This window comes from Amphiprion ocellaris, chromosome 2 (genome assembly GCF_022539595.1).
Source record: "Amphiprion ocellaris isolate individual 3 ecotype Okinawa chromosome 2, ASM2253959v1, whole genome shotgun sequence".
NCBI lineage: Eukaryota > Metazoa > Chordata > Actinopteri > Pomacentridae > Amphiprion > Amphiprion ocellaris.
Genome location: NC_072767.1, coordinates 37684781 through 37753056, shown reverse-complemented (window position 1 = coordinate 37753056; position 68276 = coordinate 37684781). Strand labels below are relative to the sequence as shown.

General features: G+C 37.9%; 5 protein-coding genes across 8 annotated transcripts in view; 3 read left to right on the top strand and 2 right to left on the bottom strand.

Moving 5' to 3' along the window:
• Positions 1-8674: 8674 nt before the first annotated feature.
• On the bottom strand, positions 8675-14354 carry LOC111587314 (ras-related protein Rab-11B). The gene is made up of 5 exons (XM_023297227.2): positions 14196-14354; positions 12195-12390; positions 11781-11974; positions 11605-11685; positions 8675-9405 (listed from the first exon to the last, which is right to left on the bottom strand). Exons 1-5 carry the CDS (start codon positions 14233-14235, stop codon positions 9260-9262), a joined length of 657 nt encoding a protein of 218 aa, XP_023152995.1. The 5' UTR covers positions 14236-14354; the 3' UTR covers positions 8675-9259.
• Positions 14355-18976: 4622 nt separating this feature from the next.
• On the top strand, positions 18977-29022 carry LOC111587324 (signal-transducing adaptor protein 1-like). 2 transcript variants are annotated; one of them, XM_035942433.2, is made up of 13 exons: positions 18977-19136; positions 21199-21270; positions 21369-21488; positions 21585-21641; positions 22303-22469; positions 23342-23473; positions 24680-24749; positions 25384-25486; positions 25575-25646; positions 27476-27574; positions 27707-27757; positions 27865-28005; positions 28094-29022. In XM_035942433.2, the coding sequence occupies exons 1-13, from the start codon at positions 19050-19052 to the stop codon at positions 28156-28158; spliced, it is 1236 nt and encodes a 411-aa protein (XP_035798326.1). In that variant the 5' UTR covers positions 18977-19049; the 3' UTR covers positions 28159-29022. The 2 variants fall into 2 exon arrangements, with proteins under 2 accessions (XP_035798326.1, XP_023153008.1); XM_023297240.3 differs by having other exon boundaries at positions 27862-28005.
• On the bottom strand, positions 28899-41509 carry fsd1 (fibronectin type III and SPRY domain containing 1). 2 transcript variants are annotated; one of them, XM_023297238.3, is made up of 13 exons: positions 41315-41509; positions 40496-40591; positions 40036-40167; positions 37832-37933; positions 37591-37613; positions 37025-37146; positions 33854-34063; positions 33686-33784; positions 33388-33535; positions 33197-33279; positions 31437-31688; positions 30541-30629; positions 28899-30456 (listed from the first exon to the last, which is right to left on the bottom strand). In XM_023297238.3, the coding sequence occupies exons 1-13, from the start codon at positions 41327-41329 to the stop codon at positions 30346-30348; spliced, it is 1482 nt and encodes a 493-aa protein (XP_023153006.2). In that variant the 5' UTR covers positions 41330-41509; the 3' UTR covers positions 28899-30345. The 2 variants fall into 2 exon arrangements, 1 of the variants encoding a protein (XP_023153006.2); XR_008604399.1 differs by having other exon boundaries at positions 30394-30456; positions 30541-31688.
• A 3702-nt stretch (positions 41510-45211) lies between these two features.
• LOC111587317 (uncharacterized) lies at positions 45212-52032 on the top strand. Of its 2 annotated transcripts, XM_023297231.3 has the most exons (5): positions 45212-45392; positions 46741-47106; positions 47474-47521; positions 47879-48007; positions 51875-52032. In XM_023297231.3, the coding sequence occupies exons 1-5, from the start codon at positions 45350-45352 to the stop codon at positions 52030-52032; spliced, it is 744 nt and encodes a 247-aa protein (XP_023152999.2). In that variant the 5' UTR covers positions 45212-45349. The 2 variants fall into 2 exon arrangements, with proteins under 2 accessions (XP_023152999.2, XP_023153000.2); XM_023297232.3 differs by lacking the exon at positions 47474-47521.
• An 11886-nt stretch (positions 52033-63918) lies between these two features.
• The window catches only part of si:ch211-129c21.1 (uncharacterized protein LOC563087 homolog), an 18639-nt gene continuing 14281 nt past the window's right edge, over positions 63919-68276 (top strand). The window contains exons 1-4 of the mRNA XM_023297229.3: positions 63919-64059; positions 65371-65513; positions 67498-67560; positions 67940-68038. Coding sequence (XP_023152997.1) covers positions 63963-64059; positions 65371-65513; positions 67498-67560; positions 67940-68038 — 402 coding nt within the window. The 5' untranslated portion in view covers positions 63919-63962. The remainder of the gene's footprint in view (positions 64060-65370; positions 65514-67497; positions 67561-67939; positions 68039-68276) is intronic.

Sequence of the window (68276 nt, the reverse complement as noted above, 5' to 3'; positions counted from 1 at the left end):
AATTTTGGCGCAAAAAAAACGCCTTACTATACAATGTCGAAAAAAAATGCCATTTTCAAACATGTTGTAAAAACGTGCCATATGAGGAAATAATGCAAAGGAGGGCGTGAAAAACACTCCAGAAAGGTTTTCTTTGAAAAAAAAAATAAACATCATCAATTTTGGCACAAAAAAAACGCCTTACTATACTATGTCGAAAAAAATGCCATTTTTCAAACATGTTGTAAAAACGTGCCATATGAGAAAATAATGTAAAGGAGGGCGTGAAAATCACTCCAGAAAGGTTTTCTTTGAAAAAAAAACCCATCCTCAACTTTGGCGCAAAAAAAAACGCCTTACTATACTATGTCGAAAACAAAGCCATTTTTCAAACATGTTGTAAACGTGCCATATGAGAAAATAATGTAAAGGAGGGCGTGAAAATCACTCCAGAAAGGTTTTCTTTGACAAAAAAAACATCATGAATTTTGGCGCAAAAAAACACGATTATTCAACATGTTGTAAAAACGTGCCATATGATGAAATAATGTAAAAGAGCGCGTGAAAAACACTCCAGAAAGGTTTTCTTTGAAAAAAAAAAACCTTAATTTTGGCACAAAAAAAACCGCATTACTATACTATGTCGAAAAAAAAGCCATTTTTCAAACATGTTGCAAAAACGTGCCATATGATGAAACAATGTAAAGGAGGGCGTGAAAAACACTCCAGAAAGGTTTTCTTTGAAAAAAAAAAAAAAACTAAATTTTGGCGCAAAAAAAACGCCTTACTATACTATGTCGAAAAAAAAAGACATTTTTCAAACATGTTGTAAAAACGTGCCATATGATGAAGTAAAGTAAAGGAGGGCGTGAAAAACACTCCAGAATGGTTTTCTTTGAAAAAAAAAACCATCATGAATTTTGGCGCAAAAAAAAACGCCTTACTATACTATGTCGAAAAAAAATGCCATTTTTCAAACATGTTGTAAAAACGTGCCATGTGATGAAATAATGTAAAGGAGGGCGTGAAAAACACTTCAGAGAGGTTTTCTTTGAAAAAAAAAACATCAACTTTGGTGCAAAAAAAACGCCTTACTATACTACGTCGAAAAAAAAAGACATTTTTCAAACATGTTGTAAAAACGTGCCATATGATGAAGTAATGTAAAGGAGGGCGTGAAAATCACTCCAGAAAGGTTTTATATAAAAAAAAAAAAAAACATCATCAATTTTGGTGCAAAAAAAACGCAATACTATAATATGTCGAAAAAAAATGCCATTTTTCAAACATGTTGTAAAAACGTGCCATATGATGAAATAATGTAAAGGAGGGCGTGAAAAACACTCCAGAAAGGTTTTCTTTAAAAAAAAACATCATGAATTTTGGCGCAAAAAAAAACGCCTTACTATACTATGTCGAAAAAAAATGCCATTTTTCAAACATGTTGTAAAAACGTGCCATATGATGAAATAATGTAATGGAGGGTGTGAAAAACACTCCAGAAAGGTTTTCTTTGAAAAAAAAAATCATCATGAACTTTGGCGCAAAAAAAAAACGCGCGTGTGAATTGTTGCAGCTTGTGAGCAGTAAAAGGTTTTAATCTTTGGGGCCGAGTGCCAGAAAACATTTAGAAACATCAGCAAAACATTCAACAAAGATTTGAACATCATTAAAGGGAAATCCAACTTTTGCATGACAATGTCTAATTAAAGGACATTTATTTCCAACGTAAATGTGTGATATTCATCCTCTGGAGCTTTCTCTTCACATCATCTTCCACCTGGACTGGTTTGGTCGGGAGCATATGCAACAAACATTTGAAAAACTGCACTTTAACATCAATGAATGACACTGAAGTTTAATCTCTACATAAATGAGACTGAGTCTGGATGTGCTGCTCTGTCATTAACTCCTAAGTTTAGGGAAAGTTCAAACAAAAGAGGACAGTTCAGATCAGACTTGAGAATGAGCCAATTTTGAACAAACATCTCAGACTTGCTGAGCTTCAGCACCTCTAGCAAGATATTTTAACAACAAGCCACTCAAGAGATCCAGAAGTTGGAGAGAGTTAGCTTTAGCTGAGCCAAAGAACATGTGGAACGCTAACCTAGCAAACATTTCAGACTTTTCTCTGTGAATTCTCAGAAATAATTTCCTATTTAATGACAGAGCTGCCCATCTTAACTCAGTCTCATTAAAACAGACTCTAATTCAGTGTCATCCATCCATATTAAAGTGCACTTACCCAAAATGTTTGTTGCATGAGCTCCAGCAAAACCTGTCCAGGGTTAGTAAGTATAGTAAGGGCAATGCAGAGTAGATTGGTGGAAATGGGCAGCTGGAAGCAGTGGGCTGGAGGAAGGTCAGCAGCAGCATCCCACAGATGGAGAGTAGGCCAGTGAACATGGTTGACACCCACCTGAGGGAGACGCTGCCTAAGATCTCAAGGCTGCTTGGTCGTGGTCTTTCTGGTCCTGCTCCAGAACGCCTTCATCAACTACGTCTTCTTTTGAAGAGGCCCTCAAATGCTGCAATCTCTGACCTTAAGGAGGAACTGCTGCCTTCATCTGTAACGAGACGGCGGTTATTTTAAAGACCCAGCTCCTGGCGGCTTTGAGTGAAAGTTTAACACCCATCAAGACAGAACTAGAGACAGTTAAATCTGAGCTGTCGGTCAGTATTTCAAACATCAAGTCCGACCCGGCTGCCCTAAAGCACGCTGTAGATGAAATGGAAACTTCACTCTCCACATCACCGACGACATCGTCACACTCCAAAGCAGAGCACCTGTCTGCTGAACTTTTAAAAGTGGACAATAAATGTGAAGAATGTGAGCAGCAGCAGCCTGTGAGCAGCGGAACAGATGTGATCAGAAAGAAGTCATTTTCTTTTTTCTTTTCTTTCTGGTTGACTTGATGCTGTCAGATGCAGATGTTGGAGCTGATTCTGATCTTTCAGTATAAAAAGCTGCTTTTCCTTCACAGACTTTTCAGGAAATTATTCTCTCAGGTTTTTTCTTCTATTTATATTTTTATTATCCATCATTATTTCCTTATTTCATTGTTGTAAAATAAAGTTTGAGGCATAAAGAGTCATTTAGTTATTTTATTCCTGAAATCTTTGACGTAGCAGAACTAAACTTCCATTTTCCTTCTTGTACTTCTGATACTAGAACTAAACGTATCTTCAACATGGATCATCTGGTTTTAATGAATCAGCAGCAACATCACAACAACAAATGAGACAATTTTCAACAAATTAATGAAACTGATGTCATTTAAAACTATCAGAGTCTGTTTTAGGGTCAAATTAATTAATTAGTTTAATTAATTAACCATCTTCGCCCCCTGGTGAGTCTAAACATGGATCCCCTGCAGTTTGCATACCAGCCAGGGACTGGGACGGATGACGCCGTCCTCTACCTGCAGCAGAGATCCCTGTCTCACCTGGAGGACACTAGAAACACCGTGAGGGTGACGTTCTTCGACTTCTCCAGTGCCTTCAATACAATTCAACCCTCACTGCTGAGGGTGAAGATGGAGAGAGCGGGGGTCAGTGACCAGCTAGCTGCATGGACCATGGACTACCTCACAGACAGACCTCAGTATGTGAGGCTACAGGACTGTGTGTCTGATGTTGTGGTCTGCAGCACAGGAGCCCCCCAGGATACAGTACTCTCACCTTTCCTCTTCACCCTCTATACATCAGACTTCTGCTACTCCACAGACAGTTGTGTCATCTCCAGAATTTCTCAGGTGACACGGCCATCATAGGATGAATGTCAGAGGGGAATGACTGTGAGAACAGGAAGGTCATCATGGACTTTGTCTACTGGTGTGAGCAGAACCACCTCCAAATAAACACCAGCAAGACAAAGGAGATGGTGATCGATTTCCACAGGAAACCCTCATACACTCCACCGCTGAACATCCAGGGACTTGACATTGAGAGAGTGAGGACCTACAAGTACCTGGGTGTTCACCTAAACAACAAACTGGACTGGACAGATAACACTGACTCTCTGTATAAGAAGGGTCAGTGTCTATACCTGCTGAGGAGACTCGCATCATTTGGTGTGAGCAGGTCACTGCTGAGGACCTTTTATGACACTGTGGTGGCATCCATGGTCTTCTATGCAGTGGTGTGCTGGGGAGGGGGATGCTCTGAGCATGATAAGAACAGACTAAACAGACTGATTAAAAGAGCAGCTCAGTCTGTGGCTGCCACCCTGGACTCCATGGAGGTGGTGGGAGAGAGGAGGGCTCTGGCCAAACTGTCTTCTATCATCAGAAACTCCTCCCAGCCTCTGCATCGGACTGTGAACTCCTTAAGAAGCGCCTTCAGCAACAGACTGGTACACCCTAAATGTAAGAAGAAACGTTTCCACAGGTGGTTTATTCCAGCGTCTGTTAGATTGTACAATGCCGCACTATAAACTCCACCATGTACTGTTTACTGCTGCACTTTTATTCTTCCCCCATTTTAGACACGCATCCTCCTACTTATGTGCAATAACTGATACCTCATCAGTGCAATAACTGATATCTCATCCATTTGTATATAATCTTCTACATGATATTTGTTTTTTAATCATCTGTATATCATGTTTTTTCTGCAATTTTTGCACTGTGTTTCTTTTTCTTATCTATTCCTGCACTTCCTTTTTTAATACTTTTTGTTTGGAGCTGCTGTAATGGTGAACTTTCCCCACTGCGGGATCAATAAAGTTTATCCTTATCCTTATCCTGAAAGCTGATTACGAACAACTAGAACATTAAAGTTACTGTTTTAATCACATTTAAGTTTCCTGAACGTTACATTAACGTCAACCAGCCACAGCTTCATGAACTTAATGAACCACATTATAGGAACACAACACACTTCAGCTGCTGACAGGAAACAACACAAACATCGTTAGCTTGATGCTACATTTAGCTGCTAATCAGGACTGGTCAGCTAGCTCTGTTAGCATCGCTAATTCACATTAAAGCTAATATTCACTGGATGCTAACTCTCTTCTCTGGTCAACACACACAAATAAACTCCATCAACTCCTGGGGTTCACTGCTCACATTATATCTGACTCTGAAGTTGAACATAAAGTTCATTAAAACCGGCACCGATCAGTAAATTAGCATTTATTACCAACCAGCTGTAGGAGTCCTTCAGTGTCTGTTGGTCCAATCAGCCGAAGGACTGAATTACTGAACTGAAAATTGATTAAAACAAGACAACAGACAGTATAACTGTCTGTGGAAAATGTGCTGCTGCTCCACCGATAAATACCAACAAACTAAAACAAACTTGGTGGAAGTGTTGCTTTTAGTGATTTTTTTTAAATAAATAGCAAATATGAGGCTTTTATTTTTCTGGGCATAAAAGGAAACGTTGCTTATCCGTAGTTTCGGTAACTTAACTTAAGTTTAGCTGCACTTTCACCATGTTCTGATAGATTTTTTATTTTTTTTAAAAATTTAAATAGCTGCACCTCCTTTATATATTTGGTCGTTTCTTATGTTGCTGCTGTTTCATTACAATTATATTTTAATAATATCACTTTAAATACAGATAATTGAAAAGAAAAAACTGGCTCTGAAATACTCAATGAACCGATACGTCATCTAGTGAAAAACTGAATAAGAATCTTAATAAAATGTAACTGACTGAGCTGTGTTAATTAAATCGAGATATTTCAAATTGAAAGAAACACATTGACTGAAAGATTTCAAAACCTTAAATTCATTTACCTAAGAAAACCATCCTTTAATGCCTTACCTTAAAATGACCTACATTTTAAAAAATATATAGGTGCAAAGTAAAAGTTTCACACGAAAGATTAATCACTGATGAACATTTAATTGCATTAACAAACTTATTATGAGGAAACAGAAATCCATTTCTAATATTTGTATCAAATATTTTGTCTATATGTCTATAAAATATACTGGACATCAATAAAAATGTCTGCATAGTGAAATATATGAATTCCATCTGCATTTATACATCACATTCAGATTTAAATAACGGGAACTGCAGCCCACGTTCAGTCAAGTTAGCGGAATTACGGATAAACAACGTTTCCAGGTATCTCTTTCAAAATAAAAGCCCTGATTTGTTTTACGGAAAAATTACGTGATTTCAAAAATGTGATTTTGAAAATGTAAATAAAACTGTAATAAGCGTTAGCTCGTTGCTCCACTTGCTCTGAATATTTTTGTAAAAAATGAATCCATATTCTGGCTACATTACCGACAGCAGCGTCCCTGGAATGACCGGAAAGGTTAGCCGACCTAGCGGAAGTGCTAATGAGGTCTGCTCTGGCACGGATTATTACCGTCACACATGTAGCTTTGAAAATAAATCTTCTACAAGACACAGAGCTGTAGCTCCGTTTCAGTGTGAGCTCTAATGTTTCTCTGTGTGACTGTGTCTGACTTCCTCTAATAAAATCCTCCCGTTCACTGGGAGCTGCAGCTACCAGAAATATGAATATCTATGTATGGGTCAGACTGAGAGCCGGAGAGCAGTGATTGGTCAGACTGAGAGCCGGAGAGCAGTGATTGGTCAGACTGACTGAGTGCCGAGGACTCTCTGTCCCGCCCACATTTACGACTTCTGCTGTTTACCTGCTGCTGCTAACAACGTTAGCCTCCGAAAGTGAACATAAACTCTGCAGGTAAGTCATTTTTGTAACTAGTTGTACTCTTCTCCGCATCTGGACAACATCTCATATAAAGCAGTGAAGTTAGTGTAAGTTAACATCAGACTGTAACCTCTGATATAAACATGTTCTAACATCGTGTTTTAAAATTGTTCTGTAAATCTGAGATTGCGTTTCCTCATTTAGTGTTAACGCTGATGCTAAATCAGGTTTATCAGTGTCATAAACTAGTTAACTGTTAGCTGTAGCTAAGTTTCCTGCAGATCACAGCTGATCAATCATAACGGATCGATAACTGCTGTTTTAATTATCAGCAGATATAAATAAATCTGTTACTGATGAATGTTAATCTCTCAGTTCAGTTCTAAGTTAATATCTCCGTTCTTTGCTTCAGTTTTTTTCTCTCCAACAGTGTATGGTGAGATAACTGTGGAGCTCATGTTAATGCTAATGATACATTAGAATAAAATAGAATAAACTTTATTGTCCATCTAAGGCAGTAAAATGGTCTTTAGCCTCAACCAGGAAAACAAACATTTCCATAAGATTAAAAAATAGGACAAAATACAACACTATTATGTTCCATTCATATTCTGCTGTGTTCACTGATATTTAATGTTCCTGCAGGTGGAATGAAAGAACCTTGTGGATCGTTTCCTCACTGTTAGTGTCTTTTCCTTCCAGCCTTGGTCTGGATCATTGGGAACATCTGGTCTGATGGACTGAGAGCTCCAGAGAACATGAACATCCAGCTGTGGTTGTCTGAAGAGTCTTCTCTCCTTCATCACTGTGAGGAAGAGCAGCACTGATGTCCTCCTCATCCTTCCATTAATAACAATAATGCTGCAGATTCATCTCCTCTCTTCATAATACAACTTGTCTTGTGACTGTTCAGTATTTACACTTCACTGTCAGCAACACATTATTTATTTCATCCACTTATTACATGTTTACACATCTTTACAGTTCACAGTAGTTAAACAATGTTGTTTTTAAATGTGCAATAAAGGAAATAATGAAGCTCTTGACCTGAATGTGTTGATGTTTTAATGCTGCATATTTGCTATAAATAACATGGACTTTTTATATTGTGTTTCTGCTACAACAGCAGAGATGAAGTTAAAGGTGATAAATGGAACCTGCAAATACTAAGAACAGAGAATAATAAACAGCTGAAAAAGTTGGTCTGTCCTTCTGTAAGTGAAAGCTAAACAGGAAGTGGTTCACTGAGGATGTTGTCCATTCAGTTTCCTTCTTCACATCCAGATGAGGTTTTCCTTCTGCTGGCTTCACTCAGAAGATCCTCACAGTGAACATGAGACACCTGAGCAGAAGACAGACGTCACAGTATCAGCATCAACAGCAGAGGTTCATTTTAAAGTGACCCTGGAAAGATTCCCTCTGTCATATAGTTTTCCAAGCACTGAAAGACAGAAAGGCCTGTAGTCACTTTAGCTTTAGAGGAGAGGATTTTATTATCCAGCTTCTCTGTGCTGTAATTTAAATGTAATAACTGTAGTGCTCATCATTACTTTGGTCATATTCTGGGAGGTTATATAACAATATTGATTTATTTTAAGATCGACCACCTGATCTCTCATTTTGACCATGAAAACTAACGAAAAAAATTATGCAGTCTATGCACCGTACTCTGTTTGGCTCCACACTTGCTGATGACCACTTCCGGTCTTACAAAATGAAAAAAACTTTTTTCGTTTGTCTCTTACTGATTTTACTTTTTTGTTATTCTAAATATAAAACGAAAATCAAAGCATTTTTAAAATTTTGTATATCCTTTTTTGATCATGAAAAGGAAAAACGCCTTGTATTTCAATTTTTGTATTTTAAAACGAAAATCAAATAACCACTAATTTTCAGAGTTTCAAGAACAGGAAATCCAATTGCCAGATAAATACACGGACCATTTTTGTACAAGTTCTTTCCAGTAACTTCGTCAAACCAGACTCACCTTTTCTGAAAACCGCACTATAGAATCCATAATGTTCAGTAAGTAAATAAAAATCCAACAAACTGTTTAAGTCAAGAATTTTATTGTAAATTTATTTTTTACAGTTCCTCAATTGAAAGAAAAACAATGACAACTTAAGCCAAATATTCTTCAATAAATACATAATGAGGATATTTTTGGCATGATAACTTAACTGATGTACGAAGGAAGTAAGAACCACACTGTAATACTGCTTCACCAGGCTGGACTAACTGTCTGTAGTATATTTACACAGCACCATCTAGTGGTAACCATTGAAATGCTTTTAACAACCTCCCCGTACGCGACGGCGTTTCGGCAGAGTTCCAACTACTTCACAGGCTTCGTTAAAACGACGACGACCGCCTCGTCCCTGCATTGCGGGAACCTTCGCACCGACTCCATGAACAACTTGATTGACCAAGTGACGTAAAGGCTTCTGAAATTTTTCTTTCATGGCAGAAGAGAAGAGCACGAGTGACTTCAAAAGTACTATATATAAAACAGAATGAAAAGGTAGAAAAAATAAGAGAGGATGAAGTGATGGCGGAGTTGGCTGTGAGCAGAGCCACGGGGAGAGAAAGTGCACAGGTGATGTGATGTCGAGGTGAATGTGGAGGACAGGACGAGCGTCACAGACTCTGGCAGCACTGCAGTTTGTTGCCCTTCTGGCCGTCGGTGGTCGGAGGGACGCTGATATCTACGACGTTGTTGCCGGGAGACTCGTCATGGGCGGATCTGTCGGCTATCTGCTTCTGTGACACGATGCGGTAGATTTCTGCGAAAAGAAATTCAAGTAATGTGAGGCTCCTGACATGTTTACACTCCTATATGTTAAGCAAACTGCACAGCTTAAATAGATCATATAGTTTATCAGAATGACAGATGATACTGAAGTCAAATGAATCTTTCTGGAGCGTGAACTTGTTAATTTAATCTGAGAGAAAAGGGTGCAGCCCTTTTCTCTCAGAGTGCAAAGACTACCAACATATCAACACTCTCTTATCTTCTCCCATAAGATAAGACTCATTTTTAGTCATTTTTTGAGTGCTTTTCGAATTTTTTTTTGTCATTTTGGACAATTTTTTAGCAAATCCAGACAGGTTCAAAGTAATTTCTGGACACTTTCTGAGTTATTTTTGAACCAGTATTGAATCATTTTGGCCAAAATCTGAATCCTTTTAGACTTTTTAGTAAATCCGGTCAGTTTTAAGGTTATTTGGACCATTTCTGAGTTATTACAGACCGTTTCAAGTTCTGCTAGACCAATTGTGTGTTCCTTTTTGAGTCCTTTTAGATGTTTTTTTTGTCACTTTGGATAATTTCCGAGTAAATTTGGACAGGTTTAAAGTTCTTCTGAACCATTTCTTAGCTATTTTTAGTTATTTCAGACTGTTTAAAGTTACCTTGGACCAATTGTGAGTTATTTTTTTCAGAAAACACAAAAAACTGAACACCTCACCGAACCTTCACACAGGTCGTTAAACTACAGGGGTAGAATTGCATGATGTGTTCAACTGAGGATGCAGGCGATTTTACCAGAGGTGGCCAGCATCATGAGATGATTTAGGCAAAAAAAATAAAATACAAAATTGTCCAAAAAATGACATACGCCATTATTTTAGTAAGGTGATGCTATTAAGGACAAAGTTTGACTGAATCGAAGCAAAATTACTTGTAAAAATCAACATTTAAAAATGAGCTGTTAGAAAATGCACCAATTGTTAGTGTTTTTTTTTTTTAACAACATAAGGAAATTGCAAATATATATAAATTTAGAAATATTAAATTACAAAAGTGCATTTACAAGATATTTCTACACTGTCAGGGAAGTAGAGTGCTTGCACATTTTATGAAAAAAGAAGGTCGATCGCGTAGAAGTAAAATTACTTCTAGTAATAAAAATCTACATGTTTCTAACAGTAAATGTTACATAAATTTAAGTGCATTTACATGTCAGTGGACTTAGGAACATGTATATAATTGCACATACAACAGCTGGAATATTTAATAATCTAACTTCTTCATTTTCACTTTTTTTTTCTCACAAACTATGGATATTTAAAACAGTATCTGTGAAATTTTGGATTCATTTATCAAATATGAATGATAATATCTCAGGAACTAGCATTCTATAGGTTTTGTTTTGTATTATTGTGTCATGACATATGGATCAGAAAATACCACAAGTTGACTTCATCAGTTATTTTGTTAGTGTGTGCTCAAAGATGGAACTTTTTATGACAAGTGAATTTTATTTTTCATATTTCAACTCACCCACGATCAAGGAAAGACTATTCGATCTGCTTGTCCAGTATTGCAAATTCTGAATCAGTGGCATGATGAGAAATTACAGTAAAAGGGCAATTTTCTTTAACAGTTGCTGAGACATTGTCATTCAAATGCTGCCTCAGATTTAAATGCACAAAAAGAACATAAACAAATCACAATTTCTCCTCCTGTCACTGAGTTAAGCTCTTGAAAAACAATCGTGTCCAGAAAAATTAAGTTGACTTTTTGGGTATAAAATGTCATCACATCATCACTCATGTATAAATTCTTGAGTTATGGTAAAAAACATGTTTTGTGAGATGAAAATGACCTTGATCCCCAATTATTATCAGATTATTCTGGAGTCCAAGAAAATATTTCTTTCAAATTTAAAGAAATTCTCTTTAAGTGATTCAAGAAACATCACATTAATGAGGACTCCGAGATGTGTCTTTGTTCCAGTGGTAAGAGAACATCTCATCTGTTACTTCCACTCTTGAGTATTTTCTTAAATCACCTCCAATAATTAAAAAGCAGACTGTCTTCAGACAAATTGAAGTTAGCTCAAAGGACAAATTTATGTTCCAACTTTATGAGTTTGATAGATGCTTTTTGTATGTGAACGGTTTATTTTATCCTACATGACATAACAATATATTCTGAATGATAGATGCAACAAGGGCTTTAAGTGCATGATGCTTTCTACCTGTTAAAATGTTCTTGAATGCTTCTTCTACATTAGTGGAGTCCAACGCTGATGTCTCAATAAATGAGAGAGTGTTCTTTTCTGATATGGGAAGAGAAGTAAGATGCATTTTAAAGGTGTACAAACATACTGAGATTGTTCTGCTACATTAATTACATCTCTTTCACTTGATTTACCTGCGAATGCTCGAGCCTCGTCAGTGGGCACGGCTCTGAGGTGACGGAGGTCGCTCTTGTTTCCGACCAGCATGATGACGATGTTGTTGTCGGCGTGGTCCCTCAGCTCCTTCAGCCAGCGCTCCACGTTCTCATACGTCAGGTGCTTGGCGATGTCGTAAACTAGGAGAGCGCCTACCGCACCCCGATAATACCTGATGGCAATGAAGCAGCCAGGAGAGAAGCATGAGCTGCTGTATCCTCTCTATCATTTATGATGAGTCTAAAAAAATACATAGAAGTTTGTAACATTTTCAAAAAATCAAAAAATTCTATTAATATATAATGATTTTGTGTGTGTATAACCTTCAGCATCCTGAAGGCCTCAAACAGCAGCAACACTAATAACTTCTGCATACAACAACACAAACTCACGCTGAGGTGATGGCTCTGTAGCGCTCCTGCCCAGCTGTGTCCCAGATTTGAGCTTTTATCGTCTTGCCGTCCACCTGGATGCTGCGGGTGGCAAACTCCACCCCAATGGTGCTCTTACTCTCCAGGTTGAACTCATTTCTTGTGAAACGGGACAGCAGGTTACTCTTCCCCACTCCAGAGTCTCCGATTAGCACGACTAGAACCAAAACGAAAACATTTCAACATTTTATGATGGAAGACTGTAGCTCTCATGTTTAAAAACATTCCAGCAGTTAGTCTGTGACCAGTGCAGAAATTCTTTACCTTAACGTGACACTACGCATTATCAGCAACAACCAGACAGACGATTTTCAAGTGTAGAATAATAAACATTAATAGAGTGATCAGATGCACTGAAGTCACAGTCATTTCCAGCCAAAGTGAAAGTGCTGACATTCTATCTGTTGAGAGAAATCCTTATCAGAGCTTGCCCTGCAGGAAGAAGCTGCCAATACGCTGCTCTCTGGGAAATCTGACTCAACAGTTTCTCAAGGCCCCTGTGTTCCCGTTACGAGTCATCACTATCCTCCATTCAGTTTCCAACAGCCTGACTGGGCTGGAACCTGGCCTTCTCTCTTCTGCTGTACTTTCATTATTTACTAAATATAAATGTGTTTCTCTCTTCTTCCCAGTAAACTCCACATTTATTAAAATATTTGCATCAAAACAGACTCTTGAGCTGCAACAATTAATCAATCAGGTGTCAACTATTAGATGAACCACCAACTATTTTGATAGTTGATTAATCAGTTCAAGTCATTTTTAAAGAAATAAAGCAAATGATTTGATTTCAGCTTCGTAATTCTGAGTATATGCTGGCTTCCTTACTCCAAAACAAGAGGAAGTCGTGAAGAAGTCGTCTTGAACTTTGGGGAAACATGGACTGACATTTTCACCATTTTTAATCAATTAATTGAGAAAACAACTGACACGTTAATAGACCTAACAGACACTTCAAGGATATAAAACTACAGATTCTAATGTTATTAATGTTCACAACTGCCAGTAACAAAAAATAAATAAATCAGCAGGTTCCTTGGTCCTTTAAATTAACTGGTCCACCTGATCAGAACAAAATGAGTAGGAACATGGAAATGAAGAGGGGCATCTTCTGGGAGTTGACACATCTGACAGTAAAACTGAGTCATGTGATTTATGTTGTGTTGGAGACTTTCAGCATAACACAAGAATCCAAGGTGTAAAAGGATCATGTGATATGTGACTCAGTGATCCAGTCAGGTCAAATATATGATTGTTTCCTGTTAAATAAAATGCCCTTGGCCATGAATGAGACAATGTGATGATTTGTAAAGTATTTCTGATCAGTGGGAGCGAATACTTGACAACAACAAAAAAACAAAAAAAAAAAACAAAGCCACACCAAAGTTCACATGGACGGAGTTTCCTCCCTCAGGCGACAGGTTTAGTTTCCCACAAAGGAAACTCCTGTTTTCTAATAAACTGATCTGATTTCAGAGCGCATATTAAGGAAACAGGCCTCTGCTGGCACTCTTTATCAAATACATGTTTAATGTGTGTTTTTAAGTGGGTACGAACTATTTTCAGTGACAACAAATTTGAATTTAATCATTGCAAAAGTAATCGCCCCATCGGTGTGGCTAGCTGCTAGCTTGCAGGTCTAACTCAGTAACACGCCCTACTTTCTGTAAAACCCATGTAGCAAAACAAACCGTTAGCACCAAACCTCGACACTAATACAAGCGGTAACCCAGCTAAACTAACATGAGATGTGAGACTAATTAAACTGGGATAAGTCTGAAAATTCGCTCTAGCTTTAAAAAAAAAAAAAAAAAAAAGACAGGCTAGCTACCGTTAGCTGCCACTACCAGCTGACAGCCTATTAAACCTGCTGCTAACGCCGCTAGCATGCTAACTTAGCCGGTTTGTTAGCTTAAAAAACACCAAAGAGCGTCATTTACGCGCAGCAGTTGTGTCGCTTACCTTTAAATAAAAAGTCGTACTCGTCGTCTCTGTTGCCCATTGTTTGATACGGTCACCTCCGAGAGCCTGCGGTGATGAGAGGAGAGATTTCCCTGCCCTGACCAGGCTGCTGCGCCAAGATGACAGCAGACAATGCGCACATTGCGCAGGACGAGCAGAGCCGCGGAGGGACGGGGTTGCGTCAACGCGGCGCGGTCATGTGACTCACCGGTATGCAGAGTTGCAGCAATAGTTCAATAAATGAATAATTATCATGTCTGTTCGGTGTGTACATGTCAATAAAGTCAGAGCTAAAAGAGTATTATACAACTCAGATCTAATCACGTTTCTTCACATAGCCCTTGTAAAAACAGCCTAAGTGCTGCACAAATAGGCAGCAAAAAATATGTGCAGACAATATATAATTATAACATAAAATATACATGTGATCTAATAAACATTTCTTTAAATGTACTTCAAATCAATGCAACTGTGCTACTTTTTAAAGACAACAATGCAAATGAGCAACACATCAATTTTAAACTGTGAAATACAAATAAAATGAAGTGCATTTTCACGTCAACACACACTTTGTAACATGTATATTATTGCACATACAATGGCTAGAAATTCTGAGTTGTAAAAAGCACAATATTGAATGAAACTAAAGGTGAAGATAAAAATTACTTGTAAAAAATCCACATAAAAATAGGTATTAAAATGTACTTCAAGAAATGTTACTGTGTTTTTTTTTTTTAAAGACAAGATAGGAAAACTACTAATAAACAGTGAATTGTTTGCAACGAATTTAAAACCACTAAAGTACTGTAAGTCTACAAAATTAAGTGCATTTACTTGAGACTTCTAGATAAGCAATTCTACTCTGTCAGGGAGGTAAAAAGTTCTAAAATGTGCTATTGAAGAAGTTTTTTTGACTGAGTAGAGGTCAATATTACATGTAAATGTCAACAAAACAGATATTTAAAAATGCACCCAAGTAAATTTCAATGTACTGGCTTTTAAACACAAGATGTGGAAAATTATAATTAGTCATGAACTCTACCAAAATGCAAATAAACAATAAATAACATAAATATAAAAATTTAGATGTATTAGATTAAAGAACACTGGGAGACTACAAAATAAAGTGCATTTGAACACTGGCTCATGCACTGTACCATGTACATCCTTCCACAAACAATGGCTGGAAAATCTGGGTTGTAAAAAGCACAATATTTGGAATAAAACATAAAATTACTAATCTTTAACTACATTTAAAGTGGAACTATAAGGTCTTTTTCTGGAGCTTTTACACAGTCTTCTTCAACAGTGTAAAATAATAACTAACACCATATAAATTAATCTATAAACTTTGAAGCTGAACTTTTAAGCCAACCCAGATAAGAACTCTTCTAAGTTAAATGGGTTAAAAAAAAAAAAAAAGTTAGATTTCATGTGGACAGATCCATTGTTCATGATAACAATGATGAAGAACATGTGATACAGCTAAAAGTCTGGATTAAAAAAGCTGTTTTGAGGTGTTGTCCAAAAACTGAAAACAGATTTATGAATCAGAACTCCTTTTTTTCGTTCCTCTCTCATGAATCACGTGAATCCACTCACGTTTATCACGTGTCTCTGCATATAAATATGCATAAAGTAGGTTAAATGAGCTCCACCTTTAACAGCAACGTGCTGATTAGTCACTAATGCAGTATTAGTATTATGATGATGTCATGTAGAGTCACATATCAGTCAGAGGAACCAAACCAGGACTTTTAACTTTAATGTTTGACCTACATTTTTGCTGCTAATACTTGTGTACTTTTACTCGAGTAGGATTTTTCAATTAAAAACTTTGCTTTAAAATGACTATTTTTACTTTGCTGTATTGGTACTTTTACCTAATTAGATGATGTAATACTTCTTCCACCTCTGACTGATGGAATTCTAGGAAGTGACATCAGGAAATGTGATAATTATTTCTTACCTGATTGAAAATCCACATATTACAGCTTCGTCTTCCTTGAAACCTTTCAGTGACGTGAAGAGTCGACTCCACTGATAACATTTCAGCTGTGAAGGACACTTTAGTTAGTTTATGCTGTTAATGCCTGACCTCCATAAAGTTAACATCTGGAAGAGCATTTTTGCTGTCTTTTGTCTTCTTTCAGAGTAGTGAAAGAAAACTCCCACAATCTACATTTGGGTGTATGTTTTACTACACCTTACATATTAGAGATTTTTGCAAATTTGTACATATTCAACTAGAAAACTTCCCATTTCCATATTCATACATAACATTTCTGAAAACATGCAATGCTAAAAAAATACTCTAAGTAGTAGAATGGGGAAGTTTAATGGTAATAACTGGTTAAAAGTTTTACCCATAATAGTGCTTTACACTAAAAATGATGTGGTATTTAATAATAGGCTTGTTCAAAAGCTGTTTTCTTCTCAACTGAGCAAGAATTCTCCACTTCAGTAGCATTTGCATGTACCAAACCTTTCTGTTTTAGTATTATTATCTATATTCTGAAGGTTTTAACTTGCATATATGTCATTCATAGTCTGGTTTATAGGACATTTTATTCCTAAAGACATGACAAAAATTGTTCTGTGAACTTATGCTACAAAAAAATAGTTGCCTTAATGTCAGTAATCAACAGGGCAAATTTCTTATTGATATAGTGATATATATATTAGTTAAAGTTTTAACTGTACATAACGATTTACAATAAAAATAGATATATTTCTATGTGTTTAAAGGCCATTTTCATCTGAAGTGAGCCACAAATCTCCACTTCAGTAGTGTTTACATAACAGAAACTTTCTAATATTTTTATTCTTTAAATTCTGCTGATTTTACAGACATGCTTGTTCATAAATCATTCATAGCCTGGACTATAGAACACTTTATTCAAAAAAAATTACCAAAAAAATCTTTTAATCTGGCTGTTTACGGTATTCTGTCAACATGCCAACAAAATTAATTGAGAGTTTTGAACTTAAGTGCATATCTAGGTTGGACAATGCCTCATTTGCATATATTAAAAAGACAAAATTTGGGAACCTGTAATAAAAAAATGCATTGTCTTATTGTAAGTTAGCAACCGAAGAAGCTTTGTGGTGAAATTAGTTATTGTAATGTTGTCTCTAGTCTCTGTTCTCCTCATATAACTGGAGTGGATGAAATATTGGAAACACCTCACAGTATAATGGAGTATAATTCTACTAGACCAAAACCTACAGTCTCCAGAACGATCAGAGAGTCTAAAACTGAACATTTCACCCACAGGCAGGACTAGACTACGTTAAGTGTGAACTGGAACATTTGCAGGTTAAATAAGGGCAATAATTTCCTTCACAGATCCAGCAGATGGGGACACAGTTTCTACAATCTCTGCATCCACCTGTGTGGAAGGCATTTAAGGTTTTCCCCTACAAAGGGCGGCAACTCAGACAAATATCACCTTATGCAAATCTCACTGGCACATAGCTGACCTGTTTATCTAGATGGTAACTCGAGCGTTTAGCGGCTGCTGTCAAGAGTTTCCTAAAGAAAAAAACAGGTCAATCATACTCAGGGGGCTGAAGAGGATACATGCCACTAAATGTTTAGAAAATATACAGTGTGATATGATAAAAATAACACATATAGGATGAAAAACAGAAGATGGAAAATAAAAGAACGCATGAAATCAAGTAAAAGGCAGCAAGTCCAATATAAAAAATTAACAAATGAATGTTTAATTAAAACTTAGAACAGAAAATATAGGCACAAACCACACATTGGTGCACACTACATTGCTTGTAGACACAGTCAGAGGAGTAGATTTCAGCAGGATACAAATCATCAAATGCATATATATGGACAGGTAAAACGAAGTGAGGTCTAAAGATTAGCTGTGAAGCTTTTTTTCCAACATATTTTCTATGCAAAACTAGAGGTTTCCCTGAGCGGATATTGTCCCTGTTACGAGACATGCAGTATACGGCTTTATGACAAGTTTAAAAGTACAAAAACACGTGTCCTTTTGCATTTTTGGCCAGTTTCTTGTTTGTTTTACCCCATAGAGTGACCAGAATGTACAGAAATACCGACACAACTGCAGCTTTCCATATTAATACCAGTGACTGGACATAAATAAAGATGTTTTTGATGTAAATTGATGCAGAAAAGGCACCAAGTAGTGCATAAAAAAACACCAGAGTGCAGAAAATGAAATGTTTGATGCTCAGTATTTTCTAGGGGAGGACACCCAGACCTCTGATTAATATGAACCTTCCAAAACCTGTGAATGAATGAACAGCTGTTTATCATTCTGAATCATAGCTACACTATCTGGTGTTTGCTAGAAGCGTCAAATGACAGATTCAGTAGCTGTTTGAGCTACTAATACGTGTCTTTAAGATTCATTAAGCTTAATTTCACTGTCTTATTCAGGTGTTCACTTGACTAAAGTAGCCATTTTGAAATGTTTCCAGAAAAAGCACGAAAAGCACAAACAAGCTACAGAGAAATCACCTCATTTACAGCAGAAACTTCATTTTTCGCCACTTTTCCTACATTTTTAAATCAAACATATAATCTGAAGGTTACATCACATACTGGTGTCAGTTCCGCGTGTTCACATAGTTTCCATCTTGGAAACTCGCCGACTGCGTCACCAGTCCTCTTACCTGAAAGTATTTGGAGAAAGACCCGCCCCATCCGCTTATGGACCAATCAGCGGCCTCCTCGGAGCCGCGCTGACAGACAGGTGCGTTTTGGTGCTTTTATAGCAGAGAGCTGAAAGTTTCTGCAAACAGCCGCTCAGAAGTTCACGTGGGAATCAAGTCGGAGTGAAATCTGTGTTCTAGAGGATCTTCGTGATGGCGAAGCGAACAGGGCGACTAAAGAACCAGCTGCCGACTTGTTACTATGAAGGATATCTGGAGAAGAGGTCGTTTAAAGACAAGGTAGGGCTTTTCTGTTTTCTTGTTCGACAGGGAGTGACATGAACTGCAGAAATCTACTTAGAAAATCACTGTTGAAGCTTCTTTTGTTATCTGTGTTTACAATAGGAAAAACAACTTAAATTTGCTGAAATTGGCCTTAAATTGCTAAAGAGCATCATGTGTTTATGCCCAAAAGTTGTTCTTTTTGTTTTGTTTTGTTTTTATTATTATTATTTAGGCAAAGAAAAACAGCAGATACTCACAACTGAGAAGCTGGAACATGGAAAACGTTTAACATTTCTGCTTGAAAGGTTGTTAAAATAGTTGCCGTCATTTTCTGATGATTTTTCTGACTTTAAAATGCTTTTAAGTATGATTTATTCAGTATTTTTATTATATTACAAACAACCAGAGATTTTCTTGTTTTGCATTGATTTAGTTCATTTAGTGACAAATTAAAAAATGAGAGCTAAAAGAAATCTTCATTAAAGAGGCAAAAACAAGAAAAAAGAAAGTTTGGTGCACATTTTTTCATGTGGAAGCATGTTTATCATTTCAAGTGTTAATACGTTTTTTTAAAAAATGTGTAAATACTACTACTAATAATTGCAAAAATATTTTTTTAAAGTTATATTTAAAATTATGTAATACTTTTATTTCAAGCATATTTTTAAAAATTATTTTTATTATTTATTTAATTTTTATTTATTTTATTTCACGCCAGTATTGTGCGTGCTGAAGAGACAGAAACATGAATTACTGGCATCTCAGTAACATGCAGAAGTTTTTAGGGATCTTTTTCATGCAACCTTAATTTGTTTTTTTTAACATCAGGGTTATTCACATCTGTACAGATGTGCCCTGCTGCTCCAGGTGATAGTGTTATATATTAATATATTTTTTATTACCCACAGTAGCCTGTGCTTAACATTCTAAAACTGCAGTTCAATGATATACTTTAATAATGTCAGTTTAAGTGCTAATGTTTCTGGGAACAGCAGCCTATGTTGTTACGTATTTTCTCGTAAGTTAATGTGGACTTTGACTTGAGTTTCTCGTCTGCGTCTCCAACTGGTCTGACGGCTTTTCTGCTCTTTGTGTTGTAAAAAGTTTAGAGTGAACCAGGAAGTGCCAGGAGGGTAAAGACTCAAACTGGCATGGCTGGTCTTTGCACATAACAAAGCAGGGCCCTCATTTAAATGTAAAAATCACATTTTTAAAATCAACATTCTTTGGGTCTATCTCGGTGTCTGAAGAAAGAAGTGTTCGGTTACATCTGGGGATTGTTTTTGGACTAATTTTGACCTACTTCCTTCCTTCCTCTGAAACATACAGTGATGATAACAAACTGTTTCATGTGAAAAAAAATCCCATTTGACATTCCTACAAACAGTTGATTCACACTTCCATTTATTTGATCCTCTTCACGTTCAACCCATTCCAGCTAAACAGTCTTATTATTATCATCACACATGAGTTTCTATTACAATGACTTGACTCATCAGGTGAAATCCAAGCATGTCATCAACACAGACCTGCCCTGTTTACTGTCTTGTTGCCTTACATGACTTTATTTGATCCGTTTTTAGTGATTATTATAGAATGTTCATGCACCTTAGGTAGTTTGATTTCACCGTTTTCCTACTACCTGATCACTCAAATTCACTTTAAATCACTGTGCCTTGAAATGTGCAAATACTGTATGTTGAATTTTATTTACGTTTAGTATTCTATAGATTTGAAAATTAGATGTGTTTTTTATAGTATAGTATTCTACAGCAAGAGTCTCTACTAACCTTTAATGCTAATGTTACTAACCTGCCTTTTTGTTATTTTATGTTGTTGTATGTAAGCTGCTGAACACTTGAATTTCCCTCAGGATTAATAAAATATCTATCTATCTATCTATCTATCTATCTATCTATCTATCTATCTATCTATCTATCTATCTATCTATCTATCTATCTATCTATCTATCTATCTATCTATCTATCTATCTATCTATCTATCTATCTATCTATCTATCTATCTCTTCGTTTTTCTTTTATATTCATCTCCATGTCTTTCATTTTTTTTCTCTCAGACGTCCAGGAAACTGTGGACTAGTCTTTGTGGAAACACACTTTTCTTCTTCAACGATAAGAGAGACAGTGATGTAAGTTGTCCCAGAGATATAAAATACAGAGATTTGCAGATTATCTCTTAAATTAACTTATTTTTATTTATTTATTTTTTGTGTGTGTTTTTCATCAGTATGTAGAGAAAATGGATCTCAGAGGACTGATCTCAATAACAGACGACAGCAGCCAGGACCGGAATTTAGACGCAGCCAGACTCAACGTCCAGATGAAGGATGGGAACATTAAATTCACTGTGAGGGAATTTGAGGAACACATGTTTTGTTTTGTTTTTTTTACATAGTAATTACTCTTTTGTTCACATATTTTCCCTCTTTTGTTGTCTCTGTAGGCCCCGAACGCAGAAGCTCGTGAGCTTTGGAAGGGTTATATCAACTCTGTGGCAAAGGTCAGTGACATTTATCTCACTTTATAGACAAAATAGTAGAGATTTTATTATCTCACACAACCTTATACACTCATTCACATGCAGTTGACTGATGGAAGGAGGGGATTTGTCCCCACTCAATAGTTAGAAAATAATATAGTATAATCAGATGAAAATAACGATAAAATGAAAATACATCGGATAAAAGATGGAAATTAAAACCTGTTAAATATAAAATACGGTGAAAGAATGCAAGATTACAAGATGTTCTACACTTAAAGTTGCATAAAATATTTTCATTTGCATTTAGTTAACTTAAATCTACTGTTCTTAAGTACAAGATTACCATGACCTGGATGACTGAAAATCTACATGTACATTTTGCAGATTTAGTTTGCTAAAGAACACTAGAATTTTTTAATAAATTGTGGTATGACATTCTAGATTCAAATGGTAAATTCACTTTATCTGCTCCAACATTAAAGTGCTAATTGCATTAATACATCAGGAATTACAAATCAGTAATAAACACAGTTCTGAAATATGCCATTCTGCATCATGACGACTGTTACTTTTGATGCTACTACATTTGCACTTTTACTTAAGAGTGGCTTTAAATGCATTTTACCTGTAACAGATCATTTCTACACTGTAGTGTTTCTACTTTTTCGTCTCCCTGCAGCTGTCTGTACCCACCTCCCTCAACCTGCTGCCAGGTCAGATCCACATGCTGAAGGAGGCCGTAGAAAATGAGCTAGAAAGGCAGAAAAGTGCTCCTCTACCTCCACCTCCTCCTCCTGCTGCTGCCAGCTGCTCTCCTTACATCATCCCCCAGACAGACATGCCAGCGTCAGTATTAACGATACCTGTTCTCAATCTAGTAAACACAAAGTACATGTTTTTTTATCAGTTCTGAACCTTCGTCAGAACTAATGCGCCTTAAATTGTGACTGAATTTTCTTGAAAAATCATGAAAAACCAATGCTTTTTGAAATAAAACATGGTTTTGATTGGACAGATAAGCCTACACTGGAATGTGTGTTTTTATATAACGATCTAACCCTCCTGTTGTCCTCACTTATGGGCACCAAAAAATATTGTTTCCTTGTCTGAAAAAAAAATCCAAAAATTCAGCAAAAAAATTCCCCAAATTTCTGAAAATTTGCAAAACCTTCAGGACAAAAATTCCAATAATTCCTTAAGTTTCCCTTAAAAGTTTTATTTTAAAAAATCCCCCAAATTTGGCAAGAAAATTCGTGTAAATATTTTCAAAAAATTAGTAAAAATCTTAAAAAAAATCCTAAAAATATCTAAAGTGATTCCATATATATCAGTAAAACTTCTAATATTTTCTTTTTGTGAATGTTCTTAAGAAACATTTTTAACATTTCTTTTTTCCACCAAAAAATGTTCAAAGATTTCCCAAAAATGTTGACAATGTGGACATCAAAAGTTTCACTGTGAAAATATATATATTTTTTCCCCACATTTTCAAACTTGAAAACGGGTCGATTCTGACCCGCAGGACAACATGAGGGTTAAAAATGTGGATTTTTACTGGAAAGTGAAGATAAAATAGTCTCAGCTACCTTCCAGAGCCATTGTCATACTGTACATACACACCATGGCTCTGTCTGTCAGTTTTTAATAACATATGGAACTCACTTGTTGTTGAGCGACAGCATTGTTGACTCGTGTGTCATCGCTGTGTTTTTCTGCAGATGTTATCACGCTGTGTCACGCCTGGAGGCAGAGCTGCTGCTGGAGAGAGAAGCCAAGAGAGGAAACCTGCTGCTGAGGCCTGGAAGTAGCGGGAACTCCTTCGCAGTCTCCACCAGGCAGGATCATGACGGGTACGCAAACATATTTAGAGCATAAACACGCCATCACAGGTTAAATACATATACTATGTGTGCATACTAATGATCTAAATCATCTTTAACCCTCTGAGCTTCAAAACTTCTTGTGGGGTTTGAAAGGCAGGCCATTTATCATGGCTAAAAACTGCAAAAACAGAAAAAATAGTAATAGTAATAGCTAATAATTTTTAACTCTCTAACAGTCCTTGAAGGAATAATCTGAGACATGCAGTTCTGCCAGGAAAATTAACCACGTCTCTGCTTAAAATCATTTTATTCTACAAATCTCCTTCAAAAATTTGGCCAAAAGTAAACCATTTGCTCTAGATTCTGTAAAACATTTCTGAGCTCCTTTAGTGCAACTCAGAAGCCATGAATGACTCGGCTGTGACCAGTTTTCAGGTGAACTGAAGAGGAGAACAAGAGAGCATGAGAGGAAAATGAAGCAGACGTGATCATAAAAATGAATGCAGCATGACTCAAAAACAGTAAACAGAGGAGCAAGTTGTCAGCAAGGTGTTGGAAGATACATTCACCATGGCGAAACAGCTTTCTAGAGCTGTAAAAATGACAGTACTAAAATATGTACACCATGTGCAGCCCTCGGGTACCTGTGGATACTTGGAAATAAGTTGTACGTCTTGATTCCAGTTTGTTTTCAACTTTTATAAAACGAATAATAGAAGAAATAGATTTTTTTTTATGATTAACCCTGTAAAACCCACTGTTGCAAAAATACAACATCAGTTTTATTTATTTTTTATTGGGTCTTACAGGGTTAAGGGCATTATATCTCCATCATTCTACACTAAGACATTTTTGAGCTCCCTATACTTCTAGTCATGGTTGTTCTGTTTCCATAGAGGTGCAGGACTTTATATTGCAGTGAAAAACAAGCATACAGTGAGTAAAAATGTATCAGGAGCAAAAAAAAGTCCAGTGTTTGAAATTCAGTGTTTAAAAAGGACTAGAGGAGTGTAGAAATCGATAGAGGCTCAGTCACAACTTTCCGTGATGACCAAAGGCAACGACCGATGTGATTGTCAATCTAATCAATCTAATCTCCTCTTAACAATCGGATTTTTGCTCATTTTAGGGTCTTTTTATGTCTTTGTGATTTGGAGTTGCCAGCTGTCGTGAAAGATTTCTCAGAATCGTAGCTCTTTTTTCAGTCTTTCTCTGTATTTGTTCCTCTTTCAGCTCTGTATTCAGACACTACCGAGTAGCTCGTAATCCTGAAGGAGGCTTCACCATCGACGTGGACAATCCTGTGAGTATTAAAACTCAGGTCAAGATCAAAGCTCGATTATTTTATGTAACAGGTGAAGGAAGCAGGTTTCTCCGGTATTAAGTAACTCGGTAATTTAGAAGGAAATCTTTGTTACCCTTTAAAATCTGCTGTGTAGAACTTGGCAGCAACAAACAATAGAAACTATGCAACTACGCTTGATAGCTGCAGTTTTTTATGGCTTTATTGGGGACAGAGGGAATAAAAAAAAAGAGCATGTTATCTCGTAGTCACAGCAGAAAGTGATTATCAGTTAAAAAATAAAAGTGAGCTGCCAGTAAACCAGCATCCATGATGCTAGAGCAGAGATCACAGACACAGTTGTCTGTGCATGAGGTTTTAATTTGTCACGACTCACCCTGATCTTTGTTCAAACTGCTGCCATAAAACAAGTGTCTGTGTGTGTGAAGTTTACACAGACTTCAGTCTCGGTATTTACGGCACACATCCGTTATTAACCTCAATTACAAACAGTGTTGCAAGAGTTCTAATATTCACTGACCTCTATCTGTCTTTGCAGATTCTATAAAGTTTAGAGCTACAACACATCCTGTTTTATTTCCTAGTTACAGCTCAATGTTCTTTAATTGATAAAAGCTCATTGTTCTCTGTGCAGGTCCACTGCGACACCCTGTATGAGGTGATCAACTATTTAGTGGAGAAAACCGACAGAGTTTTGATTCCCCTCATCATTGAGGAAGCGTACGAGAAGAACATCTGTACGTAAAAAATCAAGATTTTCTCTTGACGTTATTTTCCAAGATCCGATAAGCATGACTGATGTAAGTTTTTTGGGCTTTTTCACAGCTTTTATTCAGGCTGATAACGAAAATGGAGAAAAGAGGGTTGTCGTCCCACCAACTATTCTTCCAAAACCAGGTAACACAAACACACACACCTAGTTATTCAAACATGTTGCTGGCCTGCTTCATTTGCACTCTGAAGTCATGAGTTAGAAATTCTTCCTCTTTCATTGCATGAATTAATGTTGGACTTTTTCCAAGTCACAGTAGCGTCAGAAAATACTCCTGTTTTTTTTTTTTTTTTTTTTTTTTAAATAGCATGTTGTCAACAAATGCTAAAGTGGCTACTATGTCCTCAAAAAGCAACACATTCAAAGTGGTTGATGAAGTCACTGACACACGTCGAAGCTATTATCGCTGACATAAATCTACCTTTCAAAACACAAGTTAATAGGATCCTGAGCAATTTTAAGCTCAATTTAAATAATTTAGGATCATCAGGAAGTCCCGACTACCTCAGCTTTGACTACCAGCCGTTTGACAAAAATTCTGAGTTCTCAGCTGAACTGTAGGTTGTGTAAATGCAACATGGCTCAAAAACAGTGTACAGAGTCGTCAGCAAGTTGTTAAGATACGATCAGTTAACGTGCTGACAAGTGTGAAAAGTGTTCGTGGAGGTTGTAAAAATGAAAGTAGTAAAATATCTATAGCACGTGCAGCCCTACGCCATCTGTGGATACTTGGAAATATGCTATACATCTGGATTTCAGTTTATTTTTTTAACTTTTTTAACAGATAATCGGATAAATTAGGACCTCATCTGCTGCAAATTGACGCTTTTCCCAATCTTTCTTACTGCATGTTAACCTGGTTACAGCTGCATTTAAGCACGTTTTACTCACTCTATAAACAAATTCCTAAATTACAAGATAAAAAGAAGATGGATCATCATCATTCCTCAGTATTTGATAATTTTCTATTTTACTCTCATACATGAAGTCCTCTGAAGTTCTGTTATTTCAGTGATAAAATAAACTTAAAATATGGCTTTCCTTTTATTGTTAAGCGGTAAGAAAGCCAGATAAGGGAAAAAAAACATAACCTGAGACTTTGCGGCAAATTATGGATTCTTAAAATTGATCAAAGTAAACTTAATAATGCTGAAAATCCTACTGACGTGTTTTAGTTTTTTAGTTAGTTAAATATTAGAGATTCAGGAAGCTTTATGGCGTTAAAAACAGCACAAATATGTTACCACCAATAATCAACATTCTATTTATTATCTCACTCTGACAAACTTTTATGTTGTTTTCGTTTTTTTAAAATAGTGTTAAAGGTATTTTTTTTCTATTTGCAAAAGGATAGTAGATGTAAATCAGCTGCCAGCAGTCTGGAGCAATTACTTTTAATTTTGCTAAAATAAAAAGTGGAACTTTTAAAAAAAAAAAAAAAAATTATTTTTAAAGGTCTATAAAAGAGTTTTAAAACAAAGTGGTATCACTGAGGTTTTACTGTGGCGGAATGGTTGCATTGTGAGCTCTCCACACCCACACAATCAGTCATGGTTTGCTTGTTTTAGTTTGTCCACAGGTTTAGTTTAACTTTGGACTTTGAAACTAAATGCTAAAGTCAACAGCTAATGTTAAGCCTGTTACCATTAAGCAGACACAGCTTCTGTTGTGTTCGATAACATTCGCTGATAAGCTCTACACATCAGTTTCAGTCAACGGCAAATTTATTCTGATTAACCCTGCATTAGAGGTGAATATCTCCACAAAATTCCATGGCAAACAATCTACGTCTTAATCTCTACGTGCTGGTTTTCCCTCCATACAACCAGCATGTGTTACTGCTGTCTTGTGAGTCGTCTGCTGAGGGTTAACTGGTTTCATGAGGCATAGTTGTGGTTGTTTGCCATCTTTTATCAGCACTGTGATAACCATAATTACATGCTTTGTTTCTCAGTTGGTCTAAAAATACCATATCATGAGCCGGAGCCAGATCCAGACCCAGAACCAGAGTCAGAACCAGTCACAGAGGAGAATTTCTATCTGAATGGCGAGTGTGAGTATAACTCTCCTGCCACCTGTCCCATCAATCAGTAATCCATCAATCATCTGAGGCATTTGCAAACACAAACAGGTGCGACTTCATTTTTTCCACGGCTGTTGCTCACTAATGTCTGTGTTCAAACAGTTGAAGAAGAGGAAGAGGAGGTGGAGGATTCCTCGCCTGCTCCGCTGCCACGTAAGTTTCATCTTATCTTTCCATGTGAGCTGCTCTACAGAGGATACTCCTTTCACCAGCTGCACGCTTCAAATCGCTGCTTACATCCGTGTGTTCTTTAACAGCAGAGAACAAACCCCAGAAGAAGCCGCTGATGCCTCCAATCCCTGCTCCTCGTAGATCAATCACCGCTGCAACACCTTCCTCCACTGCCTCGTCCACAAACAGAGATCCCAGGATGAGATCAGACACAGACCCTTGCAACCAGAGTAAGTCCTACTTTTAAATACTTCCAGATGTATTTGCATTTTGCTTTCTTGCCACAATATTAAACTATAATTGTTCTATTTGCCACAGTGCCTCTTGCAACAATATCAGAGCTGAAGCTAAAGTTCGAACAAAGGGCGAAGTTTCAGCAGTGACATCTTCTGGTTGGATCCTCTCAAAGCCTTCTGTGAAAAAGTGCCACAGCAGAGCAGAGCCGCCTCCCAGTTTATCGCTGGAAGATGCAGGAAGGAGCAGAGACCAGTTTGTTTCCACTCTAATAACGTCTTCCTCCTTCGCCTCGAGGCTCCGCTGCTCCTCATCGCTTTGCTGTCAGCAGCGAAGCCTCTCTGAAGATTAACGCCACATCGATTCACCCTCTTCTTGGACGCTCATTAGCAGAGTGATTGACTGTAAAGGAGGATGTTAATGTCACATTATCTGCACCGTGTTTCTCTTGTACATTTTCCACATTTGCCACCGACTGGTTCTTTATCAGATTCAGTATCAGTGTTTTTATCTCTTTCTTTTTTATGTTAAAGTTTATATTAGAAGGCTAAATCTGTTCTGCCTTACAGACGTGATGTTCATATACACTGTACATATATAAATATATATATATGTAGAGAGAGAACACAAACTGTTACTTCCTCTCTGTACAGTGATTCAAATCCTTGATGAAAGAAAAAACAGAAATTGCAGTTGAACTATTTTACCTCTTGTACGTGAATGTATTGTATGTAGTTTTTCAGTGAATCTGCTGCATATTACGTGCCATGAAAACCGTAAATGAAGTTCCGTACTTTGTCTATTTTCTGTTTTACACCGTTTTTATACAACTGAGCTTCTTCTCTAACTCCGTTTTACCCCTTTGTTGAAATAGACGTGCGAGAAGAAATTGCTCTCACTCCTTTATTACCTCAATGACTGATACATTATAGTGGAAAAAATTAAATTATTTACAATAAAACTGTGACGTTTTTGTCAGCATGTGAAATAAAGTGAACGTAATCCTCTTTAAAGCATTGCAGGCTACAGTTATTCGGGAGACTCATACAGAGGGAGGAACATGGCAAAGAGGTCGGGCGGTGCACAATTAAGGACTTTAAAATATAACTTTCCGGAGTTTATCACTTTCTTTCTCACTCGGGTGGAACCTCAAACCTGCTAACTCTCATAATATTTGTTAGCTGGAGCTACTGGCTAGCTATTTGTTATATTTGGACTACAAGCAGCCCACTACTCATTATTGGATCTGGGTGCTGCAAATAAAACAGAGTTATTAGATATAGACACACACAAGCATTAGGGTGCAGTCAGGTAAACAGAGAATACAGTACAGTCATTTCCAAGACCTGGAAGCCACATCTGAACGCTTTAGAACTTCACTACAAGGAGTTAAAATGAGAAAAACTCCCTCTAACTTTTCTGTGCAGAGTCTGTTGGTCAGACTCACCACCACCGTCAATACTGGCTCTAATTTAAAACTAAACCTCAGCTGGAGGCTAAACGACCCAGTTTCTTGCACATAAAGTGTGGGTCCCGACTACAAAGTGAAATGCAGTGAACACTGTTTAAATCTGCATGCCTTGGAGTGAAATCAAATCGAACATCATCTAGTATGTTTTTCTTATGAGCCATTAGTTGCTGGCAAAGTAGAGTAAATCCTGATTTAGTAATGAACTACATTCTATTCAGTAGCTTCGTCTATGAGCAGGGTGTTATTAGTTATATCAGTTGGCAAATTCAGTTGGTGATAACCACAAAGTCACGTTACAACCAAGTTATACTGACACAATACATGGTTTTAAATCGCTTCTTGCAGTGAAATACTGGCAATGTGTTACAGATCGCCCGATTTGGCCGGTCAGTTTGGAAATGAGAAGGAAGGCACAGGGAGAGAGCAGACAGGACAGAGATGAACCCTGAACCTGCAGCCGGCTGCATGAAAGTACGACCGACAGTCCTGGTGATGGAAAGGAAGGAAGAGCAGCGGCCAGCGCTAAATCATTGCTCTAGCAGCAGTGGGACAGTGGGAAATGAATGTGCAGATAGAGGAGAACTAGTAAGACTACACCTAAAGTGTCCCAAGCAATCACAACAGCCAGAGTCAGAAGAATTCAGTCACTGAGGGAGCAGATGACTCAGTTGTTCCCCAAAATCATTTCCTACAATACCGACACTGCATGTGGAACAGGCCAAACCATCGTACTCCAGTGATGTAACTCTTCCTTTGACCGCAGTCCGGCCAAAAGAGCTGATGTGCAGCCGTGACTGAAGCCGGGCGGAGCTGGGAGGTCCAGCCGGCTGGATGGATGGATGGATGGATGGATGGGTGGGTGGGTTTAGGTGAGGCTGGCGTTGGAGCTGCTGGTGCCGCTGTTCTTCCTCTGGCCGCTTTGCACCACGCTGGGAACCTGCAGGCCCGTAACCACAGAGAAACTTCCATTCCACACCTGCAGGGGGCATCAGGAGTCAGTTTTAAAAACAAAGACGTAATGGAAGCAGACAGCAGATGCTTCAACAGAAGCGTTTCTCACCATGAAAGCTGGAATAACTGGCTGCTGGAACTTTGTCTTGAAGGTGTGCATCAGCTGCTTAGTTTTGGCGTTGTAAAAAGAGAGTGTGCCTGGAGAGAACAAATTCCACAGTTTATTATATTTGTTTAGAAGGCCAACCCATCAGTCTATGCATTTTCCACATGGTGTGCTACATTTTCTCTCAGTCAGCAGCCAACAGGAATGGTTAGCTGTCATTAGCTTTTCTAGTCAGACAATATACTGAACACCAAGTTGCAGAACACAAGAATAATAACTCCAAACATGCCATTATTAGACCTGCATTATTTCCCCACATTACACACATTGTTACAAGTTTTGTGCTTGATGTCTGTTCTGAGTGAATGGAGGTAATTAAGTAGTGACTACCTCTTGATGAGCCATGTTTTGCTATTTCAAAAAGTGCTTTTTCATTATATCAGTGGATGGTTTTGTTGTAAAAAATGTCACAATAATGTGAAAAATGGCCTTTACAAATGTACTAAGTGATGCCTTCAAATAGCTTCTTTTGTTTATCAATCAACATTGCAAAACCCACTGATATTCCTTTTTATGGTGTTAGTATGTTTTATCTATTTGCACGATTTCTGTTCGAAATTAATGGAGTTAACTAAGTAGAAACTACATCATTCTGTACCATGTTTTGCTACATAATTTTTTTTCCTTTCCATTAATTAATGATTTAGTATTTATAAAGTCAGTAACAAGTGAAAAAAACCCAATAATATTCCTTATACAATGTTTGATCGGATATTTGCAACATTTTGTGCTTCCACTCAAAAGATGTTTCTGATCACAAAAAGACTCACCTGGTATAATAAAGTTTAAAAAAAAACACACACATTTTTTGTTGATTAAAGAATCTATTTCTACGTCACCGTCATCGTAGTTCACATATACTCCTATGCTGTTTGGGATGGGACAGTCGAGTGTTCGAGCCTTGTTGTTGTGTTTGGCCGTGAGACTCTGCTGCAGCCAGTTGTTCAGATGGATGCACCAGGAAGCGCCGCTTTTCCCCAGCTGGTCGAACTTGCCGAGGCTCCGCAGAGCGACGCCCACAGCGAAGGCTTTGCTCTCTTTGTCAAACTTCACCTCCCAGTACTGCTGGCCAGCGTCGATCATAGTGTCAGCTGTTATGAGATATAAGCAGGGATGACAGTTGTTACAGTGTCAGCAGCTCAGTGCATTTCTGTAGGAGACAATCTGACTTGAAACATCAGTTCTGTGTAAGTAAGTGTTGGGAGTTTCACAGATGAACCATCCAGTGAAAAACAGGGTTTCAAACATGGTTGTTAAATTAGCTAAAAATGCTATTAATGCAGAAATATGCAGCGTTTAGAGCACAGTTTGGCTAGATTCGGTTTAAATGTGGATAAAAATCATCAATGGAAACAGGTATATCTCCCCAGAGCCCTTTTCAGACATGGGGTATGTCACATTAATGCCTTCATTATTCTGTTAAAGTAATGCTATTGTTATTCACACATAGGTCACTTTTATTCAGACAAACCCACAACTGTGACAAAAAGACACACAGTATACATGTTATTTATGTCATAAAAGTGAGATCTGATAGCAAATTCAAAGACATAATCCATAATAATGCACTAATAAGAAAAAAGGCTACTGAGAAGCCTTCGTGGAGTGCTGCGCTCTCTGAGTGCTTTTCTAGTCGTTTTTGTACTTTCATTGTTTACGAAGTTCATCACTGTATACTTTTGCTCTAAAAATCACTGACATACCATAAGTACATCCCTCTTTTTTTCACCGTATTTAGTATATTTATACCTACCACAATTCACATTGGCAGATTTGAACTTTCTACACCAATAATATTGCACACCCTGTATTTGTTATTTTTTGCGAATAAAGCTTTTTGCACTGTTCTTGTATATTCATATTATGTTTTTTGTTACTTCAGTATGTATGAGTAGATGCAAGTGATGAGCATGGCTGAATGACTGTATTCTGTAAATAGATTAACCACAGTCCCACATAGACACAGAGAACTAAGAGGTTCATTGCACTGATAACTTATTATTGCTGCATGTAACAATAAAGCCTTTGAATCCTTAAATATGAAAGGTGATTTATGATTCTGACACACAAGTTGTGTTCTTTGTGCTCTCTGATGTTTTTGGAGCAATATTGGAGCTGAAATGTGAAAAAAAAGTCTTCTCTAAATCACTTCACACAACTTGAAACACTGATGCTTTTACGTTCCTGTCTGCTACTTGGACTGGATGCAGTTCAGACTTGTTCCATGTTTATAGTGACACTGATATATCACAAAGTCCAACTCATTACATTGATGTCGAGGCTTTTGAGGAGAAGTGACCAAGATGCTCAGCTAGACATGAAGCCAGCACGTCCAGATGTCATTAGATTTAACAGCGAAAGGGGTTTATTTATTCAAATGTAGGAGATTTCATTTAGAAGATCTGCCCATTAATTCTAACTTACCTAAAAAAAAAAAAAAAAAACAGGCTAAGCTAGCCTACAAATTCAGAAAAGCTAGATGAATTTTGCATCTTTTCTACTGAACTTCAGCCACTCACAATCTACAACTACAGCTTCAATCTGCTCTGGATATGTAGACAAACATTTCCTGTATTTTGCTAACAGTGTGTGTTCTTACCCAGCACCGTGTAGGACTCAGCTGTAAACCGATCTCTGCCGGGTCGGGCTGTCGGTGCTCTCTTAGGAGACATCAGGGCTGACCTGGTTATGCACAAGACACACAGGAGAGACCCTCAAAGATTCATATTTGTGGGGTTTATTCATTATTATATTAAATACAGGACAACAGCTGTTTACACTCATACAAACCTGGCTGGGGAGTGCATCGGCGAGTTGGTTCGATTCTTCTCTTTGCGGATGTCCTGGATCTTCCCTCCACTGCTGTCCCACTCCACACTCAAGTCCTCCACCTTCAGGTTCTGGTGGGACGAACTCGAGTCCAGTTTGAAGGTGAAGGCTGGAAAAGGGAAACAGGTGAGGCTTTTTATTTAGCGCACTGAAAGCTACTATATTTAGGTGCACAATTCAGGACAAATTACATTTTAAACACCATCAGTCACAGCAAAATATCATAAACAACGCAGCTTTTTACACACAGTGATCTTACCGTGAGTTTCTAGTGTAACCGGCTCAGAGAACTCCCCAGCCACCGCCTTGTTGCACGCTTTCACTCTGAACGTCATGTACCGAGTGTCAAAACGCAGACCTGAGAGTAAAAACTACTGTTACTGAGTCCATTCCGTAAGAGTTAAACACAAGTTTCTCCTCCTCCTACCTGTCAGTGTGTGCTCCATCTCCTTTATCCCCTCCACCACCATCCAGGGATAATCCTCTCTGATCCGCGGCGGACCCTCATGATTTGTGCGTCGATGTTCCAGTATGTAATGATCTATTTTGCTGTCAGGCTCCGGCAAAGTCCAAGCTACAGTCACTGTGTTGTCGCACACCTGGGACTCCGACACCTGGATCTCTGGAGTGGCAGGAACTGGAGAGGAGAGACAGTTTGTTAAAAATCATATCCATCATCACCTTCCTGACTTCTTCTGTCTTATTTTTAAACAGCAACATGTACTGAAATGGCCAATTAAGACACAAAAGCAGGATTTAAAACTGTAATTTCATAATGAAAGGTAACAAAAGCTGTCATGCAGGTTTAATTTTAAAGCTGCATTCACTAATTTCCACCACTTGGGGGCAGAATTAGTCTAAAACAAGCCGAGAATCGAGTATAAACTTATGTTTAAAGTGTAAGAAACAACTGAGAAACAAAAAGGCATTAGCGTATATTTGGATCATTTTTACCCTTCTTTTAGCCTAGTTTTCGTCTTCACCAGCACCTGAGAAAAGCATCTTGCTCTTCAACTGCTAAATTACCCCCCAAGCCGCTAACTTTGCCCCCTTTGCTGTTTGGTGTTAAACAGGCACAATGTTGTGGTTTTATCTGAGCTTTTCACCTGAAAACAGCAGCTTTCATTGAAACTGAGTCCTACTCTAAATAAAGAGGCAGCAAAACCACACCAGCAGAATAAGGAGGTTGAGATATCCAGTATAGCTGTGGAGTGATCATTCTCTGTGGTTTCATCTCCCGTGTTCGACCTCTCACATCACACGTAGTCATCTGACTCATTAATATAAGAAATGCTGGCGAGTGGAACGTATCGCAGGAAGTCCAACACACAGCCTGTTTGACAAAGAGCCTTTGCTGTTGCTCTGATTAGATGATCTGACAGAGATGGCATTGTTACAAATGTGTGACTACTGCTGATTTGACTAAATTACACAGCATTTCTTGCAGGATCACAGCATAGACAAGTTATAAGTACAGTAGAGAAGCCCATTTCTAAATGTTTTATTTAGATTATATGACTGGATATTTAACACCAATGTGCTAATGAACATTATAGCATTTTATCTTTGCAAAATGTTAGACTGTGTTGGGTAGTTTAATCTGTAAAATTGCAGAAATTCCTAATTGTATTAAAACTATTTTAGGAACAATTTAATTAAAACAAGTGAAAAGTATGAAGTTTGCAAGTGAGATCAATATAACGTGCAGCAGAAATACAAAAAAAAAAACACAACTTAATTTATGAAAAATAACGAAAACAAATTAAAGTGTAATAAAAACAGGACGCACCTGTAGATTTTTAGATGTAATAAAGGATTAGTTCTTACAAGCTAATGTGAACTGATCAGATCCTAAGGTCTTAAAGCTGTGGTAGGCAGTCGTTTTTTGGGTGTCATTGGACAAAAAGTCTTAAAAAACATTTAAACATATTTTTAATGCACGTGGTCTAAAAGGCAACTAGACTTCTATGTGTCCTCTTGGCTTTAGAAACTAGAAAGTCCATGAAACTTCTAGAGAGGGCGTTAATATTGGCTGTTCTAAGAATGTGGAGGATTGTTCCTGTTCTTTCAGATGGTGAAAAGCTTGATTTAGAGGCAGAAAAATCCTGCTGGAAAAGCTGCTATTCCAAAATCCAAAAAATGGGAAGACAGACTTACTGAAAAGAGAGTTTAAGTTTATTGAACTTTTATCGTTTGAATCTCTTAAAGAGTGGTTTTATGAGGTCCTTAGAGTATTACCTACAGTACATGGGAGTTGGTGCACCATCAGAAGAAGAAGCAGACAGAAGTATTTGCACAAAATGAACTACAGAATGTAATTCAACCATCTATAAAAAAGTCTAAAAAATATATGGAAGAGTTTAAGTATACACTATTTAGAATATTTTCAATGCTGTTCAACAGCAATCACCATCGATTAGTTTTAGTCCAGACATGTTAAAACTCCAGAGTCACACAGTGGTAAATCAGCAAGTCCCAGTTTCGATTTAAGGATATCAGTATTATGCCTTCAGTACCCAGCTGGAAAGAACTGATGGATGGAAAGGTAAAGTAGCGACGATATTTTAAACACAGCATGCGTCTATCCATCCTCATCATGATTTCCACCGATCAGCCACAACATTCTGACCACTGACAGGTGAAGTGAATCACATCGATCATCTTGTTATAATGCAACGTTCTGCTGGTAAATCTTGAGTCCTGATATTCATGTGGATGTTTGACATGTACCACCCACCTAAACATTGCAGGTCAAGCAACCCCCACATCCTCCCAGTCCTTGATGCCAGTTTCCACCCTCAGCAGGACAATGCACCCCGACATACTGCAAAAACTGCTCAGGAGTGGTCCAGGGAACACGACAGAGCAAAGGTGTTCACCCAGGATCCAAATCTTACTGAGCATCTGTGGGATGATCTAGGTAGGTCCCACCCTGCAACCCACAGGACCCACAGAATTCACTGCCACAGGACATCCCAGAGGTCCTGTGTCCATGCCCCTCTGGGTCAGAAGAGCTTTAGCAGCATAAGGGGGACCAAGACTCATAATGTTATGCCTGATCGGTGCATCTGTACATGTGAAAGGTGTGCACGGTCTTTAATATATTTGTATTTTTTAGCTTTAATGCAATGTATTTAATGTATTTCTTGTCTTGCTCCTTCAATGACTCATTTGTATCTAGCTGCTGTATCATACAAGTTGAGGGATCAATAAAGTTGATCTCATCTAGCATGTTCACTGCTTAGCTTCTGTGCCATTTTAGTGGATGGTTTGGTTGTGTTGGCAGTCTAGATATATCATATCGTATGAAGCACGTGTATGTAGCCACGCTTCATCTGGTAGGACGGCTTAAGACAGAGAGGGGAGAACAGCAGGAGGAGGCTGTATAATCAAATTATGCTCTTAGTTCCAGATTTGTGCCTGCCTACTGCAGCTTTAATTAATCAAATAACTAATAACCTCAGCTGGTAAATGCAGGCAGTGGAGCAAAAACATCCCTTTGAAACGCTGTAAAGTACAAAGCAGCATCTACGGGTACGGTGCTGGTGAAACTCTTTTGTTTCTATCTGCATTTCTTTGTAATAAAAGTGGTGCAGACCTGGAAGAAACTTGAGAGCCTGCAGCATCTCCCTCTCCTGGCTGAAATCCACCATCAAGTGACTCATGTTGTCACTGGCTTTAGCCTTCAGGGAGAGGCGAAAGGCTGGAGCCATTGTCACGCTGCGGACAAAGGGACGCACACAAACACACAAACACATGGGGTGGAAACAAGCGATGTCTATTATTCAAGTGAACCAAAGGAGGGAGGAAACAAACAAAGGAAAAAACAGGTGATTCTAGCACTGCTCACTAAGAATAAAAGGTCTCTAACTAGATTTCTACCACTGAACTCATCACCTTCATCGACATTTACAAAGAAGCTAAAGAGGGAGCAGCATTCATCCGGGGAGGGGCTGACACAGGATGGTACGAACTCGAGAGGACAGCGGGAAACACAGAGACAAAAGGCTCTCGAGTGGAAAGTTTTCCACAGTGCTTGTTCTCTATGAGATGGGTGCGGTGGCTGGCTACACGTTTGAATGCATGCACGCTACATTATGAGATGGCTCGCTGGTTACAGGAGGCTACGACAGGAGGGAAGCAGTGGATGGCTGAGTACTATACCTATCCTTAATGTCTTTGGCCGCCTGGAGAGGAGAAGCAGAGAGGAAGGGAGGAAAAAAAGAGAGGAGAGAGATACGGGAGCAAAGAGAAAACTGAGTTGGAGGCCATCATGTCGTCATTTAACACAAAAAGTTGTGCTGTGTTAAAGTAACTGGTAGTATGACACTGCAAGAAGCACACAGTAAATCAGTTATTAAAACATTCAGCGAGTGTTGCAGCAGCACTGCAGCAGATCGGTTACCTGAGTGAACCCGTCCGTCTCCGAGGAGCACAGCGTCTGATTGGCCAGTTCCAGCAGCTCCTCTGAGCTCTCCAGGGCTTTAGAGCAGGCGCTCAGCTGACTCTGTGAAAAACACCAGCTCACAGTCAAACTGAGTGTATTCACAAACTCTCACAGGTTTGACTTTAGTATAAAGGGGCTGTTGTGTTTTCTGCAGACGCCGTGGAGACGGATGCATCAGTTGAGAGTCACAGTTCGGTCCTGAGGCTGCAGAGACCTTCAAGTGTTCAGTTATTTAATGGCATTTCAATCTGAGATGAATTAATATAAATATCAGCTTATGTAATGCAGCCAAGTCGCAATAACAGAACAGTAAAGAGGTTAAAATGCAGACTTGATATCAGCCGTTCAGAATTCACATAAGCAAAATTTGGTTTGTTTCAGGGCACATATAATAATAAAAGTGAGTTCCCAAACTATCATTAGATGATATTAAAGATGGCATCACCAGCAAGTATTAGTTCTATGGTCTTTCTATAACTTTTGTAATCTGCTTCCTCTTTTGGTTGACTGCAGATCTGTTTCTATGACATACTATTATATACCTAGTAGATAACTTTAGTTTTCTCCATTTATTCAGCTTTTTTAACACCACAAAGTACAGTCTGCATATTCCATCCAATCCAGCTCTATTGGGCTTCTACTGCAGGGGGTCAGGGAGCAACTGGAGTCTATCCCAGCCAACACTTGGCGAGATGCGGGCTGTATTCTGGACAGTCCACTGCAGGGCTGTTTGCACATTCAAATATTCTAATAAATTACAATAACTTGTTAAAAATAAGGGCGGCATAGTGGGAACAGTGTTGCCTCTCTGTAAGAAGGTTCTGGGTTCAAATCTGCAGAGCCTTTCATTAGGTTCTCTCTCAGAGCGTTAGCCTCCTCTCACAGATATGCATTAATTAATGCCTTTATTGGTGATTCTAAATTGGCTAAAGGTGCGGGTGTGAGGGAGCGTGGTCTTCTGTCTCTTTGGCTACATGCCATACTTTTTCTTTTTACTTTAAACACGTGCTGCTCACAAAGTACGTACTGTTTCATGCAGTATGCACACAACTGGGAAGTACTACTTCATCATAATATTGCACCTTAAGCTTTGACTGTCAGTGGATCAAGCTTGTTTGTATTCGAGCACAAAGTCACAATGACCTGAAAAGCATGCTTGGAAAATCTGACCGGATGTGGTAAGACATCTGGGTATTTTTGGCCTGGTACATCTGACATACTATGTATTGGGACATACAAAATCTTTTTCTGGCATACGGCATAGCTTGGATTTTGGAATACAGCTCATGTTCACCTTGCAATGAAATGGTGTATGTGCTCTGCCTCTCTCCCAGTGTTAGCTAGGAAAGGCTGCAGACTCCACTGTCTTCTATAGGATAAAGCGCATATTGCTAATAAGTGGATGGATGTCAGCAGTAAAATATACGGGCATACACACATATTTTCCTGATTGAACCTGGTTTGTAGTCAGAAAAGTTTAATTTTTAGTCAAACGCTTAATGGTCAGGTGGCTGTAGTTGGAAGAAAAATCTAATTTTGTACCTTCTTAACATGTTCAAATTGTGTTTTTTTTTAATATACTTGAAGACATATCATGAGTGACTTTTGTAGCTAGCACCACATCTGAGCATTTCCACCGTAAACCTGCAGTTTATCAACAAGAGTCTCAACAACACAGATTCAGACTTCCAGGGTTTCATACGTAACAAATCTAATAAACCGACCCTTCCTTGGGTTGCAGGGTGGGGCTTTCTGAGTCAATATTCATCTTCAGAATCAGTTTCTGGTTTAAACATGCATGACTGAATTACTCCAGTGTGAGTGTAAAAAGAAGCGAGGGCTTCATCGATCTGCATGTCTCAAGAGAGCAGCAGTATAGAGTTACATCTACGCTTTTAAAGGCACGAGGGGATCATTTTCATTGAAAATACTTTCAAATATTTAACTTTAGTACAAAAAGATTCGTTTTAAAGGGTTTAATCAACAACTTTAAACACAAACATGGAGATAACGTCCCGATATGAACTGGTGAAAGAATACTTTCTCCACACATGCTTGGCTAACTGACATATATCACACCACCTGAATACACTGAGATTTAAAATCTGCTCCTGAAATCATAAATATGCATGAAAACTCTCACAGAATTAAACAGCAGCTACCTGCAGCTCATATGTGCGACTGGCTCTCTCCTGTTTGATGCGTGTCACCATGATTTCCTTCATCTCATCCAGAACGGAGTGGAGGGAGGTGAACTCGGACTCCAGGTCCTCCTGCACTCGATTGGAGTTGGCCTGTTGTCAAAACGCAAAAACGAGGGAGACTTTTCAGCCAGACTAGCTGGACGAAGGCATTGTCATATGTCCTTCCTTACAAAAACACAAGACTTCCCCAAACAAGAGAGACAAAGGAGGACAGAAGAGTAAATCCAGCTTGTATGTGTGTTGGAAAAGGATGAACATATGAAAGCAGTATAATACCATAATACATTAAGTTTTGCAGAAAAGGCAAGAAATGGTGCATGAAAACATGTCTGATTCTGCAAATTTCTTGCTGGTGCTGACTGAGGAAAACCACCACACACTGTGAACCTGCATTAAATTCAAGTGTGTATTTCTGTACCTCCAAGTTGTCGAGGTTCTGTTTGAGGGTGCAGACGAAGTTAGAAATCTCCTCATTCTTCATGGCCAGCGTGTGGGTGATCTTACGCAGAGACTCCTGCAGAAAAGAGACACACACACACACACACACACACACACACACACACACACACACACACACACACACAAAAAAAAAAAATCAGACAGAATCTTCTCCTTTCAGACTGACAAAGCAAATAATGTGCATGACAAAAGTCTCCATGGATGAAAGCTGCAGGTTTGTACTTTAAAGCAGACACTACAGCAGCTCAGTGAAGTGATCCTTGGCTGGAGAGGACGCAGAAAGCTTTGTGTTCCCCGTTTGAAGCATCTGATCCTCGGACGGTGCAGGGAGGGAGGGAGGACACTTCAGGGACAGGAGGATGCGCATCAATAATGTAATAATGCGGATGTAGAATCACTAAACAGGCGTCTTCAAACGACTGGACACACAACACAACACGAATCACGACACTAATGATATGAGTCCACTCCTCTGCTGTCCAGCCCACAGTGGAAAAAGCCCCATTCATACTGAACCACTAATGTTTGTTGATGCGAGAGGAGCTGCATCGAGGCCCCCCCAGCCTGGGACCGTTAAACCGCCGCCTTCGGTGAGAAAAACCCGTCGATAAATATTAAATTCAGCCGTTTACAACCAAAAACACGGCTGTGAAACACGTCCCGTATCCGTAAACTCCCGAATTCGGCCGCTTCTCCCTCCCTTCTCCTTCCTTTGTACGCTACGCCCTGAAACGGCTTCCCCCCATCACAGACACCTGTTCCTCCGGCCCCGGCTCACCTTCTGGTCCCCCATGTTGCCTCCCCGGAGCTCCGGCGCCGCTACAGCCGCAAACACCGCTGGTATTTCTCCTCCGTCTCCCGGTTTCTTTCTCTTTTTTTGGTTTAATAGCGCGGCGGAGCTGGTACTGATGCTGCCGGAGAGCGACGCATCTTCGGACGGACACCAACCACCAACGCCTTTGGGCCGTAGTGCGGACAGCGCATGCGCCCAGAGGAGGATTCTGGGTAGTGGGGTTTCGTGAATGATGCTGCCTTCAGTTACAGTCGGAGAAAAGACGACAAGCGTACAACTACGGTTAATGTTGACATTTGTGTCCCACCGAAAGACGTATTTATATTTTAGGAGACATTTTGGCGAAAAAGAAAGTTATATCTTTACTTTGTAGCAATTTATTGACGAATTATGTCCTGAATGCATCAAATTTCCTTGTGGTATGCAAGTAGTTCAATAAATACTACCTGTAAATTCCAGAAATGTATAAGAAAACTCCACAAAAACAACGAATCTAATTTAACTTAAAGATTATACACATAAAAATATGTTTTTTAAAAAGATCATAGTTTCATTGATATACTTTGCAACAAAATAAACATAATTATTATATAACGAGTCACTCATCAGAATACATTTTCACTATAATTATCGAGTATTTATATCTTTACTCTTGTTTCTTTATTCAGCTGTTTCTTTCTAGACATTTTTGTGGTAGTTATAGAGATATGGACACAGTTGACATTTATAGGGAGTTTTGTATGCAAACTCTCAAAAGCCAAAGAGCTAAAGTGAGTAATGCAAACTGTGTTTTTTTTTTAACGTTTGCACTGAAGTTGTGACTCTTGCAAATCTTCTCAACTCTAAAACTAAACCATTCTTTTCTTTTGTTTATGTTTATTCAGCAATTGTCTGGTAACTTCAATGTATACATGAAGGTAAATTGAGGAAAATGGTGCATAGCAATGAAAGCAAAGTCTGATCGTGCAGTAAATACATCCCAAAATCCATAGAATTCATACTGGTTTTTATTATTTTGACTTTTTTAAGTAAGACGTGAACAGAAACTTGCTTCCAAATGTTTGGCCTCTATTTGGTGGATTTGTTAGGTTTTCATGCATATTTTTGTAAGGTCGAAACTGGTCAAGTGGATCTATATAACTAATAATACTGTATCTCACAACTTAATATGTAAACCTGTCAGTTAAATATGTAATGCCAACTTTACATTATACTAAAAAGCACTTTGATTTTATCTGACTAGACGTTTATTCAATTTTTGTGCACATTTTAAGGTTCTTTTACTTCAATTCACCTACATTTCAGAGAGCAATACTATACTTTTTCCTCCACTATCTTACAAATATATTTCTTTTTTAGATTTAGAGTTTGCAATGAGAAATTATGATAAATTTGTAAAATATAGTAATATTTAAGAATTACACTTGCTGCTCCCTGCCCTTAAGACCTATGACCTCTTGTAAAAGGTCAACATCAACCTTATTAACGGCATTTTTACTGAAATAAAAAGTTGAATTCATCTTCATGGTGGGCAAAGGCCAAAATAGGAAACAAACTGGTCTGCACTATAAATTTTTTTTAACAGTTTTTAGTATTTCCTTCTTTTACGACATTTGATTGTGAGATTAGACTACATTTTTGACATCTTGCTGAAAATGCTCCCCCCCTCGACTTATTTAAAACAGACATGTTATCATTTATTCATCAAGCAATGATGTTTTTAAACAGCTAATACATTTACCAATAAGTGCTTTCTGCTTTTTGTAAGAACCATAAAAGTTGGAACCCACTGGTTTAATGTTTAACTATGTGTTGTATTTTAAAAGTTTAATACATTATCTGTTGTGTCAAATCTGCATCTTAAAAGTAACTAAAACTGAAAGTACAGTGTTTCCTGCTGAAATGTAATATTGTTGAAGGATACAGCAGCATAAAAGGAAAACACTAAACTAAGAATAAGCCCTTCATCAAAGAAAGGCAGAGGAAAGCTGGTTACTCTTTGCTGGGATCACAAGGATTGGACTGTTGAGGTTTTCTTCAGTGATGGATCCAGTTTTCAGTTGATGTCCACTCCAGCCAATTTACTGGTTAGCAGGAAGCCTGGAGAAGCTACAAACCAGACTGTCTGCCCCTACAGTAAAACATGGGGGTGGATCAGTGACCATCTGGGGTAGTTTCAGTTTGGGTGGAACAGGGCAATGAACCAGGTCATGTTTGGGGCTACGCTTGAAAACAGTCTTGTTTCATCAGCTGGAAAACGCTTTCCTGCCTCTAATGACTGAATTTTCCAACAAGACAATGCTCCTTACCACACGACAAGGTCAGTTAAAGCCTGGATGGAGAACCAGAACATTGGAACCATGCCTTGGCTGCTCAATCACCAGATCTAAATCCAACTGAAAACCTGTGGAAAATCATCAAACATGAAATGGAGAACCACAAGCCCAAAACAAAGCAAATTAGTTAGAATTAGTGCAACAGGAATGGGCTGCTGTGACAGCAGAACAATGTCAGAAGCTGGTGGAGAGCAGCCAAGACACATGGATGCAGTCATCAGAAACAATGGTTATGAATCAGTACTAACTCCTGTGTGGATCATGTGACTAAAACAGACAGAAAAGAAAACATGGAATCCTAAAAGCACAGTTTTTGGCAGCACAATGCCATAACTATTGATGTTAAGTTATTTTAGTTATTATCAAGAAAACCATGGAAAATGTCTGATATCAGCTCTTAAGTTAAACTCTTATGAGCTATTTTTGTTATCATTATATTTGTCCAAACAAATGTATCTTTAGTTGGACCAGGCATTAAAATAAACAAGAAGTTGAAATCAAATTTTGCCTTTAAGATGCAGTTTTTTTCCACAATAGTTACACATAAAACATCATAGCGCTCACTAAGACACCACATCTGCAGACCTGCTTTTAATTTAGTAAAACAGAGAAAACAAAACAAAAACATTTATCAGTTTCAATGAAAACACACACATCATTTCCCACTTAAATTCCTGTGCTACAAAACAAATGCTTCAAAGATTAGATCTCTATCTGTATTACTGACAGGACCTACTTTCAGTCTGCAAAAAAAAGGAGATCATAAGGCTGAGGTTGCAGAAGTTGTGCATCCCCCTGCAACCTTCAGACGTGTCTTCTGGTGACTTTTTTTTCTTCTCTGTTCACTGTCATAACCAGACAATACACAGACACCTGTTATCTTGCCGTGTTTTTTGATTTAAAGCAAATTAGAGGCAGGTTTATAAAAGCTATCAGAGTAAATCAGTGCAGCGTGGGTGTCAGATTTTAAGCATCTTTCTGTAAAACGTCACAGAAGTTGTTGTTGCGTTTTTGTGGCTTTTCTGTATCTGAAGTCTCCTGGTTGAAGAGACGCTGCAAGAAAATTATTATTTCACCGTCTCTGTTGAATCTCACGCAGTTTTCTTAAAGATTGTGGTTGAAGATTGAATCAGAAAGTTCATCAACCCATTGCACTTAGTTGTGTCTTGTCACAGGAAGCCAAGTGTTCCTCCTCTAGTAAGACGAGATGAGGATAGGGTGAAGTGTGTTTTAGCACCCTTCGCACCAAAACCCACACAGGGTTTCACAAACCCTTCGAATCATCCCTGCATGTCCTGTTTGCTATTTGATGGCATTCAACAAGTCAGCAAATGTCTCGCTGAAGCTGTTTATCGCAGCAGCAGCAACATGCAGGATGTTCATTTTTAGCAAGTAACTGCTGCTTTCTGAAGGTGTGTGAAAGAAGAGGACTCTCTCTCTTCTTCTTTTTAAAAGCCTACATGATTTTCCACCTTCAGCTGTTGTTTTTGCCCCCACCACACAGGCAGCCCCCCTCAGTTAAAAGCACCTGATTCTCACAGCTCAGTACCAGAAAACCCCTCCTCCTCCCCACAGCAGCCACCCACACACAGCCTTTTCTCGTCCGTCTCACTCGGCGGTGCAGGCGATCAGGCAGCAGAGAACAGGATGAGGCTGAGAAGACGACCACCGAGCACATGAGAAGATGGAACTGTGGCTGAAGCAGGCGACTCTGGCGGTAGTCACAGGTGAGACCTGAAATTTCACCATTCCACTGAGGAATTAAACACATCTGTCTGCTTGTGTTGCTTCAAAAGTTTAGCTTTAGAGCTTCAGTAGATGACAGCTTAACTTCTGTTGTTGGTTTATGAAGATGTTTCCCCTCCTAAAGGATTCAAAGGCTTCATCGCCACTTTTGATTCAATTAGATTCAACTTTAATGTCATTGCACAGAATAAAAGACAAGCTCAGTGTCTAGAAGCGCAAACGAAGCAGCATAGTGCATTATTTACTATAATTAACACAAATGAATGAATATACAGATGTGGATATATATAAAAAATACATCATCTAAATCTAAGGTAGGGATAAATAGTATAAACTGAATAAATAGCATACAAACTGTAAGAACAGTATGAACATAAGCAGCTAAATTCATGTCAGTGCAAGGAAATTCTAAGTTCATTGTGTTTCTACAAACCGAGGTAATGAATAAGAACATACCAGAACAGGTGCAAAAAAAAGGTTATGTACAGATAAACTGTATTAAAAAAGCATATTTATGGTGCAGAAAAGGCAATGCTGAACATGTAAAGTGTAGTACAATTAGTACGGATAATATAAACTGCAAGTTATGAGTGCAATAAAATTCTTAGATCACTGTTTTTCTAAATACAAATTGAGGTAATGAATAAGTATGCAGAAAAATGTTATGTTAAAATCAGTATTTAAAAAAATACATTTATGGTGCAGAAAAGGCAATGCCGAATATACAAAGTGCAGTATAAATAGTATGGATGGTACAAACTGTATGAACATATGCAGCTAAAACCAAGTCATCAGTGCGATTAACTTCTGACTTCACTGTGTCTAACTACAAACTGAGGTAACAAATATGAACATACAAGAACAGGTGCAAAAAAAAGGTTATATGGAGAAAAACAGTATTTAAAAAAGCATATTTATGGCGCCAAAAAAGGCAACGTTGAATATAAAAATTGCAGTATAAATAGTATGGATGATATAATCTGTATGAACAGTATGAACACAAGCAGCTGAATTTAAGTAATCTGTTCATGAATTTGAATGTACAAGAACAAGAGAAACGGTTATGGAGAGAAAAAAATTAAAAAGCATATTTATCGTGCAGAAAAGGCAATTTGAATATAAAAAGTACAGTGCAAAAGCTAAATAATTTGCAGAAGAAACTGTCAAAAAATAAATTAAAGAAAAGTATGTTCAAAGTTTTATGGTGCATTTAAGCGTCTTTCTCTACTGACAAATATTCATAATCACCAAACTAAGACCTGGATGACTGAGAATCTACACAGGAAAGCTCACTTCTCTCTTTTTTTTTTTTTGTTTATCTACCTACAGTGGCAGCAGCAGCCATGGCAATATCATCTCCAACTCCTGTATTTCTAAACTATGAAGAGGAAAGAGTTGAAGTTCCAGCCGGTTCCACTCTAACTCTGTACTGCTGTCTGGAGACACACAGCAGATCTTGGATATCCTGGCATTTTCAGCCTTTTGGAAATAGCAGCAACTCTAGCCAAATCATTCTAGCCGAGAAGATTATTAACAACTCTGCAAGCCCCTCCAAGGTTGAGTGTAAAGACAGCAAAAAGAAGCACAGTTTACCAGATGTTAATGAAACACACAGCGGATTGTACTATTGCCAAGTCAGTGTAGACATCCCTCGACCAAATAAATATCGGAGCAAAAACAAAGAAGTAGTTATTAGTAAGTATTGCTTGTAGCAGATAGAAAAACATTTCACTATAAGTCTCCCTATTGAGCATTTATGTGCAATATGTAAAGGGTTTATATCATTTTTCTATTAATGCACTGTATTTGACATATTTCTACATTATGTGTTTGACTATGCTGCCATGTATTATTGTTCATACAGCAGCATCTGTTTATGACTACATTATGGTGTTATAAACCATTTATTACATGTTTAGAAGCTGCTTAGACATGCAAAACTAAAGCTGAGCCTTCAGCTTTCCGTACTAAAGTGTGACTGGATTTGTAAATACTTGTAATATTCTGGCTTGCAATGACTAACTGAATGCTTCTCTCAACATTTTTGCTTCCTCCATGACAGCGATGAGCATAGTGGAAAGTACAGCATCATTTGTGACAAGTGAACCAGGTGTGTGTGCTTTAATGTGTGTGATGGATTTTTCAGACCCAGCAGAGTCTGAGCTGAGTAGATTTTCCGATAAATGTCTCTGCATTCATGTCATTTGTCCATGTGCAGAGGTGAGAGGATGAGACAGAGCTATTTTCAGAGTGTTTATGTCTATTCTGCAAGGTGTGAAGTGCAACAATTTGCCCCACAAAACAACACCTTGTTCACTTTCAGCCAGCATGTAGCCTGAGGTCACTGTCGGGACGTCTTTGTCTCACATGAATCTGTCTAACTGAGGGTCACTGTGTTCCCACGTTGGCTTTCTTGCACTTTTAATAAACCGTGTGCACATTTCAAGACAGCGTTTTCCTCTTACAGAGAATCCCTCTGACTCCACGCCGCAGATCAAGTGGTGGATGTGGGTCCTGGTGGGAGTTTCTGCCTTCATCCTGCTCGTCCTGATAGTCGTTTGCATCCTGTGGAGAAAATGCCCCAACAGAAGCAGAGGTACATTTTTGTCAGTGCAAAGATTCAGATATTAACCTAAATCTGATAACAGTGCAGTAAACAGTCGAGACAGATCATCGTAGATAAGCTCTGCGTCAGTAAGAAACAGAAACCACAGGACCGAACGCTGCTCCAAGAAAAACAGACAAACAAGCAAACTTCATGACCTACTTTGTCAAAAAGGACACTTTTTACCGGTAATTTTAAAAGAACTGACTCTCATTTTACATATTCTGCCTGTTTTGTTAAATTGCTGTTAATAATTAGTGAAATGACAGTATTAATTTACAAACAAACAAATAAAAAATAGGTCAAAACTTTAGATAACATCAAACATCTCCATTTTTTAGAAATGGTAGTTCATGCTTTTACAGTGTTTAATTGTAAAATTATACTAGTTGCTATATTAAATCAGCAAAAACAGAATTATTTCAAATAGTTTCCATTATTTAAAAGAAAAAATATGCATACTGAGGGTTTAAAAATGTTGCTTTACATGTTTTCCCATTTTTAGTTATATTATAGAAAATAATTAGCAAAATCACAGAATTAATTTATCCATTAACATTAAAATGTATTAAAAATGTATTTCATTCTTTTACAATGTTTCATTGTAAAATTAGATCATTTTTGCTGTATAAAATCAGCAAAAAAACTTTATTTTACAGATATTTGCCATTATTTCAAAGAAAACGTACTCATATTAAAGGATAAAAACATACAGATAATTGTTTAACTGGTATTTTACACATTTTTCCTATTTTGTTAAACTACAAACATTTTACTAGTGAAATCCCAGAATTAATTTACACACTAACATTAATAAACAGCTAGAATTGTTTTTAGATTTGGTAATTTATTTTTCCACATTTCATCATATAAATACCAAATTTTTACTGTGTCAAATCAGCAAAAAATATAATTATTTCACAAATATTTGCAATTATTCAAAAGAAAAATGATGATTATTATTGATCAGGTCATGAAGCATAATTTAATGAATAATTTCCCAGATAAGTGGTAAAATCACAGTATTAATTTAAACATTTATTGTAAAAAAATGAAAAATAAAAGTAAGAAAAATAGGCCAAAACCGTAAATAATATCCACATTAAAAATCTGTAGTCATTTCTTCTTTAAAATTACACTGTTTAACTGTATTTAAATGAGCTAAAAAATTAATTCACTTACACGTATTTGTTGCTATTTTCTCAGTTTTTATGGTTTATGAACGTTACAGTACACCATTGTTTTTTGTTTACATTCAGGTCAAAGCTACACATTTATTAATGTGTGATTAATTTCATTACAAAGATTCACATCTGAAAGAAGAAATGAGGTGACACGTGTTTTTCTTGCAAATTTCTGCCCAAGTCGTGGCTGATGGATGCAAACTGAGTAAAAAGGTGGTTTGTGTGGTTTAACAGCACAGCGTGTGATAAACTGAAATGTCAGCGTCAGACGAAGCAGCTGTCTCCTGTGCAATTTAAGTGAAGATTTTAATTTCTAGACGAGACCCCAGACATGAAATGCAGGGATCACTGATATCTGGCCGCAGCCTAGTGACCACTACTGACACTAATATGTGATTTTTGCCAGTGCATTTTATATTTCCAACTCTAGAACTGCGTATAATAAAGACACCAAACCCTGACATTGTTTTTCCTTCCTTCAAAAATCCTTATTATGACAATTTTACAAAAAAGTCTCACATCTTTGGCTTTTCTTACGGACTCTTAGTTGTCAGTTTGCAACTTTTTGTAATCACTTATTTGTTCTGATTTCATTTGCCATCATATCTAAACCATATTTTAAACCACAGAGGTGGTTTAGTGTCAGTAAAGACATAATAGAGCTTTGTGCAGCTGCTCACAGAGGGGCAACATGCAGCTCAGGCAGGAAGACGACTAAGTAACTAAGTAGGTCTGCATGTGGCGGTTCGACCACAGAGGACGGAGCACAGACAGAAGTAGGACAAAGGCTTAATGCTACAATCAGATTGAAAGAGACTGTCATGATAAAACTGTCTCTTAGAGTGTTAATGTCACATGTATAGGAGGACAGGTTGGTTTCTGGTGAACATAACCTGCTGTAATGAGGATTATTTTACATAAGAATAGGGGACATGGTAGAAAGAATAGGCAGAGTGACAAGACAACTTTAATTTGTGACTGTTGTTTTGCATTTTTTATATGTAAAAGTAGAATCTAAAGTAAATAAAGTTGAGTGGATTTCAGTATTGACTTGGTGTTTCTGTGCCATTTGACCATCTTCACTATAAACGAACTTTAACTTTGGTGGGTTTCTGGCGCTTTTTGATGAATTTATTCACTTTTGGGCCACAAGTCAAATGATTTAAGTCAGTGAGGACTTTATTTGTGCTTCATTCTCTGAGAATGTGAGAACAGTGATACAGAAAATGTCCAAAAGTGAGAAAAAGTGAAATGTGGAGCCTCTGAGAGAGCTGTCACTGAGCTAGAAAGAAGAATTTTCTGGCCTAAATTCTAATAAATTAAGTTATATATTTTTGGGGGGTTATCAGAACACCAGAAATTATTTCTTGTACAATTCTTCATGGACTTTTAAATACAAAATCTCTTCAGTCTGACAACATTTACAGAGTTATTTTATCATGAAGCTTTTACACTGTAAAGCGTTAGGATGTGTCTCTGTGGTTCATGTCGTGTTCATGTATAAGTTTTACTGCAGCTGCATTGACTATGCATTAAGGCTGCAACTAAAAATGTTTTTTTCACTGTTTATTAATCTCTTTTATACTTTCTCCATTAATCAGTTAGTTGTTCGTCTATAATATAGCACAAAATCATGTTTCCAAAATCCCAAGATGATGCCCTGAAACCCAAAGATATTCAGTTTAGTAGCACAGAAGAGGAAAGAAACAAGGAAATATTCTATATAAATTCTATGAAATATCTTCTATTTGTATTATATATACATTTAGGAAGCTGGAATTGGAGGATTTAAACTTTTTTTCTTTAAAAAAATACTTAAACCAAAAAATAGAACAGATTTAATTTCTCACTTTTTTCAACCACATTAAGAAATAAGCAAATCTGAGATATCAAAATACAATACAAAAATAGTAGGTACAAGTGTAAGAAAGTGTGATAAAGCTCATTTTGCGTATTGAGAACACTATAAAAACAACAGTAGTATAATTGATGAACATATGCGGAAATGTAAAGACTTAAAGTGGTGCAATAATTACATACAAAGTGCATTATATTATTCATTGCAGTTCAGCTACACATAATGTAACCGTGAAATTTCTGCTTTATCTTTTTTTTAAAATATATAAATAAGTCGATGAGGGACATTTACAGTGGTTTGAATTATTTAAAATTCCACATGTAATGAAAGTAGATAATTGATTCTAACATGTGTGGATCGCAGTGAATAACTGTAGTTAAACTGACTCTGTTTAAATGGAGACAATATAATACAGAATAATAACTAGAAAAATTGCAGGTTATTTAACTGGCGTCATATTGAGTCTTTTATTATTGCTGGATTTCTTTACAATATTAAATATATATATATATTCTGCTTAACACAGTTAAATCATTTGCACAAGTCAATAATTTAGCAGTAACATACAATTTCAATCAACATGAAGTTGAATTTTTTAAAATCTATTTTATTTTAATTCAAATTACATCTTCTGTTTAATTTGTTCAGCATCTTTAAAAAGTTGCAAAACTAAATCAGTCAAACAGCAAAATCACCAGTTTAGATTCTGTACTGAAATTTGTCCCAGAACTTAGCAGTTAGTAAATGAAGGAGGCCAAACAGCTGGAATTCACCCCGTTTTTTCTTTTTTGTTTGTTTTTTTCATTTTTACTGCAGCAGTGGATCCCATCTATGCAAACACTCACTCTAAAAGTAAAGGCTCTTCTCCTCGGCCAGAGATGGACCACCTGAAGACCGTCTCCTCGTCCCAGAACCTGCGAACCCCCAGTCCTGGCCAGAGATATGGTGAAGGCAAACGGAGACCCAGACAATGAAGAACCTCACAGACCAAATCCTCAAATTCATCTGGAACCAAAAGCTGAGATAATATTTACTGCAATAACTGTGTGTTTCATTATCTCTATACGTTAAATTCAATTTGACCTTTTTGGACCTTTTTTGTATATTTGTATTTTTTGTTATGTATCTGAGGTATTTCCAGTCAAACAGCTGTTTTATTATGAGCCACTAGATGGCAGATAGTGGATGCTGTGAATCCAAACTGGTTCTCTTTTTTAAGTGTTTATTTCCCTTTTATGTATTTTAACACCTCATAATGTTTGAATATGTTGCCAATAGGTTTTGCATGTAAATAAGCAAGAGTTTAAAAAAGAGTTTAAAACTGATTTTTGAAAAATTTACAATGGCATAACTGAAATATATATATTATAAGTGTTTGCTTATGGTTAGAATTCATATTAAATCTCAAGAAAAAGAAAATGCGATTTTTGTTGTACAGTTTGCATTAATTAGAATTTTAACATATGATATATGATGGTGTCCTAATTGGGTTTAATTTGGCACTTTAAGGGCGTGTCAAAATCACATAAAAACGGAGGAAAAATCCAAACCAGTGGAACCTGGGATGTTGTTTTCTGGTCTCATGTGATTGGTTGCAAGGTGAGCGAGTGTCTTTTAAAGAAAGGTACGACCGGAGTCACATGACCGGGCTGTGCCTGCCGCTGGGAGCTGCCGGGTAAGTCGCTCCCTGGCTGCAGGAATTGGATGTGGACTGAACGTTACAGGTGGAGCGGAGCAAAGCGCGCAGACGGATCCGAGACGAGACGAGCGGCGGAACGGTTCGATCAACTACAAATCCCGGTGAGTCCGATGCGCCACACGAGCTGGATGACTAGTTTGATTTTTACGCACCGGGTTTTTGGTCCCAGAGGTGGGTTGTTTTGTTCCCACTGAGGTCGGTGTGGGATTGTGGCAACCTGTGGGGCTGAGAGGTGCAGAGTCGGCGCGCTGTAGATTCTCTGACTTATCTAAAGATTATAGGATATCCTAATCTAATAATAGAAACCGAGACTAAGCGCTAGTTGGGATATACGCACAGGCGCCTGCACCAGCGGGGATAGTGTTTCTCCAGTGGGAGAAACGCGTAAAGTTGGAGGGTTCAGCGCAGCAGTGAGGACAAGGGTCACTGGACTGAATGTGTGTTTGTGGTTGGATCTTGCAGGGAAGACGCTGTGGAACCACAGAAAAGCGTTATCTTAAAAAAAAAAAAAAAAAAAATCAAGATTACGCACAGAGATTTTCACCCAACCTTAACATTTGCACACCTTTGCATGCATAAATCTTCCTTTAAAAAGAAATAATTAGCTAGTTTTCTTTGGAGATGACTGCATTTTCTTTTCTAAAAGTGTAGGATTTGCAGTTTTGTGCACTTTAAAGCTCATTCAGCCAGCTGTGTTGGAGGTGAAAGTGATATTTTAGGGCACTTGTGTTGCAGCTTTGTGGATGGTGAGAATCTTTACACGTCATACTGATACACTGAGTGCTGTCAGTGCACTTACTCAGGGGATTGCCCACTTTTAGCTGTCATGCTGCAGCTCACTGGGGTCATGCACACAGCAACACCACAGATAATTGCTCTGAGCTGCACATGATGGCAGATTTTCTACACTAAATGTGCACACACACACACACACACACACACAGGATGCATCTGCACTTTGAGCTGCAGGATCATAAATGACCTTCCAGCGGGTCATGATCGGACAGTAAAGTGTCTCTCAGAGATCTGGTGATGGTTGGTGTACGGTTTGTGGTTGTCACATGACAGACTGGAAGCATGTTTTTATGATGCAGCTATTTATATTCTGATCTCATGAGGCAGATGCTTTTTATTCTGGTGTGAAAAGAACCGTTTAATAAACAGGTGTTAATTGTTTTTTTTTCTGCCTATGATTAGGCGTCAACTGAGGCAGATACTAAGAAGTAAATGGATGATATTTGGTTCCAATATACGGGATTTGCCGTAAAAATTAAAATCACAGTGTCAAACTTTAGAATAATACAGACTCCTTCATTGGTTAGTTAAAAGTTAAGAGAGCTTCAGAACCTTCGTTTGCTGTTGATAGATTTTACTCGTGTTGTGCATCCAGTCAGATTGTGCTGTAGGTGGGGTTTTGCTCCAGATCAAAGATTTCTGGATACAGATGGAGGCAACTGAACCAGAACCAAAGAAGCACGATTTCATCTATTGATTTATTTATTTAGGAAATTGATTACGTAGTAATAACAATACTGATAATTGGAAGAATGCTGTATTTCTTCTTGTTCAACTCCTCATTTTTTGTGCAAAAACACCAAATATTCCAATTTTCCAGCTTCTCTAATGAGAAGATTTGCAGATTTTCTTTGTTTAATGGAACCCAACTAAGCTTTGGATTGTTGGTTGGAGATTTAGCTCGACCCCTACTTATGATACTTTAAATGAGTCAGAAATAATCCAATTTTCCAGCTTCTCCAATGAGGAGATTTGCTGCTTGTGTCTGTTTTACATCATAAACTGGCTATTTTTGAGTTTGAAGTTGTTGGTTGGATGAAGTGAGAGACTTGAAGACAACAACTTTAAGACTGCAACAAATGTTTTTCTTCATTGTTGATTAATCAGTTGATTATTTTCTTGATTGATCGTTTAGTTGTTTGGTTTGGGAAAAGTCAGAAAATTGCAAAAAATATCCTATTTTGTCCACAACCTGAAGAGATTCAGTTTAATAGTATAGTAGAGTATAGTAACTAGATAATAGTTCAGATTTAAGATGCTGGAATCTGAGGATTTGGACTTTTCCGTCCTAAATAATGACTTTAATCGATGAACTGATCATCCAAATTGTTGGCGAATACCTTAATACTTTAAAACTATTTGATTAATCAATCAGAGCTGCGACAATTAATTGATTAGGCAGAGTTTTAGGTACTTTCCACTGTTTTCTGACACCACAGACAATCCACTATTAATCAGAAAACTAATGTAAAAAGTTGCAGCCCTCCTATTCACCCTTTACTGTAATTTGTAGATCACATTTTAACCAACAGCCATTGAGCCAAAGTGCTTTCCAGTAGAGAAAAAAAATATGTAAGATGTGAATTTACCAGAGTAGTTTAAATATTGCATTTAAAACCCTCCAAAACTTCTTTTAAAATACAGATTTACGCCACTGAATCCAATCTTTAGGTTTGCACCCTACAGTAGTATTATATACAGATATTTTATTTACACATCAAAGTTAAAAACCCTAAAAAATTCCACATGAAAAGATTCCCTGTGAGCGAACAACGGTTGCCGTTTTACAGCAAACAAGTCGAACAAAGCAAAGTTGTCTTCAGAGTCGTGAATTATTTGTCTTTGGTTTTGATCGCGAGTCCAAACCATAGCGTTTCACCACATGGTTGTTTTCTTGGATGTTCCCGTCTGTCAGTAAACTTGTCACACGACTCCGGCGGAGCAGCGATGTTCAGGTTTTCCTGCAGAGACTTGTCTGGCTGTGTGGGTGTGTGTGTGTGTGTGTGTGTGTGTGTGTGTGTTTGTGTGTGTTCAAGCGTTCATTTACACTCAGGCAGACTTGTCTCATCAATGATGTTTGGAGGATTGTATTTAACAGGTGTTGCGTTTTGATGTTGTCGTGCTTAATGACTGTTAACCGTCTGATGGCTTCGTCCTCATGATTCGTTTCACAGCAGGGCAGAAAACTGTTGTGGAGGTTTTGTTTCCAGCTAATTCAAACTCTCCTGCATCAAAACAAAAAGGCGGCAAGCCGACTGTCATTATGATGAAAGAAAGGTTTTGTTTTTTGAGTGAATCTGAGCTTGCAAAAATATAACCCAGAGCTGAACTGGGGCGTGTTTTCCAGTGAATCTTTCACAACAGAGAGCGTGACACACAGAGTGTCAAAGGTGAAAACCCTCCCACAACCGGTTTCCTGTTTAGGCCCCTGTGATGGAAGACTGTACCTCAGCCAGCTCACCAGCCGGCCGGCCTGCCAGCACACAAAGAGATGCAGCAAAACAGACGCTCAGGCAGCCAGGCAGCGACTCAACCAGCATCAAACCTGCAGAGCAGTGAGTCGGCCGCTCAGGTGAATCGGTTACAGCTGGAGGAGGCCTCGCCCAAACAGCAACGTAGTGCCGTCACACAAATGAAGACGCACAATGAAAGCCTACGCAGTAGTGGCTCACTCCAGCTGTTTGACTCCAGGTTTTTTTTGTGTGTTATGACTCACGGAGACGACAACAATATGCGTGTCTGAGCATGTTGTTCAGGACGCTCTGTGGGCTTTTACTCCGCATGCAGCTCAGAATCCAGCGTACACTCTAAAAAATTATGTTTGGGCTCAACAAAAACCATTGATGCAACAGTTTGCGTCAGTCTTTTTGAGTTGTGGGAACTTCTAAAGAAATTATGTTCAACCAAAAACTAGATTGAGTCAATGATAATAAAAATGAAGTTGTTCCAACTGGTATTTCCATGTTGTTTAAAGGGAATTTATAAGTGTTCTGTGCTTAATTACCATAATTATGAACACAAATGTTTTAATTGGCCAATGGAAATGAGGTGTCTTCATTGTTGGGTAGGTAGAAGAGGGGACTTGAAAAATGATGTTATGAAGCCAGTTTTATTAAATTACCTCACTTGAATCTAGTTTTAAATCAGTTTGCTTTCTCAGTTAAAGGGTCAAACAGCCCATAGTAGGAACCTGCCTGCTTTATTACTGACCTCAAGATGCTGAAAATGAAGCTATCAAGACCAGTTTATTAAGTTACCTCAACTTAATTACAGTTTTAAATCAACTAATGCAGAAATTTGAGTTAAAATTGCATTTTTATGTCAACACAAACCATAAAAATAATGTTTTTAACTTAAAGGGATTACCGAAACCAATAAAGTAGAACCATGCATTTAATTAAGTGGTGGGAATGGATCTCCTGAATGACTTTTTAGAGTGTAGGGTTCCGTAGATACTGTGGAGGCTCCTAAACAGCCTATAAATATCGTCGTGCTTCTAGTGGTTGGTTGTCTGGAGATTCTGCTGCAGGGCTTCTTCAACATGCTGTGCAGCTTTTGAACCCACAGTTTTCATGTTGTGTTGCTTGATGAGTGAAAAAGAGAAACCCACCAGCAGCCATAGCGTTAACCTTTTAAGGGTAGAAAGCTACCCACCGACATTTGCATCTAGATGTATGGATCCGATTTTAGTCATCCTCTCGTTGCTTGTTCTGCTTTTGTAGAGGATCGCGTACCCTGATGCTGACTGTTGGTGCTGCCAGAGCTGCAAATGTCAGGTCAGGTTTCAAGAGAAGCCAACAGAAGGATGTTTTATAGGGGCCTTGCATAAGTATTTTCTGCATTATCCATCCATTATCTATACACCGCTTAATCCTCACTAGGGTCATGGGGGGGCTGGAGCCTATCCCAGCTGACTCAGGTGAAGGCAGGGGACACCCTAGACAGGTCACCAGTCTGTCACAGGGCTACATACAGAGACAAACAATCACTCTCACATTCACACCTACGGGCAATTTAGAATGATCAATTAACCTCAGCATATTTTTGGACTGTGGGAGGAAGCCGGAGTACCCGGAGAAAACCCACGCATGCACAGGGAGAACATGCAAACTCCATGCAGAAAGATCCCGGGAAAGCCGGGACGTGAACCAGGGATCTTCTAGCTGCAAGGCGAAAGTGCTAACCACTACGCCACTGTGCAGCCCATTTTCTGCATTATGTCGGTCGTAAATATTTTTTCCTTTGGGGTGTACAGTGTAGTCTTGCAGAAACAGAATATGAAGCTGTTCGGCGCTCTACCTGTGCGTATAATGACAGGTCCTTAAGCAGGTTTTGCTGGCTGTACTGGAATCAGGATTGATCCCCTATAAACAAAAGGCGTAACTGGATTTCACATCAGTCTTTCATAACGTACCCTCTGCCTCAGTGCACCTCACGTCATGGTGTTTTATTATTGTTTTGGTCACTATGGCATCAAGGAAACGACCTGATTCAACCTGAAAGGCAGAACGGAGAGACGAGACTTTTAGCACAGAGAAGAAGTGAAAACAGGCACATTAAACTAAAAGCTTACTACAAACTACCTTCATGTAAAATATGTTGTAAAAAGATCCAGTCTGCCCAAATCCACAGATGTTTTATTAATGACTTACTAGGATTACTAAAGGTGTATCATTAACAAAGGGCTATGTTGTAATCTTAAGCTGTTAATGCTGGTAAGACATTATGTTTGGTGAAGATGTTGTGCAGCTTTTTTCCCTCAAGGTAAAGGGTCAAACAGTCCATGGGAGGCACCTTCCTGGTTTATTCTGAAGCAGGAAGCAAAGGAAGTAGATTTATGCCATCCAAAAAGACACTTTGCATGAATGTAGAATCATAATTTGACAATTTAAAAGTAAAAAAAATGAAAGAAATCCCCTTCTTTGAATAATAAGTTGTGTCTGATATGAATTTCTTCCATAAAAACACAAGTTGTTTGGTTTGAAATTATTAAAATGACACCTGTTCCTTCTCCCTCATGGCAAAATTCAGAATCGGTGAATGCACAAAGCAGTTATTTTTGATTTCACGTGTTAATTTTAATGCAAAATATACCCAACAAGATTGTTATCAATAATTAAACAATGCAGTCTTCACATGTTTACATCAGGTTCATTGAAAACTGACTGTTTGACCAGAATTAGCTTCCAAACTAGCTGTAACATCAGAAATCCTGCTGGCAGGTAAATGCTTTAAATTCAGATTTTAGGTGTGTTCAGAGAAAATTTCTGCAAAAGAATTTGAAAACAGCTTATTAATGTCAACTCTGAACATATATCAATCTGTATAGTATCAGTTAAACACATTTTTGAGTAGAAGGGGACTTGAATTATTTCATTTTATTCATGCATTATGAGGGATTATTGGAAATGCACTACTTTTTTGTTGTTGTTGCTTTTAATTAATCATTTTGGTTTTGCCGCATCCAGCTGCAGGTGTTTTTCAGGAAGTAAAGCTTTAATAAATCGATCCTACACTATCTGTCCAATGCCAAACTGCATAAAGGTAAAGTTAATGATTAACGGCGGAAGAAGGAAAAGCATTTAGCAGGAAGTGACACACTTCTGGTGAACTTTGGATCACACAAAAACAACCACAGTTAATAAAAGTGCTACATGGATGTATTCCTCGGCTAGCCAAGCTAATTCTAGACAAATTTGGCTAATTTTTAGTCACTGTGGGCTCATTTTTCACTGCCATGTAAAGTTCTGCACCTCTATGGAAACACAACAACCATCACTGGAAGTCAAGAGAACACAAATGTCTTCTGTGCAGTATGACACAGTTATTGTCCCATAAATCATAACAGAAGAAAAATGCAAGTTGATTTTCTTTATTTTACAAAAACTTAAAAAAATCTGGAATCAACATGTACAAAGTTTTTCCAAGTGTGACTCCACATACTAAGGATAATTAACTGTTTGTTGTGTCCTATGTGTAAACACCGCCTGAAGTTCAGCTGAAAAGTCCCTGAATTTTTGTCATGACTTTTGGTAGCAGTTCAGTCAATAATTTTATTTTGTGTTTTCACGGAGTCTGGTTATGACAAATGGTTTATTTTTTGGAAAATCTTTTAATAAGACATATTATTATTCTAAACTTAGAAATGGTGAGTCAGTAACTCTGGCTAAATGGTTTCATTTGTCAAACTTGTTGTTGAGTTTTGGGGATCCGAGGGTTAAAATACCAAAACAAAACAAATATAAACAAAAATGTAAATTTAAAAAAATGAATAAGAAAGCTTATGTGAAGAGCTGAAGAGGCCTAAAAGCAGAGTAAATATTCAACTGATGTCTTGTAGCATTTTCTGTCTCTTGGCTTGAAACACTTGCTTTCGTAAAACCTTTTTATCCTTCGTTTTAAAAACTTGTCTGATGTTATGAACCAAAACACCAAGTCAGATTCATTGTATGTAAAATTCTACTTGTCAATAAAACTGATTCTGATTGTGACTTCATTAGATGACTCCAAATAAAAATTCAAATACGAGCTAATGTTGCTGCTAATGCTGCCCTTTTAGCTTATTTTGCTGCCTCAGATGGCCAAAAAATAAATTTAAGTTAATTCACTACTACAGCTTTAAATAAATGTTTTTCTTCCCTGATAAAAAGTGGTGTCACTTAATTTAAAAAAGATATTTCACTATCAAAATTCTTACACTGTTGGATTTTAGCTGTTTTAATCTTTTCGAAAAACCTGAAAGCTCATTTGTTTGCATTTAGAAACTTTCAACCCAAACATGAAGGTTTCATTATGCATAAAAATCACTTTATATGCCAAATGTAGATTAACTTTAAATGAATAGAATGACACTGTTGAGGTGCTGCAGTGGCCTTTTAATCCTCTGAACCCCAAAATCTGCTGCTGGCTTTAAAAGGCCTGTTATCTTTTCAAAACTGTCAACTGTAAAAGAAGAGAGAATCGTCAGGTTTTCAACTTTCCAACTGTTCTTGAACTACCCATCTGTGATATGATATTCAATGGAGAAACTTATCAAAATCTAAGCTTAAAATTGTGATATTTCATCAAAATGTTTTCATTATACACATCTCATTTAAAACTTAGCATTGACTGTTTGCTGTAACTAAATTGTATATATAATTACAAAAAAAAAAAAATCTGCGTGATGTAAGCAGAAAGCAAAGAATGACTCAGCTGTGACCAACAGTCACATGAAAAACTTCAGGGACTTTTTGTGGAAACTGGGGTAAACCGCGGACTGTGCTCGCTTAGTACGACAAACAAACAAACAAACAAACAAACAAACAAATATATATATATGAGTCATTGTTTTCCTTGGTACTGGTAACACTTCTTTGTACACGTTCAATTTTTTTTACTATCTTTTTTTTTATGATTTATGGCATTACATCTTTGTCGTACAGCACAGAAGACATTTTTGAGTTTTTTTGAGGAACACCTGTGGGCTCCATTCACGCATTCAAAAGCCCTGCAAGTTAATTCCTTTACATTAAATAACTTCTAGACCAAACATAAGGATTCCAGTGTGCATGAAAATCAGCTGTGTATGACTTGTAAAGCCTTCAGCTGTGCATCTTCTCCTCTCTTTCGTTCTTTGTTTATCCAGGGTCAGCGTGAGTGTGACCCTGGATGAACAAACAGAGCAGAGAGGGACAACTGCTCCATGCTCTTCTGTTACTGTAGCCATACCTGCCTGTCTACGCCATCTGAAACTATCTGCCAAACGCTGAAAAACAACCTGCAGTCATTTCATTCAGCTGCAGCAGCTCAACCTCCACAGTCCCCCCAGCCCCCGACAGCCTGAGGGGGTAAGAGAGAGCACCAGGCGTTCGCCGGCCTGACAACAGATGAGCAGTCCTCTACATGCAGCAGCTCGTCTCGCTGTGTCAAGTAACAACAAGGCGGGAGCATGGCAGTTAGTTGCAAAACGCGCGTTCAAAAGCGAGGTTGTTCAGAGACGCCGGGGAGTGAGCGCCTGGCTCGTCTCTCGAGGAAAATTTTTGGATGCTGTCATTTTGATTTCTGTCAACAGGCGAGGATGCGATGGTGTGTTTCAAAGGCTGCAGCTCTGTGAAATCTGCTGTATTTTTGCTCAAGAATCTAAGCGAGAGTTGCAAAGCAGTTGTGTGTTGCTGCTGCTTTTGAGCACTGTGCACCAAAAACAAAAAAAAAGAGAGACAGGGAGCACACTTTTTTTTTTACCTTGCGAGTCTGCTCTCAAGTATGCTTTGTGTGTTATTCTGAGATAAAGCGCCTTGATGAATTTTGAATGAGGCTGCGTTGCTAAGTTTGTCAAAAAAAAAAAAAAAAAAGACGGTAAAGAAAAACTCGCCAAAAGAAGTGGTAAGTCTCAATTCACCATGAATCCCCGGGTGGGGATGCAGCGGCTGAGCGGTGAAAATTACCGTGATCTGCATGCATGCCCCAACCTGAACTGATCCCCTCTGCTGGCTGAACCCCGCTGAGCCCAGAGGAAGCAGGTTCTAATCAGGGAGGAGGACAGGAAGATGCAGAGAGTGGTGGAGGAAGAGAGAGTGGGGGTTGGCGGGCAGCGTGGCAGATTTTCGCTTTAACATCAGCTTCCTTTGTCAAGTTTACTGCTATGACTTGTCAGAGCTACAGCTGTAAGAGGTGCTAGACTTCTCTGGTGAGGCAGCATATAGTTATATTTGTCTCTGTGTTAAAGATGGATATAGAATCAGCAGGAAGAGCATGTTAATTTAATGCACGATGCCTTTCTCAGACTGTTTTAGTCTCAACTTCTTCACTCTGATGATCCTGGTTTTAATCTGTTTCCTGTGAACCTGTCGAATGAAGAATGAGGCGATGCTAAAGTGCTGTAGTGCCCTTTAAATCCTCTTAACCCCAAAACTTGCTGTTGAGTTATCTTTAAAAATATGGTTAAATATTAAACAGCAAAAGCAGAGGGAATTGGTCGATTTTCAGCTTTCCAGTTGTTTTTGAACTACTCATCTGTGACATGCTGTTCAGTTGAGAAACTTACCCAAATCTAAGAATAAAATAGCGATATTTCATAAGAATGTATTCATTCTATATATCTACTGTTTGCTGTAACTGGAATCTATTAAAAAATTACCAAATAAATCAAAATTCTGCATTTTTTGATGTAAGCAGAAAGCCAAGAATGATTCGGCTGACACCAAAAGTCACATGAAAAAAATTCAGGGACTTTTTGGCTGAACTGCAGGCTGTGCTTACTTAGTGTGAAAGAAAATTAAAAATATAAATAATAAAACATATATAGTATTTATGTGGAGTTACCATTTGGTCCCAAGTATTTGTAACACCTGTGGGCGCTTGGAAAAATGCTGTACATGTTCCAGTATTTTTGTTTTTTTATTTTTTTACTTTTTTTGCAAAGTTAATAATCAAAGAAGTTCTTTTTAAAAAATGATTTATGGCATTCTAATTTTGTCACGCTGCACAGAAAACATTTTAGAGTTACTTCTTTAAATGCTTGTGCTGTTTCTATAGAGGTGCTGGACTTTATATTGTAGTAAAAGTGAGTACAGATGTGACGGGAGCAAAGAAAATGTGCAAAAGCTGCGTGTTAAGAGACTTTAATGATCGTAGTTCTGCAGGAAAACAGCTGAGTGTTCATCTTTAGTTGCCTCTTTCTCCCAGTCTCACTTACTGTCACTTAGACATGTTCATTTTAATAGTCTTATAAGATTTGTACAGGTAAAAAGGACAATGCACGCGATCACATCCACATCTCAGTCATTACAAAGCAGGGATATCACATCTTTACCCGGCCATGCATAATAATTATTCATGAATCATCAAGCATAACGCAGAAAAATGGGAAGAAATAAAGTATAAGGTGTGCAAACCAGCTGCCATTTCCAGTTTTCAAGGGAATGTGTCCATCTTTTAATGCACACCTTATTTCCAGCCCGAGTAATAAAGTCAGCTTTTCTATTTCACGGGTCTCTTTGATATTTCATAGATGTTCTCCTATCTTTTCCAGAAGTGAGCTACCGTGAAAATGATCTTCTCGGGCGTCCCTCAGCACTAGCCGGGCAGCATGGCTTCTGCTCCTCCTTCCAGAGAGGACACCAGCAGCTCATTAGCACAGCGCTGGAGGCTAACACCGACATAGATATCCAGCGAGCAGGACACCGACTTCAAACTGAGCCGGAGAAGGCTGAGCTGCTCTCCACGAGTCCTGGTTGCACGTCTGAATGAATCGCCTTTAGAGCCAAACAAAGTTGCTGCAGTGGCACATGTCCAGGACAGTGACGGCTGCACAGTGTGAGCACATCTGGACCGAAACTTTGGACCATGTTCTGTCTCTGATCGGGTGCTTCGGTGGCAGAGCTGGACTGCGCAGCTCTTCCACGCTTAGACAAACCTGGACCCTGAGCCATGTCTCTTCTGTCAGCCCTGAGCATCGTCTGTGGATTGATGCTCCATGTTTGTTTCAGTCGCTACTGTGTCCCACGAAAGACTGTCCCCTTCCAGAGTAAGTTGCAAATTCTCTCTTTCTCCCTGCTAGTATATTTTTCCATTATTGAACCAGTAAACATCACAAGTTTTATCCATGTATTTGAAGATTTTTTCCACTACAGTATATACACTGCAAAAACTCAAAATCCTACCAAGTCTATTTGTCTTATTTTTAGTCAAAATGTCTCATCCCACTTGATTTAAGATAAATTCACTTAACAAGTGACATTTCAGCAAGATGGAGGGACTAGTTTTAAGACAATGCATCTTAAATATCTTGTTAAGTCAAACAATCATGAAATTATCTTGTTTTGAGTTGAATTTTACAAGAAAACTCAAAATAAGTTTAACCCTTGTGTCGTCCTGCGGGTCAAATTGACCCGTTTTAAAGTTTGAAAATGTGGAGGAAAAAAATATTTTCACAGTGAAACTTCTAATGTCCACATTTTCAACATTTTTGGGAAATCTTTGAACATTTTTTGGTGGAAAAAAAGAAATGCTAAAAATGTTTCTTAAGAACATTCAGAAAAAAAATCTACCAAAATCCAGCGAAATTCGCTGGATTTTGGTTGATTTTTTTTCTGAATGTTCTTAAAGAAAATATTGGAAGTTTTACTGATATACATGTAATCATTTTAGATATTTTTAGGATTTTTTTTTTTTGAAGATTTTTACTCATTTTTTGAAAATATTTACAAGAATTTTCTTGCCAAATTTGGATGATTTTTTTTAAAAATAAAACTTTTAAGGGAAACTTTTAAGGAATTATTGGAATTTTCTTCCTGAAGGTTTTGCAAATTTTCAGAAATTTTGGGAATTTTTTTGCTGATTTTTTTGATTTTTTTTTCAGACAAGGAAACAATATTTTTTGGTGCCCATAAATGAAGAAAACAGGAGGGTTAATACATCTCAAATTAGGAGGTTACATGAAAGCGAAAATCTATTTTTGAGTGACAAACTTTTTTAGCATGTCGGGCTGATTTTAAGACACCTAAGCTTGACAATCCTGGTAAAATAGGGCTTAAAATAAGTTTTCCCAGCTAATTTTGAGATCTCAATATTCTAAATATCATCTTATTTCAAGAAACCTTCCCAAACCATTTTTCACTTGTTCTATTGGCAGATTTTTTCACTTATTTCAAGGTAAAAGTTCCTTTTTTTTCTTGTTTTGAGAGGAGCATTTTTCCAGTGTGTGATCAAGGGGTGCAACTTTCCTGCTTGTTTTTTCAACAAATTTAACTTTTTTTTTTTTTTTTTTTGCAGTGGAAGCATTTTTCCAACTCCATGGATTCCCAGAGTACTAATGCAGGTTTTTTTTCCCGTGCAGACGAGCTGAAGTTGTTCAGAGAAGAGGGGATCTTCAATTACTCGACCATGCTAATGAGAGATGACCTGGGCGTGTTGCTGCTCGGGGCAAGAGAGGCCATCTACGCTCTGGACATCAACAACATCTCAGTCAGGAAGGCTGCAGTAAGAACATGCAAACAATTTCATTCAAGGAATTCAGAACGTGCAGGTCCGGCCTCCTGTCTGAAGCTGCTATAAAACAGTGGAGCTGTTAGACATTAACACGCAAACTAAAAACTACACAAGCTGGTGCTACCATGTTGTTTTTACTGCTCGATGAAGAAGCTATTAATTAACTTTTCATGATTGCAGATTAAAAATGAAGCATTTATTGAACTTTTATGATATTTTGCTGCAGTGGTGAGGCCATTTCATCAAATAATCAGTAAGCAGCCTGAAGCGAGTCACAGTTTGCATTGGTAGTTCTCAACTTTTTAACTTTATAACCCCTTTAAATTAGGTCAAGGCTCTATTTGTGACCCAACATCACAGATTATGGTTAGGAGTTAAAATTTATCCTTCAGTGTGTCTGATTTGACAGTTTTTTTGAGGCCTGGCAAAGTGAAAGAATCCAATATTTCACAAGAAAAAGCAAAAATTTGGAAGAAAAAAAAAGAAACTAGGAAGAAGCCTGGTGAAAATCTAAGTTTTTGCCCTGTTAATATGTCGGTAGAGTGTTTTTATATGCTAGAAGAGACATCATGAGCAAAATAAGGAGTCAACGCAGTAGCTGAGCATTTACAGATGTCTCAAAAACAAATTCAGACTTCTGAGGTTTTAAATATAACCAACGTAAAGAACTAAACCTGTTAACTTACAGAATGGGGCTTTTTGCTTCATATTTTTTCATCATTTTTTCATCTTTTCAAACATGTATGGCTAAATTACTCCACTATACCAACATACCATGGCATAGAGTTGTTTTACAGTATTTTAGCAGAGTTGTAGGTAAGCTGGTGTGCTCATGGTGCAGCAAATATCGACAAATTCTAGAAGAAACAACAGTAAACAGCTGCATCTAACCCATTTTAAGGCAGGGAGGGATTATTTTCATGGGAAACAACTTCCAAATATGTAATTTTTATGCCTCAAGATAAGTTTTAAGGGTTTAATTAATGAACAAAGATGGACTTTAATGATTTATAACCCTCAGATTTGTCTTCCTACAGGCAAAAAAACTGCTGGTTTGCAGCAGAACTAGACTGATGGCTAGCTGAGTTGGCTGATTGCTGCAGATATATTGATATATGGTGGCTAATAAAGGACAAAGTAGATTTGAGATAATTAAGAAACAGTGCCACCATTGCATAGTTTTTCATTAGAAAGAAATGAAAATTTGTGTTTTAATGGTAACATACACTACCAGTCAAAAGTTTGAACACACCTTCTCATTCAATATTTTTTATTTAACTATTTTCTACATTGTAGATTAATACTGAAGACATCAAAACTATACAAGAATACATGTGGAATTATGTTGTAAACAAAAAAGTGTTGATCTTCAGTACGAATCTACAATGTAGAAAATAATACAAATAAATAAACAGCATTGAATGAGAAGGTGAGTCCAAACTTTTGACTGGTCGTCTACATCTCTCTCTGTGTCAAACATCAATACAAAACAGAAGTCAAAAGAACTAATATGACATTGTTGTTATTAAAAAATGCTATCAGCTGATTTATCAGTATCAATATTGACCTCAAATATCTAGTAAGTGTCAGGTTGTAGTTTTACATATAAAGCAAAACCTCCATCTGGAGACGTTTCACCAGTTTTAGTGAAGTCTTCGTAAGTTTTTTTGTATTCTGGCCTCAGATTAGACTAAAATATGAACAGTAGCTTCACTCACATCAGCAGCGTTTCTCTCCCCTTCACCATTTCACATTTGCATGAGGAATTTGACTGAATAATGGCCCCGGTGGCCACACAGCGGGGTGTTGTTCATAGCTGTAGTTACACATCTAACAGGATGGATTACAGTTACTCCCTTCTCACTCACTGGACTCGATGTTAGACAAACAATGAAACAGCAAACGGTCAACTACTGCGGGGTTGCAACAGCGTTCCTGCTTGCTTTGACAAGACACTCTCCTTGTGTTGATGCAGGTGTACTGGCGAGTCACCAAGGAGAAGCAGAGGGAGTGCACGTACAAAGGAAAACACGCTGAGGTTCGTGCAGTGTTGTTCAAAACACAGCTACTTTCACATCTAGGGCAGCCTTAAAGGATGACCGTTGACTGGGTGCAGTTTTACTCCCTCACACAGTTCATCGCTGTACTTTTGTAAATCATTTATATGGGAGTGCTTTTTTCCCCTCTGCAAGCCTTTACATGGAATTCCCTTTGAAGTGCTTTGCTTATAGCTTTGTACCGAATGTCCAAATAAAGGCACGAGGAGAAAATGCAACCATGCAGCCTTGACCTTTTTGCCACTGGCTGGGCTCTGGGCAGCCCCTGCAGCCACTACATGCATGTGGCATGTTTGTGTTTTTGCGGCTGAACTAACAGAGCTCTGACCTTGGTATTCTCTCTGCTGGATCTGGTTGCAGGTGGAATGCCGTAACTACATTCGAACCCTGCACAAAATGAATGACACGACAATGTATGTGTGCGGTACGAATGCTTTTAGCCCGACATGTGACTATATGGTAAGTATATGGAAGTAGAACATAACCCTGAGAACTTAATGAACAATTTCTTGCCCTACTTAAACTAAAGATAGCAATGCATGATACACAGCAACACATGAAAAGACAAATACTAACATTATTTCAGTCTGTCTCTTAGTATTTTCTGACTTAACCTCAAAGAAATTGCTTCTTTCTAAATGTAAATCTTAAAAATGTCTCAAAAAAGCTCAAGTGATTGCATTAAACAGCTGGGCAA

Excerpts from the sequence above, each read along its gene's own strand:
- LOC111587314 (XM_023297227.2), bottom strand. The coding sequence starts at position 14,235 with ATGGGCAACAGAGACGACGAGTACGACTTTTTATTTAAAG. Across the intron at positions 11,975-12,194 it reads TACAGAGCCATCACCTCAGC|GTATTATCGGGGTGCGGTAG; the intron begins GTGAGTTTGTGT and ends CATTGCCATCAG. Across the intron at positions 9,406-11,604 it reads ATTCAAGAACATTTTAACAG|AAATCTACCGCATCGTGTCA; the intron begins GTAGAAAGCATC and ends TTCTTTTCGCAG.
- LOC111587324 (XM_023297240.3), top strand. The coding sequence starts at position 19,050 with ATGGCGAAGCGAACAGGGCGACTAAAGAACCAGCTGCCGACTTGTTAC. Across the intron at positions 19,137-21,198 it reads AGAGGTCGTTTAAAGACAAG|ACGTCCAGGAAACTGTGGAC; the intron begins GTAGGGCTTTTC and ends TTTTTCTCTCAG. Across the intron at positions 25,647-27,475 it reads AACTATTCTTCCAAAACCAG|TTGGTCTAAAAATACCATAT; the intron begins GTAACACAAACA and ends TTTGTTTCTCAG.
- fsd1 (XM_023297238.3), bottom strand. Across the intron at positions 40,168-40,495 it reads AGAACCTCGACAACTTGGAG|GCCAACTCCAATCGAGTGCA; the intron begins GTACAGAAATAC and ends TTTTGACAACAG. Across the intron at positions 37,934-40,035 it reads GTCGCACATATGAGCTGCAG|AGTCAGCTGAGCGCCTGCTC; the intron begins GTAGCTGCTGTT and ends TGTTTTTCACAG.
- LOC111587317 (XM_023297231.3), top strand. The coding sequence starts at position 45,350 with ATGGAACTGTGGCTGAAGCAGGCGACTCTGGCGGTAGTCACAG. Across the intron at positions 45,393-46,740 it reads GACTCTGGCGGTAGTCACAG|TGGCAGCAGCAGCCATGGCA; the intron begins GTGAGACCTGAA and ends ATCTACCTACAG. Across the intron at positions 47,107-47,473 it reads AAACAAAGAAGTAGTTATTA|CGATGAGCATAGTGGAAAGT; the intron begins GTAAGTATTGCT and ends CCTCCATGACAG.